Source organism: Photinus pyralis, unplaced genomic scaffold (assembly GCF_008802855.1).
Source record: "Photinus pyralis isolate 1611_PpyrPB1 unplaced genomic scaffold, Ppyr1.3 Ppyr1.4_LG3a, whole genome shotgun sequence".
NCBI lineage: Eukaryota > Metazoa > Arthropoda > Insecta > Coleoptera > Lampyridae > Photinus > Photinus pyralis.
The window spans coordinates 10,393,835-10,454,782 of NW_022170509.1; the positions used below are offsets into that span (position 1 = coordinate 10,393,835).

General features: G+C 36.3%; 3 protein-coding genes across 3 annotated transcripts; 2 read left to right on the plus strand and 1 right to left on the minus strand.

Annotated features, from left to right (window-relative positions):
• The first annotated feature begins 13,870 nt into the window (after positions 1-13,870).
• On the plus strand, positions 13,871-51,068 carry LOC116166011 (SKI family transcriptional corepressor 1 homolog-B). The gene is made up of 5 exons (XM_031480821.1): positions 13,871-14,024; positions 19,664-19,805; positions 19,862-20,721; positions 44,681-44,855; positions 50,649-51,068. Exons 1-5 carry the CDS (start codon positions 13,935-13,937, stop codon positions 50,786-50,788), a joined length of 1,407 nt encoding a protein of 468 aa, XP_031336681.1. The 5' UTR covers positions 13,871-13,934; the 3' UTR covers positions 50,789-51,068.
• Positions 51,069-52,125: 1,057 nt separating this feature from the next.
• Positions 52,126-53,523, plus strand: LOC116166156 (putative glutathione-specific gamma-glutamylcyclotransferase 2). The gene is made up of 3 exons (XM_031481014.1): positions 52,126-52,380; positions 52,431-52,469; positions 52,516-53,523. Exons 1-3 carry the CDS (start codon positions 52,240-52,242, stop codon positions 52,888-52,890), a joined length of 555 nt encoding a protein of 184 aa, XP_031336874.1. The 5' UTR covers positions 52,126-52,239; the 3' UTR covers positions 52,891-53,523.
• A 3,388-nt stretch (positions 53,524-56,911) lies between these two features.
• Positions 56,912-60,058, minus strand: LOC116165934 (D-aspartate oxidase-like). Its single transcript, XM_031480704.1, has 6 exons — positions 59,822-60,058; positions 57,784-57,987; positions 57,508-57,727; positions 57,395-57,453; positions 57,223-57,340; positions 56,912-57,177 (listed from the first exon to the last, which is right to left on the minus strand). The coding sequence occupies exons 1-6, from the start codon at positions 60,010-60,012 to the stop codon at positions 56,962-56,964; spliced, it is 1,008 nt and encodes a 335-aa protein (XP_031336564.1). The 5' UTR covers positions 60,013-60,058; the 3' UTR covers positions 56,912-56,961.
• Positions 60,059-60,948: the final 890 nt, after the last annotated feature.

Consider the following 60,948-nt stretch of genomic DNA (forward strand, 5'->3'; position numbering starts at 1 on the left):
TATCCATACTGGACATAAAATACATGTCTATAATGAATATACATAGTATATACATAAGATGTACAGTATATTCCCTGTACATTATGGACTTATGGAATGTATATACATAAGATATCGAATGCTATGTGGGAACCATCTGTGGGGGTGGCGATTAAATTAGGTGTAGGTATTCGAAAAGGCATAATTATGCACGCTGCAGAATAATAGAAAATGAAATGCAATAGAGTGCGGGCTGTTGGTTTTTTCAATTATAAACTCTATTTGGCTTAGCACAGATTGTTGTGTAATCAGTTTATCTCGTTACGGGCCGCGCGCACTCGACGGTGAACTACAGCGGGAAACAATATAACTAAAGCAAACCTAAACCTTAACTGGGGTAGAATGATTGCATTTCTGGCCACAATCCACATCTCCTTGCTACTCAAATTCATTATTGCTAAATCATCATTTCTAACTATTATTCATTTCTTTTGGTTGGTTATCAGCTTGATTTTTTAACAACATTAACGGTAGCAGGCCTTAATGAAGACTGAAATTAAGAAATACTCTGCAATTTTTTATCGTATAATGAGTACATTAATTACACTTTTCGAAAATGAACCAATGTAAATGCCGTACTTTTACGCTAAAAATACAAAAGAAATTGATTTTAGGCGTTAAATCAACGTCCGGGAGCAAATGGTCAATGATTAAAGAATTTGACTTGCGGAATTGTTTTAAGGAGTAGTGTAAAAAATAAGACATGGCAGGTTTCAATATCGAAAGTCATGTCTAAGTAAATCAGGCGACAGAAATGAAGGAAAGCTACTATAACGTATTGATACTGCCAATAATTATTATGTGGTGTATAATGCACCCACAGTAAACAAATATAAATTGTGCACAACTCTTGTGCAGATAAAGCGCGATTTTTAAACCGAAATAGCTTTTGTTTTGACATCACCAATGGATATATTTCTTGCAGACGTCTCAATCGCCCTTTGTGAGCACCCTCTTCCGACAATCCGTTGTTGAGATATAAGGGAATATACCCGATCACGATAAGAGGTCTAGGAGGAGGGCTATGGTTGGTAGAAATTAATTCCTTTCGTTGAGACCTTTCATTAGAGTACTATGAAGGATAAAACTAGTTTGTTCCACTTCTCCCCCCCTCCCCCTCCCCTTCATACTTTGATAAGTGGACAGAAAGAAGGGCAGTAGTTGGTAGAAAACGGTTCTTTACGCCCCCCCCCTCAGGTCCCGTCGCTCACTGATCTCGAAAAAGAGTTACACGGGAAAGTTATAGTTTGTACAAACAAATTTATTTCAATGAGACCTTTCATTAGAATACCATGAAGAGTAGAACATGTGTTTACCCCCCCCCCCCCCCCCCAATTTTCTAAAGTTTAACTTGGCACCACTAAATGCATGCGTATGCAAATTGTAAAATCTGAGACCAATCGGTTGTCGTATGTAAAAGTTATGCACGTTTTACTTTCAAAAACGGCATCTCGGGAAATAATTCGTGGGGGGGGCCCCCTTTTACACAGCGAAATTTGATGGCCGTCTGGCACACCTTCAAAGTATAGGCTACCTACTACAAACAATTCCAGGACTCTAGGACCATTCCCCTAGAAGTAGTTCGAAACGGCAGAAGTGGGTCCGGACGGACGGACAAAACGCAAACAATAGCACATTTTTTTTAATTCTTAAAAAATGCGCTAAAAAATAATGATATGTTATAGACACAAATTATGAAAAATAAAGTAGAAGCTTTAATGAAATGTATCGCCCTACATACAGTGCCCCCAAGATGAAATACAGACAAAAACTTTACGGAAATTACTCAAAAGGATTAAAATCTCAATATTAAATTGTTGTACATAAAAGAGCCAGAATTATGGTATTCAAATTATTGATTGCCTTATTGAATATTACAGCGAAACAATTGTTCACGTAAAATATTTGTGGGAGTAAAAATGAGCTCTAAAATAAAGTTTTGGAAATGTATTTCTAAGTTCAATTGATAACAGATTAAAATTTCATGCAATTTGATCAGTGAGTTTACTAAGAAGCAAAAGTGAAAGAATCTGAGCCTTTTTTGAAGGAACTAATAAAAACGTCAGGTGACAAATAAAAAGCTTGTTACTTGTGCTGGTTTTTGAAAATCGAGTGAAGAGGTTAGTGAAGGAGTCTTATCAAAATACAAAAAAATCCAATACCTGTTTCGTGATCCCGTGTCAATGCTAAATTTGATCCTTTACCACATAATAAATTACTGGTACATTCTCCTTTTCCAAATATACCTCTGAAAACTAAACAAAATTTTAATCCAACCAAAGGAATGGTATCACTAAAATTAAAAGCAATGTTCCAATCAATGAACCAAAATTATATTTGTTTGGATTCGATTCTTATCAATAAGTAAGTATAATACAAAATCTGTTCATGCAAACGATTCTCATAGGTCGATTGCTTTGGGAATATTTAAATTACCTATCTCCAACAACATTACTTATGAAAGTTTCTAAAAACAACCCACCACTTCTTTGTATAAATCAAACAATTTAAACACTAACAGTAAAAAATCCCGTTTTCTATTTGAAAAGCGGTTTTCCGACTCGAAAACGTTTCTTAGCGGATATTTTACCACTCGTAAATAAAAGGCCTTGCTACTAATCAAGCTGCGAAATAGTTGTAACAAATCCGAATTTGTTTAAATTATTATTCACGACGTACTTGAAATTTAAGAGCTCTCGCCACTTAATATATTTTCTACCCGAAGTTAACTGCTAATTCTCTTCTACCACTCGGATAGATTCCAACTGCAAATTTTCATACTTAGGCGGGGATATTTCTGGCAATTCACCGGCACTTGTACGTGGTAGCTTTTTTGTTTTTACGTGAAATAAACCAAGAATAATAATAATTAGCGTACCCAAATTGGTATGTGCTTGCTTGCGAAAATAAGTTTCAAATTACCGCAATAAAAAAATATACAGAATAACTAATACGTGTTAACTCTTTGAAAGTGTAACGTCCTTACAATTCGGTCTTACTAACTTTTTATCTGGAAAATGCACACGGTATTTTCCAGGCATACTTCCGTTCACGTTCGCTATGAAGCAGCATAGGTATGTGTAAATTTTCCTATTTTGAACAAAGTTCAAATTTGAAAATAACACTTTAGTAAACGGTTAAGCGACCACCTGTTACACGCCAAGGAGATTATGTACCTATGTCTCTGATCAAGGCGTCACAGTGACAGAACTTGCTCCCTTACAAGCCCAATGTTGTGCAGGCGATGAGTGCTCTGTGAGAACCCCGATGACCTTCCTAATGTGCTTTCTATTCAGTTTTAGAAGCTTAAAATACCCAGTTTTGCCCAGGGTCTCCGATGAGGAGGCTCTGCCCCTGAGCCTGGAATTGACTCATCCCACTCGTTCGCCCTCTTGTTGCTTCCGATTCTACAGTGCGTTAGCACCCAACCCAGATCAAGCTGACTTTATTCGATTCACATAATTTATGCCGTAGCCGATCGGAATCTGTGGGCTGATAGGGCCCTCAGCGCCATCTGACTATCACTGTAGTGTAGCAGATAATTGCAAGTATCTTTCAGATAATCATACCAGCGTGAAATTTGGTATGAATGCTTCTATAAGGGTACTGTTTTATATAAAACGTTTGTTCCTTAAAAAATTTAATATGGACACCGTTTTCCAAGATGGTAGCACTGCTCATGCAAATATTAGGTGTGGTATTGTCCAAAAAAAGTTTGATGTTTCTGACACATCACACGGCTCATTAGGAGCATGCATACCAAACTTCGTGTTAGTATCATCATTTTCAAGATACCATACCACTAATAGCCCATATTTGCATGATCTGTGCCCCCTTATCTTGGAAAACGGCGGCGATCTTGAGTTTCTTAAATGGCCACCGTTTTTATATAAAACAATACCCTTAGAGGAGCATTACATACAAACTTTCATGCTTATTGTATCAATCTGAACGATTCAAGCATTTTCTGGAATTTATCTGCCCCACTACGGTACATCAGTACATGTAACATTGTGTTTATAGCGGTAACCTCTACGGAGATTCACCTGTACACAATCATGATGGCTAACATCTTGGCCTGACCAGGCAAGATGTTGATGATAGCTTTCCCGTCAGGGACCCATATGTGTACCATATGAGCCTCTCAAGTTTGAGGAACAGGTGATCCAAGTTCAGGTACTGCTCCCTCTCCGGGAGAGTGACTGTATATAACTGTCTGGTCCGGCGCGGATCTATATTATGAATGACCCATCACTTTTTCAGCTTCAACTACTAGCTCCGACTTGTTTTCAATGCTCCCCCCTCTATTAAATTTATAAAATCGAGTGACTCTTTAAAGTACTACAAATTTAATGTTTAAAATCCTATCAATTTATTCAATTTATTAATTTATTAATTTATTAATTTATTAATTTATTAATTTATTAATTTATTAATTTATTAATTTATTAATTTATTAATTTATTAATTTATTAATTTATTAATTTATTAATTAATTTATTTATTATTCCGCTCTTGTTCTGGGCCCTCAACAGGCTTGTGGCCAATTACAGAGTGACCCGCATAATGTTTTTTAGAGGTGCCTCTGCAGAAGGTCTTAAGTTGTTCTATACTACTCCGGTATTTACCTTACGCACTAGGAAAATGCTCGAAACTGCTCTAAGGAAATCCCGATCTCTGTCACAGATGAAAAATTCTTACCTCAGCCCAGGTTCGAACACCTGTCCTCCGGATTTATAGCCCAACTCTCTACCATTGAACCACAAAGTCAATTCAAGACAATATGCCATATCTCATCAAAATGAGGCGCAATTATTTTTGTTTGACAAAAATAGTCTAATTCACATTATACATAGGTACCTACCTACCACTATGGCACTATATGCAAAATAAACCGAAGCAACATTTTTAGTACAAGCAGTAAATTGTATCGTACAAAATTGAATTCGGAAAATTGTAAAATGAAGTAAAAATGATTCAAATTGAAATACCAATTAACAGTAATATTTTTTAATGTAATAAATGCATTGTTTGCGTAAATATTTTGTTACAGTTTAATTGGGGAAGTTATAAGTATTCTTTTTGTTTGCTTCCCTGGGGGTAACATTTTCACGGCGTGTATTTAATATAAAGAAAGTAATCATTTTCTAAGGGGATTTTTAATAATGAAAAGTGGCATTCAAGTCTCTGGCCTCATTAAATTTCATCATTTTTATTTAAGCGCAAATCTGCTTGTTGGTATACCGTACATTTACGTTATTCATGCTGCAAATTAAGTCAGTTTCCTTATTGGCATGTATACATTTCACGTTTTTATTTAGATCTTTAACCGATACCTTGTCAGATTTTAAACACTTCATCAATGTTATTTAATCAAAGAATGATTTTAATTTGCGTATTTTAATGAGGAGATATACCTATTGCTTAAGGATTTCCTAGTGTTTTGAACTGAAATAATAGGCCATAAATATGACACGTGTTTGTCACGTGCCGCAAAGTGGTGATTTTCTAAGCATCATGTGTACATTCGTATAATGATCCGAATACTGCACAGATAAGCGCGTAACAGCTGTTACTAAGATACACCACCACAATAATCTATAAAACACCAATTGATTGCTTTGGGGTGCAACTGAAATAGAACCGAAGCTGAATTGAAGTGAGTATGCAAAATGTGAACGAATATTAACCAAAAAAAGCTCAAAGATTAATAAATCCGATTCTTGCTGGCACACTTCTTGATTCACTTTTTTATGTCCCCCCTCCTATGGTGTACATGCTTGTTATTTTATTATTAAAAGTCATACTAGGAATCCAAAAATGTTAAACAATTAATTTTAAAACATATTTATCTATTATGAACCCGAGAGGATTGGCCGAACGTTGATCCCCTCTCGTCGCCCCACTTTAAAATAAATTCATTTTTGGCGGTCTTTCAAAGTACAATTTCTTCACTGGAGATATCAAATGCTTGACTGTAGGAAAATTCGCCCTCAAAGAAAATTCCTCTTAGCATACTTGCCATCAGAGATCAATTCGTTGTGAAAAATTCGCCTCCTTGTCTTCAAGAATAACTGATATGTAGGTTCCTTCCATTTCTGTGACAATGCCCATATTCGCTGCGATAAATTTGCCCCTAATTCCCACACAGGAACTTGCGCCCAGGAAATTTCACGTTCAAGAGAGTTCAACCTCAAAATATTGCCTCCATCCCATTCAGAAAACTCGACCCCAGTTAAATTCGCCCATAGAATATACGCCTCCGGAATTTTCACTCCCTTGGGAAATTCTCCTCTGCCGGGAATACTCGCTCATGCTCTTACGAAAGCTCACATTCAGAAAGAGGTATACTCCAAACAATACTAAGTGGCAAAAGCTATGAATCGATCATACTTCATGTCCTTCCCGATGTATGAGTCAATAGATCTTTAGATTCGCTGAACTGATGTCATCCAATTTTGTACAGTGAGACCTTCTACCTAGCCCATTCAACCACGTAGACTTCTTGCTATATCCTCTATGCAACTATGGGTGGAAACTATGTTTTATAGCCCAACCTGTTCGGTGTCAGGGGGTGAAAAGAGGAGGGTATTACAAATGCTTCTATCCTTCATGGTGCCATCATGAAACAAAGGCAGAGTAAGTTTTCAATTACTTTATTACTTTTAAGGAATCACCCACTAGTGGTATCCTTTAGCCACGCATAACCAATCACACTACTACCTGCGCATGCGCGATTCTGCCCTTTTATGTCTAAGAATGTGTGCACAAATTTGGTTCCAATCGGTTCAGCCGTTTAGCAAGAAATGAGAGTTTGACACACTTGCGCATGCGCAATTCTCTCCAAAAGGTTTTTCAGCTCTTCCTTTTCTGTCTAAGAATATGTGGGGGGTTGTTTTCCCCAATTTCAATACCTCCCTTACTAACGTGTGGGTGGTAAAATGATGTATGAAAGGAAAATAAGTAAACTAATGTTTTACAAATTATAAAACTTGCTTTAACCAGGCCCCCGAGTCTTTTGGATCCGTTACAATAAAAAACGGATAGAAATCAGTCCACTTGTAACACAAAACAAAAATTGTTTGATATATTTACCTTTTAGCTGGACCACCGGGGATCTGTCTTAGCAAAAAACGAACTTGTAGCACAAAAAAATTTGTGTACTATGTCTCAATAGCACCTTGGGCACTAATAGGAAGGAGGAAATAAAGGATTATATTTTGACGGTCGAAAAAATCAAACAGCTAGCAATCCGCCAAGGCAGTAATTACAGCAGAGCAGCAGCAGATTCTCTCTTACCTGCAAAAACGCGATGTGCAGATTAGCTCCCGGACATTGATTGGATGCATCTATGGAGAATGATGCACCTGTCAAAAGGATTTCTAGTTGGCGTTAAAGAAGTTATTGATAAAAGATAAACGCATCAGATGGATACTTTATCCAAAATCTTTTGCCAGCAATGCTAACTGATAAGATGAGGGAATCAGCTGTCAGGAGGGCCAGAAATTGTGCGCGTTTACAAGATCTTTCCGACGACACCAACTTGAAAACAATCGGATCGAAACTGTAAATGCAGACAGAAAAAATCTGATAAGCCACCACGTTAGTATAACATGCTCGGGGGTGGCGCCCAGATGTCGCTGACCCTACATCATGTAGCCCTATCCCTACAATTGTTAACACAAATAAATTTGCAAAACTGCGCTAAAAATCAGTTAGTTTCCGGGGGCTCTACTAGAAATTGAAATATATTAACTAAATTTGTTGTTTGTCAAAAGTAAGGTCATACCGATCAGTTTTTTCCTATGACAAATCAAAAATATGACTTTGGAAAAAATATAATTTTTTTTTAATTTTGAAAGAGAAACGGGTTATGTGTCAACCCTTCTTGCGACTCTTTTTTACTATGGCAACTGAGATTTCAAAAAATAATTTAAATGGGTCTTGACCTTGTCTTGAAGTTCCTCAGTAGTTGGAAAGTGATGACCTATCCATTTCTTCAATTCAGGAAAAAGATGGAAGTCACTCGGTGTTAGATCCATTTTTTTTAAGAACTAAAGAAATGGCTAGGAGGTCAGCACTACATCTACAGAGGAACTTCAAGACAAGGTCGGGATTCATTCATTCACCAGCGGCAACAATTTAAGAGCTTCTGCAGGGCACCTCTAAAAAGCATTATGCGGGTCACTCTGTAATTGGGCGAAAGACTGTTAAGGGTGGTCTGGATTTTATAGGTTTTAGTGTGTAATACTATATGATTAGTTTTCCTAGTACCGGATTTAGACTTTTCTGTTTATATCGGCCGAAAATGGATGGAAAGGTAAAATTTAGTGTTTTCTTGTCGAAAAACTGAAAACAGTACTTCCGCTTAAATTTTTCAGCTTTCCGCTCAACCAATTGAAGTTCTTCAGAGTTGTAAATTTGAAATGATAACGACTGAGAGGATCTTAACAAATCAGAAGCTTGTCGTAATTATTGTAACTCTTTATGTCTAACCCAGTTTTGGAAAGTCGATCAAAAATTCAAACCCATAGGCCATATCCTAATGCGCCAACTTTCAAACTTTTTTTACTTTACCATCTATTAGTAGAAAAACAACCAGTTGTACAGGATGGTTCAAATTCCTGGCTCACCAATGGCATCTCCGTAACCGTGTAGGTTTGATGGGGGTAAAGTTGACCCTTTTTCTGACTAAAAAAACGCATTTGAAATTTTTAAAAAATCTTTAAAAATAACTGAGATATCACCGAAAAACTGAAAATATTAAATTTTCGTTTTCATTTTCCCCTAGCTTAAACGGTCGGAAATGGACGGTTCCTTCTATGGGCACTCTTTTTGGGAAATCTGAATTTTTTATCAGAATTTCCATAACACGCTAGATATAGAAGCTACAGGCTACTACTTTCTTATATCTTTTCAGCGCCATATTGGATTTTTACGGAAAGAGACAAGAGTAAAATAATGTATCACACTCTATACGTAACATAAATTTACAAGAAAAAATGTTAAAATCAATAATGCCGATGCCAAAAGGTGGTTCATCAGAAACAAGGAGAGCAACAGAGTCTTACATAGTAATTATTACCCTAGGGGGAAACAAGTACCATTTTTGGTGTACACCAAAAATTCAAATTCAAATTAATTCACGTTTATTCAAATTAATTCACGTAAATTCAAATTAATTCACGTTAATTCAAATTAATTTACGTTAATTCAAATTAATACAGAGGGGTGTACACCAAACATTCAAAGTTGTTTCCACGTGGAATTTTTCCAAGGCAAATTTTTACCAGGACTAGAGTTTGCGAGTAAAATATTCCAACGGCGGATTTTTTCTGGGGACAAATGTTTTACACAAGTATATCTAAGAGCGATTTTATCAATCTTAAATTTTCAGGACGAAAATTTTTCCATTTTAAGTGCGATTTTTTTACGTTTCTGGAGCAAAAGTTTTCCACGCAAGTTTCCGAAGCGAGTTTTTTACGCAAGTATTTCAGGGCATAAACTTCCAACGCAAATTTTTCAAGACAGATTTTCCCTGGACGGTTTTTTTGGGACCAAATATTCGAAAGATAATTTTTTCATTTTCTGTAGATGCTTTTCTGGACGAATGTTTCAAGGGCAATTTTTGGAGCCTACAGTTTCCATAGGGAGTTTTCGGAAGCGAATTTTTCCCTAACGAATTTTCCCAGATAGGTGAATTTTTTAGGAAAGAAGTTTTCCGGGAAGAACCCTCCCGAAAATTGTTGGGGGTTAAATTTTCACGCAAATATTACGGGAGGAAAATTCGTAGAGGCGAATATTCCCTGTATGAATTTACGGGTTGAATCCTACAGGGAAGCATTTTAAAAAGGCAATTTTTTCATAGCGAATTTGCCTTGTATAGTTTTTTCGGAGGACAAGTCTTTAGGGGTCAAATATTCCAGGGGCGATTTTTAGAGCGCATCAAATTTTTTGGAAACGAATTATTCACGCAAGTATTCTAGCGAAGGTAGATTTTTACGAGCCTTTTTTTATGAGAGCGATTTCTCCTAAGCAATTTTCAGGAAATTTCTAAGGGCGATTTTTTTTACAGGAATCGACGTATTTTCGAGAAACGAATTTTTTCAGGACGTGTGTTTGTGGGTTAAATATTCCAACGGAAATTTTTTCGAGACTAAATTTTCTGGTGGCAAATTTTTTACGCAAGCATTCCAGGGAGAAGTTTTCCAAGAACGATTTTTTCGTGTTTAGGACACGAATTTCTCCATAGGGAATTTTCCCAGGGCGAGACATGTGTCAAATATTCCAAAGGCGATTTTTTCGAGGCTAAATTTCCAGGACAAAAGATTGTTATACAATTATTCCAGGAAAAAATTTTCTGGTTCGCATATCCCCAGGGCGACTTTTTCAAGCTTACATTTTCCGGAAGCGAATTTTTGCATGGGGAATTTTCCCAGTGAGAAACTTTTCCGGGAACAAGCCTTTAGGGATGAAATATTCCAAGGGTGAATTTTTCTGAAGCGAATTTTCTGGGGATTTACAAGGGCAATTTTGTCAGGAATTGATGAATTGATGAAACTTTTCTTAAGGGGAACAAGTACCATTTTTGGTGTACACCAAACATTCAAATTCAAATTAATTCAAATTAATTCACATTAATTCAAATTAATTCAGGTTCATTCAAATTAATTCACGTTAATTCAAATTAATTCACATTAATTCTCGTTAATTCACGTAAATTCAAATTAATTCACCCTCATTGAAATTAATTCACGTTAATTCGAATTAATTCAAATTAATTCACGTTAATTCGAATTAATTCAAATTAATTAACGTTAATTCAAATTAATTCAGAGGAGTGTACACAAAAAATTCTAAGTGTTTCCCCCTAGTTATTACCCCACCAACTCAGAGTAGATACAATTTTCTATTACCTGGCTGCCATCCTGGTAGTCTCTAAAGCAAATGATCTGTAAGTTTACCACCGTAGGCAGCGATACATTTTGATTTTTGATCTATTGACTTTGTGAATTTTGATGGATTGCAAATGTGAAGGTGAGCTTCCTCCCGAATGCAAAGCACTTCTCTAGTGCCCTGGGGAACGAGTTCAATTATTTATGAGTTCTTGTCTATTTTAATTTGAACTGAGTGTCAGAAAGGCAACATCGAACTCTGAGGTGGTCGCATCGTAATTGTAACGTTCTCGAATGTTCTGAACTTGAATTTCCTATCTCCTTGCATTTTTATGCGTGAACCGTAACGGATGCTGAAATACTTATTATGGATAGTAACTTGTGGTGAAATGAGCGGAGGAGGAGATGAGTCACCGCAGAACTGATTTCCACCCGCCTTGGACTTGCTTCTATTAACTAGTCAGTCATCATTTTCTCTAAGACCTTTGACAGCACCGGAAATATACTTATTGCTCGCAAGCTTTTCGGAACACTTGTCCTTAGTAATAGCATTGTTTATTATAAGTGAATAAACAAAGGTAATAGGATTATTTCGGTATTCATCCAAATTTTAAGAAATTCGTTATGCCTTAAACAATAATTTTTGTGTTATGCAGGAAATACACAGAATTAACATACCATTAAATGTGCTAGAAAAGATTATACTTATAGTATTGGGTTAGCTCCCTTTCATTTTCCACCAGGAAAACGTTATATGTATGTAAGTATAGAACCTTTATTGTTTTGCTTGAATGTTTTGATTTACTTCTTTGTAAAATTTGAAATGAAGCGAAATTGCAAAAATAATCGATTAATGCTCTTTTGCCATTCCCAACGCGATCTCCTAAAGTATTGTTCCGATTTTCATCAAATTTGAGATATGGTAAGTTTGAAATGCGCAGTTTATCATTTTTTAAAAGTAGCTTAGGAAATTAGGCAGAGTATAAGGTTTATTTAAATGCTGCCCGCCTCCAACATTCCCAATAATTAATAAACCAATTTTTAATTCACACCTGATGTAAGTATGGGTGCGAAATAAAAACAAATAACATGAACACTCTTATAAAGGTCGTAATTTGGGCTCGATTAAACACACTAACCATTTACAGATGAAACGATGAAATACATTTATTTTATATGAATCAACCAAATTAGCTAAAAGAAAAATAGACGATCAGGGCCAGAAAAACAAATTCCACGTAACAAGCAATCGATAGATAGAACAAATTCATTAACAGAAGTCGTACATACGGAAAACACCAGGTGAAAATCCTTCGAAACTTCACTCCTCGACTTTAATTATGGCACTTTAATCTCCATGGGTTCATATTAATTACTGATGTAAAATTTGGCTCTTTGATGATGGAAAAACTCCCTGGTACTCGAAAAGGCTTCATCCAAACGATAAACGCACGATAGACACAACAGCCCCTTCCTAAACGTAATATACGTAATACACGCATTCAACTAATATATGATCAAACCTTTTGTCCAATCTCAAATTGCAACCAAATTTTAACGTTAAAAATAATTATAATCCATAAGCAGGGTGTTCCATCGTTATTGCAGGTACCGCCGAAGCCAAACAAAACGTCCGCTTGACGCAACAATAGATTCAATAATGGTTTAGCTTAGAGATTATTAAAAGTTATTTTTTCTTGCAAAATATGGAAATGGCTAATTATGTAAGCACCCACACATTCACAATGAATGAAACTACATTTTACTAAGAAAAACAAACTGACAGCGTGATTTTCGCCTAATTGAGTGCAGCGAATAGATTGATCAAAGCAGTGGAAAACATACAAAAATAAGTGCACTGTCACTTGGACACACACAAATTTTTCTTCGTCCAAATTAGCGATGAGCATATAATTTCAACAGGTGCCTGGTAAGTTCTATAGTGTACATTCCGATAGAAATAAAAAATCAAATTATGCGTTTGAAAATTAATCAATTTAGAGCGACTCCTTCAATAATCCGAGGCTTAGGGGAAATGATGCATTTTACGCCAGGGTACATAAATATCAAGCAAACGTAGTTAGAAAAGTCAGAGAAACGAGGAAAATGTTAATTTTGGATGGAAACAAAAGTTTGTCGTTATTTCAGGTCAGAATGTGTGAAATCTGGCAAATCAGTGCACTGTAGCGTTAGATATTTGACGATCCATTCTATACTGGCGACATAGTAAACTTAATCCCAAGAGACCATCATGCTGTGATAACTGCTACGAAGACACATGCATTATTCAAGCGACTTTCAATTATAGCTCGAATTAAATCTATATAGTCACACCCCCTAAGTCAAAAAATACCCTCCTTATTAGCATAGTATTCAAAATTGTATACGTGCCAACTTTAATTTAAACGTAATTAATTAAAATACTTCTAACTACATTTTGGTACCCTTGCGAAAGATTGGCCTCCCTCCATTAATTACACGTGTTAATGGATCGTAATTTTTACTTCCGTTCCTAAACAATATTTGATTATAAAGTAATTAAAATGTAAATTTGGCAAAAAATAAAGTACCTACCGAAGAAATCACGTCGTCATTTTTGAAGTCCCAATATTTTATCGTAAGAAATACTAAAATGATTAATTTTCCTGCGGTTTTCAAACAGTTACTCTAATACACACAGTTCTAGATTGTTTGTTGTAATTGGTTGAAAGTGTAGAGGTGGTAGTATTCTGTATACTTTCTTTTGAATGAAAATTCTCTATTGGATAAAATATAGGGGTTGAAATTTCTACACACCCCTACAACATGAAGCTAGGCGTGGTTAATAAGGGTTGATTTACAGTCACAGAAGCTCACTTCCTGTTTGAAGCTTTCGGAGCGAACATAATATTACTTTCGCTGCACAAGTATTGTGTTAAAAATTTGCGCGCAGTGACGATAGTGATTTTTATTGCGAGTGAAATAGTTTGCGCATCGGCAAAGATTCTCCAGAACTAAAGCATGGAACACCAAATTGAAAACCGATTAAATGATTCTTCCTCTCCTGGAATTACACCTCCAAAATCTGCTATAGGTGGTAAACCTAATCAGGTATGCGATTTACTTCTACTCCCTGTCGAAGCTGCTGTTGTACTCAAATTTTTCGAGGTGAATTCTTCCACCTAAATTGCATTTGAGAAAAATAAGTGTTCAGTTATTCTACCACCGGACTAATTTTATGCTGCTATAATTACCATCATGTCTGTGTTTAGTCGGCTCAAGACGTAATTCTTAAGCTCTAGTCTAGTAGAACTTCAGTCATTCCAATATCCTGGGAGTAAAAACGCACAACTGTCTTATTCTTATTCATAAGCGACCGCATGGGTGCAATAATTTGTGGTAAAGGTAAAAAAATCACTAACAAATAAGACTGGCCCCGCTCTCGAACCTTGAGGAATTCTACTGGTGAGACACCAAAAATTGGAAAACCCTAACAATTAAATTTTCCAATTGAAAACTGCTCAGCACATAAAAAGAATCTGCATGGCATTCTCGGTTATAGATTCCAGAGATATTCATACTGACACTGGAATAGAATAAAGAATTTCGTGTCGCAGAATTTAGTTCAGTCGCGCAATTAGCATTGTGAAAGCAAACTATTCAAATGAATTTATGGAAAGAAATTGTCGATATTAGAAAAGCAACAGTCAAATTAAAAATGATTTAAAGAATAGACCTTGCACAGTAGAAAAAGATTTATGTAGGCGTGAGTTTTGAATGCACTGGTTACTCTGAGATTTTTAAGCATTCTCTTCAGATACCATTTTTTTATCGTAAAGTAACGAAACTGAAATGAAACCCGAATTACACCTATGACGATGATACCTAAAGTCTGCCTTCATATTAGTAAGTGGCCATTGATGAAAATATTCTTTTTGACTTAAATATCGCAATACCAAGCAAAATTAATAATTCAGTTCGATTATCAAAATCACATCAAACATTGTTCATTGCGAAAGTTTGCTGGACTGAGATTCAAAACCGTTTCTGTAGTATGGGGGAGGAATCAAATTGAACGTACAAACATACTTCTCCAACAACCAGGCCCCCACCATAACAGCCCAACAATTTTAAATTGAAACTTACCACTTGCGTCGCTTTATTGGAAAATTTCTAACATTTCGTGTTCTCATTGTACCATGTAGGTACATTATTTAACAAAGTTATGTAATGAACCCACTTGGTAACAAACTCTTTCAAACCAAACAATGAGCGACAAGCACGGACGGACGGACAGAAAGTCTAAGTGACCAACATTAATCAATTAGTCCCTTGACCTACCTATTACTAAAAACATAATTGGAAAATTCAAAACCGTTCGCGAGTTATCATGTAGACAGACGGACGGACGGACGGACGGACAGAAAATCCAAAATCATGAACTCGCTCAGGAACTAATACCATTAGTAAAAAACAATGATGTTATTTGTGCGCTATTTGAATTTCTTATCAAAAAATTTGCATTTTTATCAAATACGGTTTACTGCAAATTGAATAAATCGCATAACATACACATTTTGTGAAATAAATCGGGAATGTTTTATCCAAATGTACCTTTTATGAGATCAATGAAAATCCGCTTTTATTTTTAGCGCATTTTTTTCAAATTATAACCATATATACTTCTAGCATAGTGTAAGTTCTGTTCTTACACTATGCTTCTAGTAGAGAAAAACATATTGCATATCATATAGTAAAAACTCCCTTTTTGTCGCCCGTTAATAATCAAATATGGCATGTGAAAAACTGCACAATATCAACTACTTCAGGTATAGAGATATATTTTTTTGAAATTACAACCACAGGTGCTTCTACTAAAAACAGTAAACATATCGCCTATTATAAAATCAGATGTGCGCATGCGCAGATTGTGCAATGCCAACTTTCTTATTTATGGAGCCATTTCTTTGAAATTTTAACCATATAGATTCGAGTAAAGAATTTGAAAAATTTGGAAAATGCGTTCTAATGTTACTCGCCCTAGGGTGAAAACATTTTGTTTAATATCTTCAACGTGCCAAAAAGCACACTCAAAATGATGTGAACATTTTCATTTAGAACGAAAGTTTCATATTGGCCCTTTTTATGATAACAAGTTTATACAGGGTGTCCTTTTTTCACGCCATACCATCTCTGTTACTTTAAGCGACGCTACGTTAAATTAAGGAAAAGTTCACGACGTTTTAACCGCGATTATCCCCAATTAATTAGGTAACTCACCGGTGAGCCTCCCGCCTCGATCTGGCGCTCTCCCTGCGAACACATCTGCATTTCGAGATCGTTCCCTATATAACTGTTTCTGTTAGAAATGAGGTCTAGGAATATATTCGGATGTCTGCCAGGGGTTTTACAATTCACTCATCACCGATACGTGGAAAACACTCACATTCCAGAGCTATTATACGTCAAAGTCACTAATACTTCCAATCACTGGCGGCGTAAAGAGGCAGGGGCGCCGGAGCGGTCCGCCACGACTGGGGACCCTTCTCGCAATGTTATCCATAGAAAAAGAAACCCCTCTAGAAATCAATTATGTTGATGTAGAGTCATGTATACATGGTGTTCCAAATTGCTTGGGGGGCTTTTGGGGGATATTTTCAATCAACTTTGGTTCTGTATCTTTAAAACTAAGCAGGCTATGGAAAATATAATAATACAGAGACATTTTTGATATTCCCACAAATAACTGAGTTATAAGGCAAAAACTTTTTATTGCATTTTTGGACTTTTGCGCTGTTGCCACGTTCGCGCAAGTCATACGTCAAAATTGACATCGTCGACCTATGCAGCTTTGGAAAGTAACTACGAGAAGTGCAAACCGCATCCCCCTATATATTTTAGTTCACAAACTATCGCCGAAAAACACCGAAAACAAACAATTTGGAACACCCTGTACATATCTGTTTTAATTGTGCCTACCAAGCTGTTAATTTGGAGACGAATGGGAGAACAGGTGCAATTTTGCTGGGCCGCCCCAGGTAACTACTCCGCCACTACTTATTTGATTAGGAAAACGATCAAATCTTCTTCATCCATGGCCTATACGAAAACTCTAATTTCATTGGAACATTATATTGCAGTAAAATGAAACAGCAGAATGATACCCACATTTCTTTAACTTTCTCTGACGAAGAAGTTCCCAAAAGAACAAGTACACCAACTACGAACTGAGTCGATTATTTTTTGGGAAAGTAATGTGAACAAATTTCAAAAATTTTTACATACAGGGTGTCCGAAAAGTATAAAATATCGTCTATATCTTTAATATCCATTTTATCATAAAATGTTTCACAAATAAAAGTTATTTGGGATTGAATTTCACCACATGATTTTCTTTATTTTTTTCAAAGGGCAACAGATAATAAAATTGTTTAATGACAAGATATATCTTTTACCAACTTATTTGATAGAGGGGCTTAGTCCCCTTTCAAAAATGTGAAATATCGCAGTTTTTCGCGATTTTCTCAACAATTTTTCCAATATGAAGGGTATTAATATCTTACATGTTTGAAAAAGGAATAAAGTACTCCATCAAAAAAGTTGGCAAACGATACATATTGCCATTTAAAAACTAAACTTTTTTGTCTATTGCGCTTAAGTTCCATGTGAGAAAAAATTAAATACAAAACAACATTTTTTGATGAAATGGGTATTTAAAAAGATATATTCGATATTCCATACTCCACACCCTGTATCAGTTAGGCATTGAGCTCGTTTCAGCTAAAATATTTTCAATTTTGTAGGTTATAGAGGAGTTATATAGCGCTACACTGAAAGAGTTTTTGAATTATTTGAGTTTTTTCTGTTGGAAAATATACGCATTCGGTACTCTCGACATTTTGCGTAACCCAATTCTAAAAAAACCGATAAAATTGGAGTCAAATAAAAATCTCATTTAGGTACATTTCAAAAGGTTATTTTGTGCAAGGGTATTTTTTTTTAATTTCGGAAGTCGAGTATATTTAGAAAAATAAATAAAAATGGGGGCATCCCATTTAAAATACCGAAGTGTGAATAAAACCGAAAATCGTCCAGAGAAAAAGAATCATTGGATCATTCTTGTGTCTTTCTTGTGTACTACAATCGGAATTGTACAAGATTTAGCAACATTTATTGCAAGAAAACGTTCAACGTTTCGCCCACTTTCGTAAGCACACGAAACAAAAATAACAATAAAAAAAATAAAACATATAAAACTCTTACCAATAAGCTCTGTTACTCCATTGGCTGATGTGACCACTTTCTCCAATTTCTCCTGACGGAATAGGTTTAAATATCCTGGTTTAGCAATCTCTTTTTCAGTGTTCCAACATGTGCATTTTAGTGGAGATGTGCGTGGTGCTCCCGTTAACATTGGGATCTTCGCAACGGTGAAAGATAGAGATAGAAGAACGCTTTTGAAATGTTTGAAAAATCATTGAAAAGAACTGAGACATCACCCAAAAACTGAAAATGTCAAATTTGTTTTCCTAGCTTAAACGGAAGTAAATGGGGGGTTCCCGTTAGCTTTTTCTATGGGGATTTTTTCCGGAGAATCTGAATTCATTATCAAAATTTCAGTTTTTCAGTGATATCTCAGTCATTTTCAAAGATTTTTCAACCATTTTTTTTTAATCACAAAAAGGGGAAACTTTGCCCCTATATAACCTACACTGTATCTCTCACCGTTACGGAGATCCCAAAGGTGCGCTACGAATTTAAACCACCCTGTATTTTATTTTAATTTGTGACTTCGTTCAACATTGACACGGTCCTATCCCGAAAGTCTTATAGCGTTTTCGATTGGCAAAACTCGAGCTGCACGAGTGCAATTTTTACGTTCTATTGATAATTTTAGGGCAATTTTCTGTGTTCCATTGGCAAATGTGATGCAACAATTACGCACTCAGTGCAAATTTCGACGCACGAGGTTACTTTATTCATAGATTAGTTTAAGGTTACAGTGGAAAACTGCAGTATAAATACATAGATAAACACCACTTGGTTTCTCTGTTGCTAGTGTTAGGGTTTTAATTAAAACAACAATTTTTACCAGTAACCCTTGATCAGTCGCTTTCTTCAATCGTTACTAATGAACTGATGGGTGGTTCGTCGATAGATACGCATAGACTGTCTACTGCCGGAAAGATTAGGGTTGAGTAATTACCTCTATTGCTCTGTGTGACCACAAGGAATGCACGAAAAAATGGAAGCGCTAGAAGAAATATTTTCGTTTACTATTCCGAGTTACAATTTCAGAATTATGACTCTGATCTTCGAGTTGAAACTCAGAATTACGAATTGTAATCAACTTAGTAAACCTCTTTTGAACGCATTTTCCAATGAAGTTGAGTGCGCTATTTCAGTTTCTCTGTCCGTATCCATTTTTATGCTGTGCGTCTGTCCGTCCGAGACCTTAACTAGGTACTCCTACAGTTTTCATTATTACAAAAAATTATTGAGTACAAGTGTGAACAATATCACTAACGGATATAGGCTTGCCAAACTTTTAAGAACACATGGGGTCAGAAATACTATTCCTAGGGGTAGAATCCTCAAACTACTTGCCTCTAAATAAGTGGAGGTGATGAAGGGTCCCATTCAAATTCGGTATACGAGAAGTTTCGGCCCCCACCCCTTCTTCAATCAAATCCTCTGACTATATTATTGTTACATATAAAACTGTTCAATAAATTCCGTTTTCTTCACAGGTGAGCACAGTGATTCTATATGGAATACCCATCGTTTCCCTAGTCATTGAAACCCAGGAACGTCTGTGTTTGGCCCAAATATCAAACACCCTATTGAAGCAATACAGTTATAACGAAATACACAACAGACGTGTAGCACTGGGTAAGTGGAAACGGCAGGATTCAAGAAAACTGTTATGACAGTTTTTTTGGTTTCAGGCATAACGTGTGTGCAGTGCACTCCAGTGCAGCTAGAAATACTTCGTCGGGCTGGTGCAATGCCTGTATCTTCGCGGAGGTGCGGAATGATAACACGTAGAGAAGCGGAGCGTTTATGCAAAAGTTTCCTTGGGGACAACAGTCCGCCGCGCTTACCAGACGATTTTGCATTCGCGGTGCATCACGAATGTGCATGGGGATGTCGTGGTTCGTTCTTACCTTCACGTTATAATTCTTCGCGCGCTAAATGTATTAAGTGCAACGTGTGCGGGTTATTTTTCTCCCCTAACAAATTTATATTTCATTCCCATCGCTTAAGTCCCAATGACAAATATGTCCAACCGGACGCGGCGAATTTCAACTCGTGGCGACGCCACATGAAGCTCAGTGGAAACGTTCCCGAGGAAATTATGCATGCTTGGGAAGATGTGAAAGCAATGTTCAACGGGGGCACCAGGAAGAGGCTTCTATCAAGTTCAATAGTTTCTAGAAATCCCAAACAAACTAAAGTGGATGTCGATCCACCAACACCACAACCCGTAGTGCCCGCGCCTAGAATTACTGGTTGCCAGGGAATTTCGCTGCCTATTTCGAGGGTTTCAATGGATTTAATTTACAATAAACCGTTCCCATTTGCACCTTACTCAACCTTTCCGTGGCTAAAACGCAATCCTGTCTTATTCCCTTATGAAAATCCATTTTTCCCAGTTGATAAATCGTACCAATCTGCTTTTAAACCTGTTCAACCTGTTATCGAAAAGCCACCCGAAAAAGAGGACCATAGTGACGATGAAGTTGACATAGAATCGACGGATGAGAAGATGGAGATTACGACGTTCTGGAGTCCTAAGCGGGAAAGGGTGAGTGTCTTTGGTGTCATAGAAGTGTGCCTGTATTTATTATGCCAGAGAGTATTGAACAAGTTAAATATTCATAGTGAGATGCTTACAGTTATTCTTATAAATAATTCAAATTCAATTTGGGAAAACACAAACGCCACGAGGTGTTTACATTTAATCATACTGAAAGCTTGTTTTGCCAGCGTTAAACACAAACACTTCAGTATTGAGTTACATTTGATTAAAAAGACTAACGCATTAATCGAGGGTACGGTGCTTGGTGTCTTCCTTCCACCCTCATTTACCCCACCTCTGACAATCCATTAAGCAACTTAAACAGAAGATTGACTTTTGCGGGAGGCTTCAACTCACAATTAATTAATCGTTCGCTATTATAAATAATATATAGAACCCCCACATGGATCGTATTAAAATATTTGGTACGACCTTAATAAGAAAACCCACCATTAAAATTCAAACCTCTCGGAATGATTTTTGCGCAAATATGAATGACGCTTTCAATATAAACGGCGTCGACATGTCAATAAACGTAATCCGATTATACTCAAATGAAAGCTACATTCGTGTAACTGGTGTCATATAAAGGGCGCCTGTAGAGTAGGTAGGGTAAATTACATGCGTTTATTACCTTTTCATATACATAAAAACCTTTTTTCTCGATACAAATTACAACATTTATACTACTCCCGACGTCTATTTTCAGCCTTCGAGATCTGCATTATTGAGGTCAAGGGAGTGACTATAGGTATATGTCTATTTATTGGTATTTTGTGGAACCATTTGCATAAACTACCTACACATAGGTACAACTTGGACAGCATACGAAAAATGTTCTTATTTATTGTCAGTATCTTAGCAAATATTTGGATTAAAGCGTCTGGTTGGTGAACTCTTAACCAGTGGCAATAGCTCACAGTATAATAAACAAGATACGAAGAACCGCATACGGTTTTCAGTAGGGCTCACATTCGGAAACACGACTTTTAATCCGGCTTATATTCAATAGCACTGATCCTTGAACTCCTTGAAATCGATTGGCGAAGATTTGAAATCGCGGTCTCTTTTCGTTCTCGAGTTAGACGAAGAACAGGCGGACAGACGGACGGACCGACAAAACCATCACACAAGAGGAATGTCTTTCGAAAAATTCCCCTAAAAAGAATCAATACAATGATTTTGATTCACTAGTAAACTCGTGCTGCAATAAATGGTCGAATTATCGATGGTTATTCAATATCTATAGTTCTAGTCGATATAGACGTAATTATCAATACCTAATCGACAATTGTTATTTCCAGGCTAGTGCTGATATATCGATATACCAACAAGTAAGGCCTATCAAGTTTATTATCTACTATCGATATTATATAATTACTTAGTTAATGCGTTTATGTTTCTTTTTTCGAATTTTATTCGTCTCGGAAACAGCTCCAGAAAATTCGCCCCCGGTAAATTTGCCCCCCGGAGGATTTACCCTTAAAACATTCATTTGAACACATCAAACAGTTTTTAAGGCGCTCTGAAAATTTTGGTAATTAGTAAAAAAATGCGCTAGTAAAAATTGACTTTCACCTCTATTTTTGGCAAAGGGTATGGGTTAATAAAATGCTGCAACACTTCCCTTACGAGAACAACTGTAGCATTGACTGCAGTGACGAAGCGGAGATACTGCCGGCCAATTTTCCGAGAGCGAATCTTCTATAGTCACTTTACAGTACAGGCAACATTGAGCAATGCAATCCTTATACGAATTTTTAGTGTGGCGATGCCAACTGCAATTACGGCCATATTCTTGAAATCATATTTGATGACATTTGGCATCATTGCTGACCATAAGAGCCTGTGCGGTAAAGTCAAGTTGAGACGGACACACTATATGAGCAAATACCGCGGAAGCGAGATTTCCTGGAGCCAAATTTACCTCGCCCGACTCTTTTGAGGACGAATTGTACGGTGGCGAATATTCCGAGAGCGAATGTTCCGGGGCTGAGCTTTCCGGGGCGAATTTACCGTACACGAATGGTACTTAACTATAGTAATAAGCACTCCAACGCGAACAGCCATGCTGAGATCTGGAATGCACGGGGTGATATCAATCTCAAAATCACCCAAACGAGGAAAACAAGTATAAATTGTACACAACTCTTGTGCAGATAAAGTGCATTTTTTTTAACTGAAATAGCTTTTATTTTGAAATCACCAATGGATATATTTCTTGCAGACGTCTCAATCGCCCTTTGTGAGTACCCTCTTAATAAAATTAATTTTTACCCCCCCCCCCTCAGGCCCCGTCGCTCACTAATCGAGTGGCACGGGAAAGTTATAGTTTGTACAAACCAATTTATTTCGATGAGACCTTTCATTAGAATACCATGAAGGGTAGAACATGTCCCCCCCCCCCCCCAACGCAAACGCGTCTGATGAGCACACATCCATGCTTAATAATAAAATTGCTTGCTACAGTGTGAAAACAATGATGTGGGTTCTCATCGACTTGCAGTAGGCTTCACGGTGTAACGGGAGCCCCTTAACGGATTTTATTCGATTCGAATTGTGCTTAATTTTTTTTCATGTGTATGTGGGCGAGTGGTTCATGCGTACGGTCCTGACTGATGCCGAGAAGTCGTGGGAGATGATGTAATTAGCTAGACTGGGTGATTTTGTAAGGGTCACATCCCTCGCTATCAAGGTTGGTTAAACAATAACAAATTCTACCCATGATATTGTTTAAAGCACAATTTTAGTCCTACCCAGCCTTTCGTTACAAGTAGTTCCACGTTAATGCCTTCCTTCTACCACTCCCCTTTTTAAATTTTACAAATACGCCTTCAAAATGGATGCTAATCCATTTCTTCGCCCATCTCTATTTGTTTAACCAATCAATCAACTGACCACGTGGCGCACTAATAGGTGTAATTAGTAGAATATGAATAGTGGGAATGTGTCATCCTACGCCTTCTTTACGTGCCGGTATCAGTACAAAAAAACTACTTATCAATAATTGATAGGAAAAATATGTTAATATTATGCCGGCCTCAGTGGCGCAGTGGCGTGGAAGCCCGACTGCCCTGGTTCGAATCCGGATTCGGGCATTGATGTTAGTAAGTGTATAGTGGGTTGGGTCTGTAAATCAGCCCATGAGTGAATCCCAGCCTACTAAAAAGTAAATAAATAAAATGAAATAAATAATTAAGAAAATATTAAAATTCCAGGGCCGTAGGGCCCGGGTCGCGGCCAGGTTGAGCTGTTGTTTAGTCGCCTCTTACGGCACGCAGTGTCGTATGTGTATCCGCCCCTACACGGAGAATGGCTTACAGAAGTGTATACCATAAAATATCAATAAAAAAGTCTAAGGAAAAATTTAAGGGTACATGGCTTGATACGGTCCCCGAGCTACCATCATAATCATAAAATTGGTTAGTAGTCAAATCCACTTTCCAGTAAAAGCTCTGCTTGCTCATGCAAGAAGCATTTCATGTAAGAATTGAGTTGGAAGTGGTTTGCCCCTATTTCGACCACGCTGAATCCGATTCGGCCTGTTGCCAAATCTAAAAATGAATCGAAAGGGAGATATTCAAAATGGCGTCCAATATGGCGGATTTAGTTAGTTCGTTTCACCAATAATTTAACATTTCTCATTAGGTCGTTAAGTAGCGGGAATTCCCACTGCGACATTTAAAACAATAGGACAATAGTCCCCATTTAACTAAGTCAGCGGTTCTCAATAAAATTTTAATGTTTCAAACGCCAAATTGTAATTGGGGAAACTAATTGGAATTTGTCTACCTATTTAATTAATACATTAATATGGTATCAACACGATTATTGTCGTTAATGTCCTATGGACGCATTCCTTAAGGAACTACATTTTAAATATATCGATTATTAAGGAAATGGGCCGATTTATACGAGCACAATTTGGCGTTTGAAACATTTAAAATTTTATTTAATTATTTAATGACCGAATTAATTCCAAATAACAAAATATCGACTCAAACCGTTAATCTTTTGTTTTTGCGACATTGTCAACCAACACATGCGAAATTATGGCTTACTAGTAGGCTTGGGACACTTCGCGACCCGAAGGACCAACATTCAAATGAGTATAACTTTTGTTTGAAAAGTTATTTTAAAAAACTGTTCGACAGTTTTGTTCCTTAACTCGTTTAGTATGTACACAACAAATTTCGTGGAATTATCTCTATTTTCGTTGTCCCGCCAAGAATTGCAGTGGAACTTTTTTTTTCGAATTTTCAAAAACTAATTTCAGATTCGTGATTTTCATGTTAAAAAACCCCCAGATACCAAATTTCGTCGAAATCAGAATTTTTTTTTGCACCCTAGTTTAGGGGTGCGCCCTTTAGGGGTAGGAATTTTGAAAAAAAAATTGCAAAATCGGAAAGAGCATACCCAAAAACCTATTCAAAGACATGCCACCCGACTTTGTAACTCTTATGGTTGCTGAGAAAAAAATTAAAGAAGAAATGCAGATTTCAACACTCTTTGGGGGGTGGCTCCCAAACGAAACACGTTGGACCCTCGGTTTATTTGGAAAAAGTGCTTGTTTTGATGCCCTCTACAACCCGATTTTTTTTTTTCGAACGGTCGTGTAACACCCTGTATATTATCGCAGTTCATAATATAAAAGTAGTATAATAGGTATAATACACAATAGAATGTTAGGTTTAGGTACTTAGACTTATACAGAAAATAAGAGACACTTCCATGTGGATGCGCTTTTGTAAAACTAGCGTACACAGTCTAATTGAACGCCTTAAAGAAGAAGAACGTCGACGTTTCTGTATCGACCATCTTATACCTACACCCAAGAGGCAGCACCTCTCGCATTATAGATCGCCGTTTACGTATCGACCGTCTTTTACATCCGAGAGGGGAAAGGACACCTCTCGCATTTTCCATGTGTCGCCTTTTTCGTATCGACAACCTTTTCTGTATCGACCGCCACCGCCTTGTACACCGTAAGGGAAGGGGCACCTTTCGAATCTTCCATAGACTGCCGTTTTAGCATCGACATAATTTTTCATATCGACCGCCTTTTTACATCTGAGAGGATACGGGACAAAGTTAAAATTCGAAATGAAAAAAATACTATTTTTTTAGATTTAATCTTCAAGATGTTTTATGCCATTAGAAAGGCATTGGGATGATCATTATTATGTGTTGCCTGTTCCAATAAGATTTTTGGTTAATCTTGACTTGTTTAAATACCATGGTGAGTAAGCCGGTGCAATGCCATAACACGTCACCGCTGTGGTGTAGAAAATCCCGTATTGGTATAGGTACTAAAAAAAAGGTACACATATACCATTACCATATCATTTAGAATTGCCACCCAACATCAGCATAAACCATGTTGGGTCCAATGTTATTCATCAGAGCGCTTCACGTCAAATTTCCAGCAGTAATTAGTCAGATACTAAATTACAATATTTAAAAGAAAGTTTTCACAGTAGAGTGTAATAGACAACTTTGAACGTATCAATATTCACACTGAAGTGTGAAGCTAAAAGTTTGAATTATCACAAAACTCGCAATCAGCAGCACAGATTAACCCAGGAAATTAGAAGAGAGATTAATTCCATTTAAGCTGACAGTGGCACTTCAAAGACCCGAATCGGGACCTAATTTTTTTCCTTTTCTATAGAACCGAAAAGTTGTTTATTAAAATATACTTAGACGAATTAAACCTATACGGTAATGCTATGGGCCAATAAAAAGCAATCGTGCTTGTAACACAATTTGTCATTTTTACGCGATACATTCTCGTTTATACATATTTCTGTGTTTAAAGACAGTCATCATAATCATAATTGACGTAAGACTCGAAGACATTTGCGTAAAACGCTATCGATTTCCAACTCTAAACACTACCTAGCAGCGGTAAAAGTGAAATAATGAAATATTAAAATCCACGGTAAAGTACAGCAGAGAGTTAGAAATGTAATACAAGCAAGCATAATCTATATTGAAGGTTAATCTTTAATTATTCAAAGAGCTATAGAAACAGAGTAATTTTAATCCATTGTTACGTTAAACAAACGCTAAATCTCATTGTTAGAACGTATTCATTATAATTGCTTTTAATTTACAAGCAGGTCGAGTACTGTGCAGCATGTTTGCACAATTCGTTATTGTATCTATGCGCTTTAAACAGGATAGACTTGGATTAGCACTTTTGAATGATCTACCCCGCAGCGCTAAAAGTATTCTATACGCATAACTACATAGATTTTAGGGGCTGATCTGAATCGCACTCCTGGGTAACAAAGTGCGATTATTTACACTAAACTTTTAATTGAGCCTTTTAAATGTAAAAAAAATCGGAATTTAAAAATAATTGCTTTACTTTTCAAACATAAAAACTTTCGCCAAAAGACCAATGTGTAAGCATAACAGCCAGCGGTGAATATTGAGAGAGGGATCGTTTGGAAATGTCAGCATCTGACCTTTTTTTACTGCTTTGAGAAAATTAAACCAGCCGTTATTGAAACCTTAAATGAAATTCATATTCTGCTCGGTACCAAATGTTAATCAGTTGTTGTCCAGTGTTGACGCTACCATTTCGTTAAAATTTATTATAAGTCTTCAGTAGTCAATTTACATGCCATCCCAGAAACGGCTCACCTGTTGGCCATAATCACACCATCAACTTAATTTTTGTTCCTAGATGTTAAAAAATTTATAGAAAGAGGTCGGAAACTCAGCCATTTCAATAAAATTCTGAGTAAAAACGATATTGTTACATATAGTATATTTTATCTGAGCGTAAGCCCTTAGAAAAAAAGTATTGCACGAACTCACGGAGTCAACCAACATTATTTTTAAAGGAAACGAGCCAAGACAAAACAGTTAACGTCGTTCGGAATGACCCTGTTATCTTGTATTTGTACGTGTCTTGTTTAGTGATATAAAAAAGCAATCATCTACAAAATCAGTGTTAGTATCGAGTATTTCTATGTTACCAGCGGGACGCATTTGTCCGCTTGCTTAGCGCTGCGATGTCCCATAGGAATAAGAACTCGTTTAACTTGGAATGTGTATTTATTTTATTAGTGTCGCAACTAATGGTGTATTACATTTCTTTTTCGGTGCTACAAGTTTCAAGATTTACGTGTTCACGCGAGCGCCTCAGCGTAGATGTAGATGCCTTAAACAAGGGAATTTGTACCTACATCCTGTACCAATATCATTTCCATTCTTTCAATCATAATCTGCCTGTTTCAAGCAAAAGCAACAGCTTCATTCTCCATGCATTTCTTTAGTTTATCCTTTCGCGATGAATCGGAAGATCGATAGTACAAGAACTAGAATAATTCATTTGAGGTGATGCGGAAAAATGCTTAGCAAACAACCTATACTCAATACGAACAAGGGCGGATTAGCCAAAGGTTGTGATAATGTGCCATCTTGAGTTCACATTCTCGTTCACACGCACAATTTTCCGCAATTTCGCCAATGGATATATTCAAAATACAAAACCTTGATTATACGATGTTCGTCCCCAAAAAACGTTCACCACCGCAAAATTGGATCCCGTAAAATTCGTTTCGAAAGATTCGAGCAAAGCGAAGTATAACAAGTATAAATTGTGCACCACTCTTGCGCATTTTTTTTTGTTTTGACATCCCCAATGGATATATTTCTTGCAGATGTCTCAATCGCCCTTTGTGAGTCCCTCTTCCGACAATCCGTTCTTGAGGTATAAGGGAATATACCCGATCACGATAGGCGGTCGAGGAGGAGGGCTATCGTTGGTAGAAATTAATTCCTTTCGTTGAGACCTTTCATTAGAGTACCATGAAGTATAAAACTAGTTCCACTCCCCCCCCCCCCCCCCTCCGCCCCGTACTTTGATAAGAGGACAGAAAGAAGGGCAGTAGTTGGTAGAAAACGGTTCCTTTCGTTGAGACCTTTAAAGTAGAATACAATGAGAGATAAAATTCATTTTTAACCCCCCCCCCTCAGGCCCCGTCGCTCATTGATTTCGAAAAAGAGAACATGTGTTTACCCCCTCCCCCCTCGTGACATTTGATTTTTTTAAGTGTAATTGGGCGGAAAGTTTTTAGATAGGAGGTAACTCCGAGGGTTCTGGGGGGTACGGAATCCCCCCAACCAAACACAATATTCCCCAGTAAAGAACAACTTGACCCTCTTTCTCTACAATCAGCAACATGATATCCTTCATGTACTGGGGGAGTTTTCAGACCTTCGGTTCTATATTTTCAACCAAAATGAGTAGTGACCTTTACTATTCACCCTATACACTTTTGGAAGAGATCTCGAACGTGTGTAATACTTTTCAAGAAAGGAAAATTTTTTAAGTGTGGTGAAAGGCCTTTGGGCTGAAAGTTTTTAGATAGAATGTCTTCTATCTAAAAACTCCAAACACAATATTCCCCACCCAGTAAAGAAAAACTTGATGACCCTCTTTGTCTAGAACCATTATCAGGATATCATTCGTGTGCTAGGCGGTATTCGAGACCTCCCATTTATATATTTTAAACCAAAATGAGTAGTGATCTTTACTATTCGTACTATACATTTTGGGAAGGTACGTCGAACGTGTGGAATACTTTTCAAAAAAGGAAAATTCACTTATTTTTGTGATGTAATGAGAGTCTTTGGAGCTGAAAGTTTTAAGGGAGGAGTTTTAAGGGTAGGTGGCAGCCCTGGGGGTTCCGGGCGTTAGGTAATTTTGTTGGGAAAACGGCAAAGCATATTGTCTTGACAGTTACCTATAGGAGGAAGATCTTAAGTTCTTTCATTCTCGTGATTGAGGACAAAATATACTGTACAGGGTGGTTTCATTTAATGAAATTTGGTAGGAGCACTTAATTTGTTTAACACGAGGTTTACATAACCGTTATTTTAAGTTATTCGCATTTTAAACTCGAAATCAACTAAGAATGTTGGAAAGTATACAGACTGTTTCACGCAAACCGTTACTTAAAAGTATTCAGACTTCCATTAATAATGTAAATCTGAAAATGAAATCGAATCGAATGAAAATAAGATAATAATCGTTCCACTTCCGGTTTCACCGGATGTGGATAGCAACTTTCTTACTTTAAATAGAACATCCTGTATTTTATCGCTTTATTGAAATCTACATGAAAATGTAGGTACGTCGTTTGATACCACATTTCCCTATATCCATATCAAAGGTTTTCAAAATATTCAACATCTTTCAAAATTTTTGACGTTTGACTCCTTTTCTTTAGGGCCCTGTACCTATGACTCCGTTGACTTGAATTTCAAAAAGTCTTTAAAACTAATGATTTATAACTTCAAACTTTAAAAAGTTGATTTTTTCAAATGAAACCTGCTTTATTTTTTTGCACTTTCAAATGAACTAAAAAATTCTGCATCGATCAATTATACATTCCCTATACCTATCTGTTATGCCTTTTGTTTTATTTAAGATTTTCTAAAATTGTGACCGTTATATGTATAATTTTCTTAGAATGCCTTGAAATAAACGCGTTAGAAATTCAAGAAAGTTGAGTATGTAGAGTATGAGAAGCCGGGGGAAGCGAATTTAAAGAAAACCAAAACACGCTATGACGCTACTGTCATTTGCATGGATGCGAAACTTTAATACTTCAAATTTTAACAACCAGTGTAACACGTGGCCGTTTTGCTGTTTCAAAAATTTGGTTTTGAATTTTATTTTGTTCAACATAGGATCATTTACCCATAACCGCTTCATAGCGAACATGAACAAAAGTGCGTCTGGCGATCACAAGCGATAACAAGAAACGTATTGTGGAGAGAGCGCGATTGTGTCGGACCTAAAAGTTGCGTTCATTGCTAATGCCGAAATGCGGGTTTTCTATTTGTTATTAGGGCACGCCAGTCGAGGTCATTGCTTTCAGTTTCGGTTTTTCTAGTGGGCGAGATTCAAATAGCCAAAGAAGTATGAGTAAAAAACGAAAGACTTCAAGAGCGACGACGTACAAATACTCGTGTGTTAAAAAATTGATTCGCGACAATTAATCGGTGCATTTTACCCGCAACGAAAGCTAGTTAATAAATTGGGTAAGATTAGTATCAACACCGCGGAACATTGGTATTTAATTCCTTTGCATAATCACGATCTCGAAAATTACTTTTATGAAATTGAAACCGGTTTACTTGGATTCGCGATTCATACGAACTTTTGTTCTGCCAAACTTTGCATTAATCACCAGGGTTTTTCTATATTTATAAAGAAAGCGGCATTTTCCAAGGAGACATGTGGATTACTGAAAGTTATACCACAGATATACGTTAAGAACTGTGGTTATACTAATTTCTGTTGATTTGCATAAAGCAGTGGTCGATTATTTTTAGGAAGTTGCATATTAAATTTGTTTGCAATAATTCTGATATTCCCAGAGGAATCGACGTGTGAAAATTATTTGCTTGAAATTTTATACTATATTGATAAAAAACGGACCCAAACAAAAGATTTGGGTTTATTTATTGCATTAATTTCAATGATACCATTCCTTTAGTCGGATTAAAATTTAGTAGTCAGAGGTGTGTGCCTATTTTGCACAAGAGAATGTACTAGTAATTTATGAAGTGGTAAAAATGAATTTTAGGTAAGGATCAAACTTAGCATGGACACGTGATCACAAGATAGGCATTGCATTTCTTTATATTTCTTTTTAATGTCTCAAATTAATATTTTACATCCAGAAAAAAAATGGAAATTGGCCTTTGTTTTTATTAATATATTTCAATGAACTAAAGTCATATGCGTATTTATTAGAGTTCAATCAAACCAGAGCATTAGATTTTGAATTTCAAGTTTTGAGAGGTCCTAAAGGGCCAAACTTCCGCAAGGTAAGGGATTTTAAAACATTTTGATTACTGAACTAGCCGTGGGCAAATTAAAAATTAATTGCCATTTCAAAATTTTTTACCAGTGGCGTAGAGGTTCAATTTTATTTTGTGTAAGGAAGGTCTTCGATCTTTGAAAGGTAACTAAACCGTTCCACCAGTAAGAATAATGTAAAGGAAGCATTTGTGGACTATGCGTATTATGTACTATGTATTTCTAAGCATTTATCTTTTTTTATTTACTGCAAACTGAAATGAGTTGAAACAATTAGATTCCTCAGTAGTCAATTTGTTTTTGTGTTAGTTGGGACAAGAATTGGAAAAAAATAAATTGGAACCGAACATATCCACGGAACCTGCTCGATCCTCGGAAATTTGCGAAAATCTTTGGATATATGCGGACATCTACTACTGTGTACACTGGATATTTACTGTAATTATTGAGAACTGACAGACGTTTCGCGCCACTTCCAAAGATCGGTAACAGTCGGCTCGGACAAGGTGGTACGAATAAGACTCCTGCGCTGTGTTATATAAGGAATTGAATAAAACGCTATGTGCGTAAGAAAAGATAAGAAAAATGAAATATATTAGGGACAAAAAACCTACACGAGAAAAAAACACTGAGCCTAACATGTGTCATTTCATGGTCGATCTATGACAGCTTTTGGTTTTTGATGAATAACTTTCAATGTAACCGATTTTCTTGTTTCAGTTAAACTTATCTAACAATTAATAAAATATTTCTACTTATTTACAATTACAACGATTGTGGATAACCATTGTACAAGAACAAACTTTGTCTTCCCTAAAATGTTAAAAGAAGTGTGGAAGCAAAAGAAAATATTAGACAACTTTCTTTTGAAATAAAACCTTATTTGACGTCGCATTTCCAAAATGAAATGTATAGCTATACGTAGATTATTAGCAAAATGTTCTATTTAGAAAGTTATTAAAGAGCGTGTCTTGTAAATAGGTGTAATTCCGTTAGTCAAGGGCTCATACACGCTTAGTGAGCAGGGAAGCACGGAGACGTCTCCCTCGGGAAACTCTCATCTGGGATTAAAAATATTGCATTATACCCGCAACCGAAAATACAATAGTCAAATACACATATCTCTACATATCCAAACGATATTCATCAAATGTCGTCTTTGTGTTAAAAAAAATTGTGGCCCAGATTCAATAAACTTTAATCGCCAACTTCTTCTGTAACCTTAACGCCGAAAATCGTGTAGGTCTCGGTAACACGCGTCCGTGCAGCGATTTTCTAGAGTAATTTAAAAAATTGCCCATTCCATTTTAAAATGTCACATTGAATTAACTATGCTACAGCAACTACGGTGAATAAAGCTACAAACATTTCGCAGTTGAGACATGTTAGGGGATGGAAATTCTATTAAATAAACGCAGTCAAATTTAAATACGAAATGCCACCAATCCGAGAATTAATTAGTTTCTCCACATCGATTAATTTTTGTGTATATGAAGATATGAATGACGAAGGTAAATTAAAGTAATTAGTTAGTCCACATGTTCAATAATACAGGGAGTCCAACGACAAGCTGACGTAATCATGAAATAAGAAACTAATGCACATACATTTCTGAAAATGGAAACCCTTACTTTTATTCATTTTTTAAACTCAAATAGCTATACGGGGTGTTACATTCTGAATAAAACGGTAACCGGTAAAAAGTTTAAAGATAATTAATTCGCGCTGTTGCTGGCTATTAAAGCCCTAAGCTATAAGGGTAATTTTGACATTTGCCTACTGCGAAACATTGGTAAATTATTGCAGTGAATAAACAAAAGGTCAATTATAAACTTTCGAGAAACCTGCTAATTTGGAGTAGTCAACCGCGTCTCAAAATTCACTTTCAACGAGCAACCAGGTGATACAATAGGTACGATTGTATTGTACAGTGCGCCCCACCATCCAACTTTCTTTCAAAAGGAGAAAATCGAATGTAATCTGGAGAAAATTTCGACGCATCAATAAATGTAAGTTATTTGCATTTTTTGCATTGCGTAAAAAAAGGAGTCGATCGTTTTTGGATATTTTGTATAAAAAATTTATGCTCGAAGACAATTTAACATTCCTGAAGAAGTCGACTCAAGGGAGTTTATTCCGTGAGCAGATTTGTATATTTCTTATGAATGATAAGCGAACCCAAACAAAAGATTTTGGTGATTTTTTTCTCCTTAATTGTGAAGTTGAATTTGAAGTTCAACGATACCGTTCTTTTGTGTGGGATAAAATTTCATTTGGCATCCAGAGGCGTGTACATTTTGTTTTGAATAGGAAAATATACTAGTTGTTGAATTAATGACGAATAGTAAAAACTTTGATAACATTTCGAACGAGATCACGAGATAGGGCTGGAAGTTAATTTATATTCGCTGAATCAATTATATTAATTTTCAGAGTATAACTGGAAATAAAGAACCAACCTTTCGCAAGGTAGCAGCCATTAAAAGTTTACTACTGAGCTAGCCGTGGTATTTCATTACAAAAAATTAATTGTTACAGTAACATTTTTACCAGTGCCGTAGAGTATTAAATTCGTTTTCTACAAGTGGGGTTTCCAACTCCCTCTAAACCCACTCAAAAGATACAATTTTTTCCCACAAAAATCCGAGTTATTACCTAAATAACTCAATCGACTGCCACGAAACGCCCGAAAAAAATGACTCTCATCCCAATTAATCATTTTGATGTGAGCACTACGGCGGCTCAACCAGCCCTGAAAATTCACGATCTTCGAACTTACTAATCCCTTCTACACCTCCGCAAAAAGTTAACAGTTTTATTATTAAAAACAGGATGTGATTCAGCTGTACTGTACTTATTTCCAATTAACGTTAGCTTATCTTGTCCCAGACAGTCACCAGTAACTTTCCCATGAGCCATAATGCAACATTCGACTTGCAGAAATAAAAACGCTTAATTCATTTGGGACTTTAAATTTAGAATAACAAACTTTGAAAATCTAATAGAACCACTCTGCCTAACACCTCAAGTTAAAGAAAATCCAACCCCTTTAAAGTTTCGAAAAATAGATCCGACTTTAATGCTCCCGTTACAGGACCTATGTTTATGTGAACTTTGATTGAGACGCGGTTTTCGCGACCCCGGTCCACTTTTTTTTGTGAAACCAAAAACAGAATCAATCTAGATACGTTTGTTTGTGATATACAGAGTGAAAATGAAAATATAGACTTTTTGGGATGTTACCATATCTTACTACCCATGTAAGATAGAAAAAGGATGTAAGATAGAACAAGTTAAAAAGTAATCGTAAACGATTTACATAAAGCGCATTTCCACTTGCATTCATTTCCCATTTGTAAGATGCAACTTCTATAAAATCGTTAAAATCCGGCCACAAATATGAAAGATAGCGTTGCACATGGGCAATCCATTGTTGACGTGCTACTTCAATTTCAGTTTATGAGAAAAATTTCATTTCAATGCTTTTCTAAATAAGAAAGTTGGAACTGCGCATGCGCAAACCTAAATTTTAAAACTAACGTTAGATTTTCCTTTGTTCCAAGCGCCTAAGTATCAAATTTCACTTAAATGGCTCCATAGATAAAAAAGTTGGCACTGCGCATGCGCAAAATAAAATTTTTTGAAACTGGCGCTAGGATTTTCCTTTAAATTGCCAAAGTGCCTATGTATCAAATTTCGTTTTTTAAATTCGTTCCACAATTAAAAAGGTTGACACTGCGCATGCGCAAAACCAAATTTAAAAATTGGCGTTTGATTGTCCTTTATCCCAAGTGCCTATGTATCAAATTTCGTTTAAATTCTTCCATAAATAAAAAAGTTGGCACTGCGCATGCGCAAAACCAAATTTTGAAATTGGCGTTTGATTTTCCTTTATTCCAAGTGCCTATGTATCAAATTTCATTCAAATACTTTTATAAGTAAAAAAGTTTGCAATTCGGTTTATAAATGGTCGAGATGCAAAAAGGGCACTGTGAATTTTGAATCGATTCGATTCAACTTTTGGCATTGCGTATTATATGGCTAAAGCTATGCCCATATTGAATTTCATGCAATTCAGTTCATAACTAACGGAGATGTAAAGCGATCGAACATTTCTAAACAAAGTTATCGTTCACACGGACAGATAGATGGACAGACAGACAAAGGAACAGACGGAGAGACCAACCGGCAGGCGACAGATACACTGAGAAAAATGATCTAAATAAACGGTTTATTTGGCATTTTCTTAATAGTGGGAATTACATTTTTTGTATTCCTAAATGACTTATTCAATACTGCTAATTAATTAGAGGTTCTTAAATCTTAACTCAACATAATTTGGGAGAAATATCTTACTTTTGAGAACTAATAAAAATGTAATAGTAACCAATACATATTTTTTGCAACGCAAAAAGTTTAAGTACAAATAGGTATCAGTTGCTGTAATCAATGCAATAACTTCGGCTAGAAATAAACAGTTCATTAGTCACATATAAAGGGAAAATACGGACTAATATATTGTGTATTAGGTAGGCAGAATTAAAACTAAGAATAGGCACAAATGCCTAAGTTGTTAATCTTTAATATAATGATATCAGTGGTATGATGTAGTTCATTAGCCACAGATAAATGTATAACAGGCTTAAATATAATGCCTAGGTGTCAGAATTATAATTATATGTGCGCAATAATAACTCAAGAAGTCCATTCTTTGCGAATTCTTCAGTGTTGTGCGACATATTTTGTAATGGAGGTGCTTCTAGAAATTGGGGATTCAGTTCAAACATTCAAGAATTTAAAGGTAAGGTGTATGCATGGTATTTATACATATTAAATTATTTGTATCTTTCCAGATTTTAATATTATAGAATCAAATCCAAATAATTGTTTCGCCAATTTTATCTCATCTAGCGAGGCAGTATTTTGCAAAAAAATCAAAATTAATAATCATTCTTATAAAGTTGGCAGTATAATTTGTACAGATAGGACGTCATTACCTATTTTTGGTCGTATTACTCACATATTTTTAAATAACTTTGACGAAATTTGTTTCATTTATGAAGAATATAAGACTTTGCGATTGAGTGAACATTTATATGCTTTCGAGCTTTGCAACAATTAGAAATTAGTAAAACGTATTTTGGAATGCAATCTTTTTCATACATGCAATCTTGTTATTTCATCCATTTCAGAAAAAAATATGTGATTGGTAATTGGTAGGTATACTGCAAGAATTTAGGATTGATAATAAATATGTAGGTACCTATCCTATATTTTTTGTTTAGAAGTATTAACAGAAGTATGATCTTTTTTTAAGTTTTGTAATATTACATAGAATGTATTTTATTTTTAAGAAAAGAAATAAATATTTTCATTTTTTTAAATGTATTTTCATTCATAAGTGAACTCTAATGCATCATTCGATAATGCAATTCAGATCTGCAGTTAATAGGTAACCTAATAAACACAAACACTAATTCTTTCATTGCAAATAAATATTTATTCATACTAATAAAACATTCTATTTATTACACTATTTTAGAGTATTCCTTCCAACAATAGGTGCATTTCTGCTTAATAAATTTATATTCAGTATAATTATGCAATGTATTTATAATACATGACTAAATGAATAGACTGCAGTAATCGAATGCATACTAACAAATATTAAACCTTTTAACGACAAATAAACTGTTCTAATAGCATCTAATACACTAAGATATTTGGGAAACGCTATACTTGGTAAGGATGTGTCAGGAAACTAACTATATTACTTCCAAATAAACTGTATTCTTATCCCATATTTAATTAAACTTTTCATTTACAAACAATATATATATAATTATGGACAATATACATTTTTCTCAGTGTAGCAATGCAAAATTATAAACGATCTCTAGGATCGTTAATAAACGGCAAAAGTGTAAAATTATGGAACATGTAAAAAACGGTTTTTTTGTTTTTTTACAATAACTTTTTTTGTAAGCGGTACAGAAAAAATTCCTTCCTTGGTACAAGACTCGACACCATAACGAACCAAATAGCGAAAAAAGTAGAACAATAGCTCTTAAGATAAAGAACTAGTAGCGTCGCAAAACGAGCGGACGGACGGACGGACAAAGTGGCCACAATAGCACATTTTTTTTTATTTTTGTGGAAATGCGCTAAAAAGGATAAAAATTGCCTGTTTGAGATATTTTTATGTAAAATCAAATGTTTCTGATATTTGAGACAAAGTTGGTATTTTTTAAATGTAACACCCTGTATATATTAACGTCAGTTTTTTGCATTCTTTTTCTCGATTACATTCATGGATCACAACCCATGGATTTACGGAAATGTTGTTTCTTGTTGTGTTTATTGTATCCATGGTAACTAAAACCAATCAATAAAAATCGCTGACGATAGTAGTATGTAATTTCAAAATGTTGAAAAATATGATATAATATACACAGTGTTACAAATAAGTGTGCAAAAAATTGGGTGGTAGGGAGGATCACAGCAAGCACTTTTTCCAAATAAACCGAGGGTCCAACGTGTTTTGTTTGGGAGCCACCCTCAAAAAAGTGGTGAAATTTGCATTTCTTCGTTACCTTTTTTCTCAGCAAAAGCAGAAAATTGAGTTTAAAATCTACAGGATGTTGCGTTTAAAAAATACCGGCTTTGGATCAAATCTCAGAAACGGTGCTCCAAGGTTTTTGTACTACGACACTGGAATCTACCTAGAATATCTTTCGATATGATAACATCTCAAAAAATTAAACTTTTCGTTTTCATCCTATATCTCACAAATAAACTTAACCAGAACGATACTGTCAGGGTCACGAAAACCTCAAGTCTCTATCTTTAAAACAGCTGAAATACACTGCAGCCTCAACCAAAATAGGACACGCTGTACATGTTTAGAACACTCACATTTTAAAATCTTTAAAACCTTTTTAGAATCCTCTTACAGATATTTTTAAATATGTGTGGAATTCTCAAAGTGAAAAATCGCTATTGGCTGCACTTTGTCGTCCGTCAGTCCGTCCGTCACAAGTACTCCTTCTACACCACTGAACCGATTTGGGCGATATGGGGCTCATTTGAAAGGGCTTGATCCAAGGATTCCGGGTGTATCAATATTTTTGGTTTTGCGCATGCGCAGTGTCAAAAATTTGGTTAAACCCATGTGCAATGCTTTTTTATTTATGAAGATATTTAATTGAAACTTTGTATGTAAACACGACGAATATAAGTAAAATTAACGACGTATTCAAAATGTTGGTTTGCGCATGCGCAATAGCAAGTTTCTTATTTATGAAAGCATTTAAATAAAATTGTATACATAGGCATTTGGAATACAGGTAAATCTAACACCAGTTGCAAAATTTGGTTTTGAGCATGCGCAATATTTACAGAAGCAATTTTGGGTTTTCCCCAGTGGATTTGGTGCAGGTACATCTTTCATAATAATCGATATCCAGAGGGTGCTGCAATGGACACTGTGTCGCCCATGCACCCTAACATCATTATCGCGGTTTTTGCGTTAGGTTCTTCGTTCGACAGACTAAGTACCTACAAGAGCACAAAGGGCTTTAAGCCTCTTAGTGAACTTCGCCTTTTGGACGCCTAGCTCTATGTAGGATTTTGTTTTCCTTATATATTTGTTCTAGCATGTCCAAATAAAGTCATTATGTTTATTATCACCAATATTATACTTAAAAAAAAATGCATTTAACATTATAAAATTTTGGAATAAACGTGTGTTGGGGGAGTAAAAAATTTGTCGAAAAGTTTAATTATTTGTAATCTTTTATACATCGCGACCTGTCATATCATTAAATAAAATTCGTAGATTTTAACGTAAGATGGCTTATCTATCTGAAAGGGAGAAATCAGAGGCATTCACAATATAATGGTTAGTAAAAGATAATAACTGGAGTGGAGAATTTAATAATATATTATTGGTCACGCAAGTGACACAGTATTGAAAGATATTTTCATTTGCGCTGCACAAAATAGCGGTTGTTAAACGATTTTCTGATGGAAATTTTATTCGTAATTCTCGTTACGTGTGTTATATGACAAACAAAAAGATAATCTATGTATGTAATGAAATCAGAGATAGTCAGTAATCGCTACTATATCACGAAGAGCTTTGTTACATTGCTTATCGTACTATAGTTATATTTTATAATTTCATCCAGATATTTCAGAAGTAGCCACTTTATAGCAATTACAACATTTGTCACATGCAAGCTTTACTAACAACAGATGGATTTTTTATTTCGACGCTGATGAAAAGTGTGGAGTTACATCATCATACCTAAAATGCAGTTTGCATATTTATAAAAACAAGTTTAAAGTTATCGATCTCACAAGTAATCTAACCTAATCTAACTCAAAATAGGCTAGAGCCTGCACATCTAAACTATATAGCAGAAAGCTTTTCGTGAAAATTTGAAGTCTAGCTATTGTAATTTCTGAGATCTCAGTCGGACACCCAGCCAGCCAGCCAGTCAGCCAGACAGCCAGCCAGCCAGTCATAACGAATATAATAGCGTATTTTTTCAAAAATGCGCTAAAAATCAAATATTGAAAATGTGGGAGGCCGCACATCATCATCGTATTATATACATATATCAGGGTCTTTCACGGTCAGCGTCAGCCGTTTTTCGGAAACTTATTTATTATTATTTGCACCTCAAAGTAAAACTAATTTTACGATTGAACGAAAATACCTTCAGGATGCCGGAACTTCTGCTTAGACCGGAAATCGACGCTATGTATATGACTCTTTATTTATTTTTTATTAAAACTATGGAAGGCACAAAAACCGGCATCTGCTCTGAGACCAAAACAATAAAAATATCCAGTGACAGCAGAACTGCCTTTCAAGCACTCGGACACTGCAAAATCAACTCTAAGCTGGTGCTTGAGTGTCAGTATTTACTAGAGCAAGCATCATCGAGTAATTCCCTTGCACGTGTGTCAGGCCCTACTACAATTCATACCCACAGACGCTTTGTAATTGTTCCGCGCTTCACAAAAATTAGCACCGCCGATTTTATATCCTTCACTACGCGTTGATTGCGGCGATCTGTCTTAAAATCGCGCGACTGAACTTGAGCGATCGTAAAATAGAACGGAGAATTGGCACGCAGTTGAGCTGGAACTCCCCTTTTCTCTAATCTAATGTAGCTGCCCAAGTAAAAAGACGAAACGGTACCTAAGCAAGTGTGGCGGATAAGCCCGTTAACTCGTATTTCCCGTATTTCAATCACCTACACTCGTCTCTGATACTGTTATACTTTATTATTAGTTAAATGCTTCTGGAAACAAATGAACTTGAAATTCGAATTATGCACGTGCAGAAATAGTAGTAGAATCCGGCATGAAGTGTTCCTCTCCCTTCAACTACTGTGAAGAGTATAAATCCACTGGCGTAGCGCCAATTACAGAATAAGAAAAAACAATAAATCAGAGAACCAAGCCTGATCTCAATGAGACCCCCCACTTACCCTTTCATCAAGTTCCTGGCTACTTTTAATCTGAGATGTCAGTTGGAAAAATCCATTGAGCCGATTGACGTTTTGATTCCGGTTCAAAGATATCATTCAAAGTTTCATCAGCAGTCTTTAGTAAAAGACTACTCAAACAAATTTGTAGTCATTATACAATTCGATTGTATCAAAAACCAGTATGTAATCAAACGTTATACCAAGGAGTCGTCGAAAACAAAAATTGCCTTTTAAACTCTGATCGTAACAGCCGTTTGAGCTCAGAAGGGCGTTTTTCGGCAAAGCAAAATTTTGAATTCAAAATGTAAATATACTAACACGAACAAATTCTCCGTAATGACTCAAGTAACGTAGTTAAAAATCGTAAATATCTATTTCCGACTAGGTTTCGGTGACTTCAAAAACTTATTTACAATTCAAAAGCAATATACTAAATATCGGTAAAAAGACAAGAATCTTCGGATAGGAGAAGTATAACGTAGACAAAAGTGAAATAGGTATCGGTAAGATGTGATCTTCGGCAAAACGACAAAAGCAAAGTAGGTACGTAGGATCAAAAATAGCGAAGCGATAATCTCCAAATGGTTTCGTAATAATTGTAGTTAAACAGAAACAGGCTTCAGGTGTAAAATGTATCACGTGCTTAATCCGACACACACAAGATGGCGGTGGAATTTTCCAAGGTATGGCAGTCAAATTCGACGTAGATAAATATTTCACAACGGATGTTGACGTAGTAGTACCCAGGTAGATAATAACGAAAAAAATAATCCAGGAGAGAAAAGTAAGAGAAAACAAGGAGATTCACTAAGTACTTGCTCAGTTGCGAAGAAAGGGGGTAGGCACAATGGGCCTCTGGTGTGCCTAAGTGCTGCCCGGTCGGGCTCCCCTGCGAATAGAACAGAATAGAAGTACTTGCAAATATAAATCCGCTAAGCGTATTCAATGGAGCAGCCACAACACATCAAAAATAGAAAGAAACACTCGAAAGAAATATGACGATATCCAATACCAAGAGTCTTCAGGTAGACGTAAGTCAAGTAAGAGTAATGGTGTATAAAAAAAAATTGCAAGTAACCACTATGAATGCAAGATCTTCTCTAAAAAGGAACAAGTACAGCTTGTAGACAAGACAAAATTTAATAAGGGATAGAATGAAGACCTCTAGCGACAAAACAATGAAGTAAGTATAACACTTGGATGATCTCTAGCGGCAAACTAAACAATTGAAGTAATAACAAATCTACCATAGCCCTAACGACTTCTCCACTATACGAGTTTACAGAGGAAATGCGTAAATGGCGTAAGAATATCATTTAAAAAACAGAAAGATTTGGAATTTAAATTGGTAAGAAAAGATCGCTAAAAAAAGGATACAATTGATGATAAAATTGATAAAAGAGCCTCACTTTTGAAATCGCAATGTTTGTTCGCCTAATCACATGTCCGTTCGTCCTGGTATCTGCCCGGCTGTACGTAGATAGTTCTCTACCAATCTTAGAAATATGGATTTTGTTCAAATTTGTTACAACGTCTGCCACTATCAGGCATATTTCCCAATTGAATCAATATTCCACGAGCAAATTTTTGAACGCCAGTTGCGGGGGCAAATTTTTTATATGTGAATGTAAATTTTCGTTCCTCGTGGGCGAGTATTCCCGACAGGGAAGAATATTCAAAAAGGGTAAAAATTAATGAGGCATATAATCTGTGGAGCAAATTTACATGTGGGCTAATTTTGTGAACGCGATAAAGGCAATATTTAGAGATCGATCTTTCTTGAACGCCAATTTCGCTGGGAGCAAGTTTCTGGTCGGGAATTATTGCGCGAGGGGCGAATTTTATTTGGGGGTTAACATTCCGATGGCGAGTGAACTTGAGATGCCAACTTGATAGAACTTTTGGAGGAATTTGAGAAGCGGAAGAAGCACTTGAGGAAAGCTTGAACGTAGAGGAATTTAAGAGAAGCTTAGGGATATTATCAAGTTCAAGGGAAGTTGGGGAAAACTTGAGAGGAACTTTAGAGAAATCCGTGAAGAAATTGAGGAAAGCTAGGCTAAAATTTGAGAAAACTGTATATTAGTAAATATTAATAAACTAATAAACCGAAGTTGCCGGAGGACACAAATTATATAATTTTAACATATTTCCTATGTAACTGCTTTTTAGCGCATTTTTTAAGAATTAAAAAAAAATGTGCTATTGTTTGCGTTTTGTCTGTCCGTCCGTCCGTCCGTCCGGACCCACTTCTGCCGTTTTGAACTACTTCTAGGGGAATGGTCCTAGAGTCCTGCAATTTTTTGCAGTGGGTAGCCTATACCTTAAAGGTGTGCCAGACGGCCATTAAATTTCGCTGTCTAAAAGGCCCCCCCCCCTCCACAAATTATTTCCTGAGATGCTGTTTTTGAAAGTAAAACGTGCATAATTTTTACATAAAAATTAATTTTGTCTCTCATTGTATTCTAATTAAAAGTCTCGACGAAAGGAACCGTTTTCTATCAACTACTGCCCTTCTTTCTGTCCTCGGCGCAGAGGGGAGGGGTGGGAGGGAGTGGAACTAGTTTTATCCTTCATGGTACTCTAATGAAAAACCCTCCTCCTCGACCTCTTATCGTGATCGGGTATATTTCCTTATACCTCAAGAACGGATTGTCGGAAGTGGGTACTAACGAAGGACGATTGAGACGTCTGCAAGAAATATATCCATTGGTGATGTCAAAACAAAAGCTATTTCGGTAAAAAAAATGCGCGCTTGTTTAAACTTATCTCTCCTGGAGTTCATCGTTTACTCTTTGGAAGAACCATGATATAGGTACCTACAAAAGTTAAATGAAGTATGTTTTTGCTGTATCAAGCGAAATTCAAAATTAAAGTATACGAATTTTCAAAATAAACCATTTTATTGTTATTGTTCTCTTGAATGGTATTTGTGATCGGGGTCAACATAATTCATTTTTTTGATTCTTTGTGAACAATTTTTTTCATGTACCTATGCCTAAATATGGTATGTTGCATTCGTTTCTTATCCTTTTTCATTGGAGATTTTCTGACATTTTTCCGTTCAACATTGTGCTTGATTGTCCTCATGTGTTTCTTTAGTGAGTAATCCTTTTTTTTCTTCTATTTATTGTAAGTGGACATTGAAGCCCATTCTGATTTATCTAACGCATTCTCGTCTCCATCAGGCTCCACGTTATAAATGAGCTACCTGGGCGCCACTTTCGGAGGAGCGGCAAGATTTGCTAAATTATATTTTTTTCGTTATTTGCAATTTAGATCTTGGCTTATGGATCATTTTTGCTAAATACATAGCCCGGACCCTGGTCTCCATAGTGCATATGGAACCTCACTTGGCGTATATGCTTCCCAGTTTTCTCCACGCTTCCAAGCAAAATATTATATACATGAACATAACACATAAATCGCTCAATTAATCATAATAAGTAGAGTCCCACAATCATTCATTATACCAACTGCTCTTCCAAGGATATAGCAGTTGATTCTGCTTCATGATTTCCCAACTTCAATACAAAATTGTATAGCATGGTCCAATGTGAAACTTTCTTCTCGCTATAAGTATATACATATTGACACTCAGTTTCTTTTCATGCAGGCACCTCCCTCCGTTTCCGAAAGCAACGAGCAGCTTTCGTTAACACCACATCAAGAGGCCGTATCAACTTTAACTGACAGAATATGGAACCTCTCTAGGTTTTCTTTGGATAGATCGGAACGAAGCAATTTTTTATACAGGCACGATCTTCACAGGCACTTTTTCATCGAATCAGGTTTGTATACCCACATATATTTCAAATACAGGCTTACGACGAGCACTGACAAATCCTTTTAATTGTAACCATGGTAACAGCTGTATCAATTGATTCAACCGCTATTCATGCAGAGTGTGTACTTATGTAATTTGATTACACCTTGTTAATTAACGGAAATCCGCTTAATGAACTTGCCAGAGAGTTAAGTCACACCTTCAATTATTAGTTAGATTCTAAATAATTACTGAATTACGTTAAGGTAAGAGTTAATGCTTGTATTACCGAGTGCTTACTTCGTCAATTAATTATTCTATACGTTTCAGTACGAGATAGTCTTTTAATTCCAGAGGTAGAAAAATGAATATCCACCATAAGTTTCCACACTTTGTCTTCCCGATGTCAATGGATTCCAAAAGTGTTTCAATGAAGTGGTAATTAACTCAAGCGCTAATCCAGACGAATGGGATTAAAAGATATTTCTGTATCCCATGCGGCGATTGAACTCTCTTTCACTTCATTTCCTGTCGTTTAATTTTCATCTATTTCATACATTAAAAGTATTTTTCCAATCATATTTTGTTTCGTATATTTGCCATGAGAGCCTAAGGTAGAGCTTACTACCTACTATTGACTCTACCTATCCAATATGTTACGGCGGGAAATTGAATATGATAGGTATATATTTATTGAGGTATTGCTTCGTACAGTCTCCAAATGCGTTCTCAGGAAAAAAACTCAGTGGTGTCAACTTTTGTCCGATTGGGACATTTCTATATTTTCCACACAAACGTGGTGAAGAGGCTTGTAGAATGATCCAAATGGAGAAAATATGACCAAACAGTACCTAGAAGTTAGTGGAAAAAACACGGCAATCGAGGAGGCATCTAAAAACACTGCATAGGAAATGAACGTTTCTCATTTAAAGAACAGAAGCGTTTAATATTTCTTCATAATAATTTCGGGTGGGGGGAATCATAACATATTTTCCCTGGCAGAAACTCATAGAACGTGCTTTGTGATAGGCAATCCCTTTGATTTCAAAGCATGTTTCGGGTACCTACTCACAGAGAAGTATCTCTGTGGTTTTGGCAGCGGAATCTAACTAATAGTCTAGGCGATAGAGACTGTAAAATTGGCAAACTGGACATTTTGAGGTGGAAAAGAAAAAATTGGTGGAATACGTTCAGTTAGGTGTCATGTCAGAAACAACATATTAAAAATTCCACCCCCTAGACCTCTGTGCTAAAGGCTCCAGCCACCCCAACACTCCCAAGGAACCGTGTTTTCGCCCTTTTTGGCTGATATCTCGCGATCTATGAGGTCTAGATTAAATATTTTTAGCTGAAAATATGTCTCGTGAAATTTCATACAAGGTAGATACTCAGAAGTTAGCCAAAGTCTACCTTGAAAAAAGAGGCCAAACTCATCCATTTTCGTGGCTTTTTGCGGTTTTTTGCAAATATATCGCGACCTTTAGGGCTAGATGAAATATTTTTAGCTAAAACTGCTCCTCGTAAAATTTCTTACAAGGTAGATATACTCAGAAATTAGCCTAGATGTACCTCTCAGCCTAGGAAATTCAAAAAAGGAGGCGAAAATCATCAATTTTCGTGTTTTTTTGCGGTTTTTTGCAAATATATCGTTGGCTAGATGAAATATGTTTAGCTGAAAATGCTCTTCGTGCAATTTCATTCGAAGTAGGTAACTGATGAGTTGGCGTAAAGTCACCTTTCACCTTCAACTTTCATGTGTGAGGAAATATTCATTGTAAAACAAAGTATTTTTATGTACTATTTATTCACGTAAAACAGGTAAAGCGGAAGACGAGGAGAACTACGAGTCGGTAATTTCAGACGACCCACTACCACTAGAGGACGTCGAAGAGCCTGAAGAAGTGGAATCCGCAGAGGAGAATGATTGCATTGACGTATAAATGAATGAATTTGATATGAAAATGCTATTTTACGTGAATAAATAGTACATAAAAATACTTTGTTTTACAATGAATATTTCCTCACACATGAAAGTTGAAGGTGAAAGGTGACTTTACGCCAACTCTTCAGTTACCTATCTCGTATGAAATTGCACGAAGAGCATTTTCAGCTAAATATATTCCATCTAGCCCTGAAAGTTGCGATATATTTGCAAAAAACCGCAAAAAAAACACGAAAATGATGATTTTCGCCTCCTTTTATGAATTTTCTATGCTAAGAGGTACACCTAGGCTAACTTCTGAGTATCTACCTTGTAAGAAATTTCACGAGGAGCATTTTCAGCTAAAAATATTTCATCTAGCCCTAAAGGTCGCGATATATTTGCAAAAAACCGCAAAAAAACACGAAAATTGATGATTTTCGCCTCCTTTTATGAATTTTCTAGGTTAAGAGGTAGACCTAGGCTAACTTCTGAGTATCTACCTTGTAAGAAATTTCGCAAGGAGCATTTTTAGCTAAAAATATTTCATCTAGCCCTAAAGGTCGCGATATATTTGCAAAAAACTGCAAAAAAACAGGAAAATTGATGCTTTTCACCTCCTTATAAATTTCCTAGGCTGAGAGGTACACCTAGGCTAACTTCTGAGTATCTACCTTGTATGAAATTTCACGAGGAGCATTTTCAGCTAAAAATATTTCATCTAGCCCTAAAGGTCGCGATATATTTGCAAAAAACCGCAAAAAAACACGAAAATTGATGATTTTCATCTCTGGCGTATCTTTTGGAAGGGAAGCGGATTTCAGACAAGCAATGGCAACGTTGGCACATTCACCATTAAATAAAATAGTGTAAACATTCTCACTGCGCGTGATTGCTTCATGATCAACTGATCTCGAAGTCGATCGACGAAAGTTGCAGGGTCTACGAGAAGATATGTTCAAATCAAAGAAAAATATTTCATCTAGCCCTAAAGGTCGCGATATATTTGCAAAAAACCGCAAAAAAAACACGAAAATTGATGATTTTCGCCTCCTTTTATGAATTTCCTAGGCTGAGAGGTACACCTAGGCTAAAATTGATGATTTTGGCCCTTTTATCAATTATCTAGGCTAAGAGGTAGACCTTGGCTAACTTCTCACTATCTACCTTGTATGAAATTGCACGAAGGGCATTTTCAGCCAAAAATTTTCATCTAGCCCTAAAGGTCGCGATATATTTGCAAAAAACCGCAAAAAAACACGAAAATTGATGATTTTCGCTTCCGTTTATGAATTTTCTAGGTTAAGAGGTAGACCTAGGCTAACTTCTCAGTATCTACCTTGTATGAAATTGCACGAAGAGCATTTTCAGCTAAAAATATTTCATCTAGCCCTAAAGGTCGCGATATATTTGCAAAAAAACGCAAAGAAACATGAAAATTGATGATTTTCGCCTACTTTTATGAATTTCCTAGGCTGAGAGGTACAGCTAGGCTAACTTCTGAGCATCTACCTTGTAAAAAATTGCACGAGGAGCATTTTTAGCTAAAAATATTTCATCTAACCCTAAAGGTCGCGATATATTTTCAAAAAACCCTAAAAAGCCACCAAAATTGACGATTTTGGCCTCTTTTATCCTTTTTCTAGGCTAAGGGGTAGACCTTGGCTAACTTCTGAGTATCTACCTTGTATGAAATTTCACGAGAAATATTTTCAGCAAAAAATATTTCTTCTAGACCTCATAGATCGCGAGATATCAACCCAAAAAGGGCGAAAACACGATTTCTGGGGGGTGGAGCCTTTAGCACGGGGTCGGGGGTGGGATTTTTAATATGTTGTTTCTGACACCTAACCGAACATATTCCACCATTGTTTTCTTTTCTACCTCAAAATGTCCAGTTCGATGTCTTTATCGCCTAGCTAGACTATAATGGTTCTCGAGGATTTGTGACTACCAAATATGCTCAGATCTATTAATAATGATTTGAAATGTAAAACTTTTTTACTTCAAAAAATCTTATGCCCAACGTGGAAGCAGTTACTCTCTGTAAGTGCTATTGTTTATAACATCATTCTGTCGAATATTAAAAAGAGTCGGCATAGTGGCATAGTTCAATAACGGAGTTAACTTCTTCTTTCAAAAAGAATTGTCACTGCCACCTCTAACTTAAGTTTCTTTGCCGGAAATGTTTAACTGGGTTGTTTAAACCCCAAATGAACCAATAAAACTCCATCAGCCAACATATCCCACATGTAAACGGGTAGTTATAAAATAATCAAATCCGCCTTGGAATAGGAACGATTTTATTTTTTAACATACACAGAATGAATGAATGAATTAACAATGTGTTTTTTGTCACGTTGACAACCACTGTTCTTGTGGTGTCTTAGGTGTACCTACCATGATTAATTATCGCTACAGTACTTCCCCCTAAGTTAACTACCTAATTATTGTAGCCGCGGAAACGTACAGGCGGTTTGTTTTCCTTCCTACTCGGGTTGTTAGAAGAGGAAAATGCTCCCACGTTGCATTTTTTTGGTTTCTCATCTCTGGCGTGTCTTTTGAAAGGGAAGCGGGTTTCAGACGAGCAATGGCAACGTTGGCACATGTAAACATTCTCACTGCGCTTGATTTCTTCATGATCAACTGATCTCGAAGTCGATCGACGAAAGTTACAGGGTCCACGAGAAGATATGTTCAAATCAAAGAAAAATTCTCCTGAAATTCTGAGGTGGGTTCCATACGTTAATTCTGCAGGCGACCATCGTACATCTTCTTTGAAACTTGTTCTTAATCCAAGGGGCATAGTTGGTAAAGAACTCAATCCAAATCCAAAATGTTGTTATGGCACATACCTAATGGCTGCTTTTTGCTTCGATGCCAAAGTTCAATCAAACTATTCAATTGTGGACGGTAGGTAATCGTGCGGCATCTCTTAATTCCAAGTAGGTTCGTTAATCGAAGTCCTTGGTTAGTCGCAATGCGGTATGGAAATTCAAAACGAGACACCCAGGTGGATCATCCTCCTGGTGAAGCGATCGGAAATTGTGAGAAAATATTTGGAACAGTAAAAAACGTTAAGTGACGTGATGTCGCGATTCATGAGTGGCCAAACGAATTTCTTTTAGGTACGTAAGGACGGATTACGCCTGTGGAAACATCGCAAGTTATTGTCGTTGCACTGTTATCTAATGGGCAGAGCTTTTTGATTTCTAGCGATGTTTTCCCACATTCAACAGCCGTTTGGATTTAACTTTTTCTCGAGCAAAATTCTAAAAGCGTCCATAATTCGTTGCTGCTCTGTTCAAACACTGCGCCGATGGAGAAATCAGAGGCGTCGGTTGTCAGTACGAGTGCTGTTCCATCGATTGGATGTACCAGAAGAGCGCAGTTCGCCAGATCTTTGTTGCACCGTTCGAAAGACATTTCAGCTGTGGATGACCATATAATTGTCGTATTTACAGCTGTTCTTCAGGTACCCGTTCAAAGGAGCCTTGATTCATAAATCTCCGATAAACATTTACCATGCATAGGAAACGACGTCGGCAATTAGTAATTTTTCAAGTGAAAGTCGACGAGCAGGTTGCGGTATGGGGGGGGGGGGGGGGGTTGATGTGGTGCGGTAAGGAAACAAACCATGAGCCTCAATTTGATCACGCCATTAGACCACAAAACAAATTCCATGACACATCTTATCTTCGTCTTAGTGAAATAAAGTGCGCTTAATTAATTTGGAAATTACCGACTGAAAAAGAAATTTAGAATAACAGATTTTGACAAACCCACTATCTAATAGAACCAATCTGCCTAACAATGCACAAATAATGTGTGCGTAATTTAATTAATTAAAAACCTAGATAAAGACGACTAAACGTGTACAAACCTTTTCTATTACAGATGGATCGCCAGCACCAAGAAATAGCGTATCTGGAACCCCTGCAATCGATTGCACGACGTGCTTAAATCACAATGGAGTGCTTTGCTTGAACTCAGAAAACAACAATAAGCTACCGTCACCTACTGGGGATACCTTTTAATGTAAATAATTTGTTTTTGTTAAAAATTTAAATTTTACAATCTAGTCGCCCGTGACCGGTGGAAGTGGAAAGATTGAAACCATCTAACCATTAGTGAAATTAGTAATTTGTTCATAACGAAATATATTTTCATTGCCACGAGAATGAATCAAGCTAAATAAGAGTTGAGACCTTAAGGTCGCCTATACCATGTCAAGCATATCATTTTAGCGATAAATGATGTAATATAATGTAAAAACGTAAATGTTTCTGTACTTTAAATTCCTAGTCAATCATTATATGCTGTTATTCATATCATGATGTTAATATTTTCATTTTATAGACACCTACGTTGAAAATGAAAGTACTCTGTAGTTACATATTATCTATAAAATGTTTAGTGATTATTGAACAGTGTCTAGTTAATTATGTGATATGATTTACTTTATCAGACTTTATGAACTTATACCTATTATGCATGCAAAGAGAAACTTGTAAAGAAATAAACACCCTCTTTGTATTTTGGAGCGTTGACTGGATTTCCTTTCCATAATTTCTCCATCTTACTTTTCTGGCGCCACCTAATGAAGTGTCAAGGAAATAAAAAAAATTCGAAAAGAGAGATTGTACACAAAGTGCAAGTGGATACCTAGCTAACTCAGTAAGTACTTATTTCGCAACTAACAATAAAGGAAAAAAATGAGGAAAATTATTGGAAAATTCTCGTTCTCAAGGTGGGTCGCAAATATTAGAATCTAAGAGTCCCCTTTTTTTACAGTTTTAAATCTGTAAATGATCGAATTTTCTTACTCCGTTCTTACAGATGATTGACAATTTTATTAAAATTAGTTCATAAAAATCGATCTTTTACCCCCTTGAATACACAAAATATTTGATTCACTCGCCACTATAATTTTGAGATCTAACTTTGTCCACGTCTAAAGCGCGAATTGTATCCGGTAAAAACAAGACCGATTTATACCCTAATCTTCAAGTGTCACTACTACCGTTTGACCCAAATCCGGTCAAGGTTCAACGCGTATTCTTCAGGGAACCTCTTCCGAAGTGCGTATTCCCGCTCATATTTGATTCGCGCATCTTGAATATTCGCATCTGTACCGCCAATCACATCATTTCTTCCAGCCAATCAAATCGCTCGAAACTAGTTTGATACATATAAATCCAGTCCGAGAATCTGCTTCAGCTGGACCACTCAACTCGGACGCATTGAGATGTATTAACAGTGTGAATAACCTTCGAAAGGTTAATTTGGAATCATGAGAAAGAGTCTGAACTTCGATGAGTGATTACGACCAAAATAAGACACTAGCGCTTAACTGAATGCAACCAACGCGTTAACCTCAAATTTATCAAGGATTATAATTTATAATCCTTGCAAATTTATAACCTATGACATTTTATAGGTTATAATTTTCCTGTAGTTGAATTCGAAAATAAATAATTTACTGCCTATGAACATGTGGGTTTTCGGCTATGGATCGTTGATTTGGAAAGTGGACTTCCCTTACGAAATAAAAACCGCGGGATATATTAAGGGGTATTTGCGGAAGTTCTACCAGCACAGCACCGACCATCGTGGCACTCCGGAAAATGTAATACCTACAGAATTTTAAGAACCACCAAACATTTGCTTTTCTTTCAGCCCGGTAGAGTTGTTACACTTATTCCCGATTCAGAAGATGTAAGTAGCAATGATCGTCGTTCATCTGATGGCTATTATTTTGTAGAGTTGTGTTTGGGGAGTAGCCTATAAGATTCCGGATAAGTGTGTCGATCAGGTTATCAAGCATTTAAATATACGAGAGAAGGGAGGATATACTTGCAAGAAACTAACGTTCTTTCCTCTGTCTGGCAACTCGCCTTTTGACATTCTAGTTTACGTGGGACTAGAGGATAATCAAAATTTTGCCGGTGCAGCTGACGATGACAGTATTGCCTTGCAGATAGTAAATGCTGTCGGACCCAGTGGTACTAATGTCGATTATCTTCTCAATCTGGCAAAGTCGATACGAGAAATTGTTCCCATGGTAGATGACGAGCATTTATTTAGTCTGGAAGAGAAAGTATTAAAGCTACTACAAACACAAAGAAAAATGAAGTAACTAGTAAAGGTTGTGATAAGTTTTGTTTGATCAGTATTATACACTGCGATTATAATGAAAGGACCAAGTTCATTTACCGCGTTTTGCTTTAAAAATGTTATATACATGTGTCTCGAGTAGGAAGTATGATTTCGGCATTTTTTTTAATGGAATATCCTGTACATTGTGGCAGTTTACAATTCTACGAGACATTCTGAATCATATAACATACCATAGCTTTTTTTTGTAAATAAATGCAGTCCTTTTGTCATGAAAGCGATGTATACTATTTGTCCATTGTGATAACACTTAAGTAGCTAGTATTCCTACATGCGGTATCACATGTATATCTTAGTGTCAGTGTTGTGCAGTATGTAGCTCGATTGGTTTATAATATATAAATTATGTAGAGCTATATATGACAACACTGTACTGAGCATAATATTCCATTATGTTTTACCCTTAGTGAAATGCTTAAACATGTGCCTTGTGTACAATGCTTTCAGGGTTTAAATGCTGTGTATATAGCGAAGCTATGCATATACATGGTGTTCTTAGTCCCTGTTACCTTATGTCAACATTCCAAAGCTTTTGGTGCTGTTGGTGAGTCAAATTTAGTTAAAATGTTAATGTATTTTTATAAATAAAATTTTTAAAGAAAATATGTAGTTTGATTAAATTTTGTATGCTCCCTCAGTTACTTTTTCGGTTGTGGGGCTTTTGAGTGGATCAATTGTCAAAGGGGTGTCCAATACGATGTATGACAGCCCAATGTGAGAGCCCAGACGAAACGCAACACCTCCATAACAGTAGGTGACCAGTTTCTATCTGAAACATTACTTGAAGAGAGGTCCTAACCCAGGTTTATAAGTTTATTGTGTTGTCGGGTCAGTTCTCTTAGAGAGTTTGTAGTACGAGACTGACTAGCAGAAGATAGAGCTAGATCCTTCTAGTCTCAACAAAACCCCAAAATGGCGCACTAGAATTGGGACAAATTAGCCAACCACCTCTATAGAGTAGTACCACTTTCTAATTTATCACAGCAGGTGGCGCTTACTCACCCAAAGAAAAGCCTCCACAATATTGATGCAACAGACCTCTGCCTCTGCAAGTATTTCCGCTCTATAACACTTCCGTTGCATCACTACTCCAAAGCTACCCTGTGGATCAATCCCACAAAGCCAGCTACAGAATAAAAAGTAATCAAAACCTCAAGAGATTACATGTCAAAGTTTACGAGCTCCTAAAGGACCTCATTCATTAGGAAGCGTTTGTTTTTACGAATCTCTAAACGCCAATTTCATGGGCAATGCAAAATTTGTTCGATAGGTATTCTCACACGAAGTCGGAAAATTGCGGTTTTTCTCGCATATCTTCGAAAATAATCGTTTTTCGGTTTCCTTTAAAGTAGCTATGATTCTCTAATTTGACCATCGTTATATTGTTTCGGAGATCCCCACGATAGGTATATCCTTAATTCTTGAACATCAGTGCAGGTTAAGTGGAGGAGAAGTGTGGTATTTTATTTCTGTTTTGTTTTTGGGGATAATTAAAGGCAATATTATTATTAATCGTTGAGATAAATCTAGCGATGCCGCACATATGATGATTTGTGCATGTTTGAGCAATTAGTAGGTATATATATAAGGATAGTAAATGTGAGAAAGGCCGCGTATTGGTAACTCACTTCTTTCGCGCAACTGGTACGGCTAACGATTTGTCCCGCAATTTTTCCCTTTCCTTATTGTTCCGCGAGAAAAAAATAGCTATAGAGTCTCCTTCGTAGAGGCACAGTAAGATTTCATTATATTTTTCTGTCTAAATGAGTTTATTTCCCAATTTGTAGTCCTTGTTACAAACGGGCCCCCTTTGCTTGGACCAACCACATAAAAATTCCTTCGTTGCATTTAGACAGTGCAGTATGTGCGCTTATGGGAGGGTATTCAAAGGCATAAACAACGATGTATGCAGAATTAAACGTAGGTATAATTAATTTTATAGCAATTAACTGATGGTTGCTGCAGTTTGGGACATCGACATGAAATGGTTTATTGACAACTGAATTTCTTGCAGCATTTCATTTCTTTTTCAGGTCCAAAATGTTGCTGTTTCTTTACAGGGCGTTGCACCTGGGGGCGAGTTGCGTTAGGTCAAAATTGTTACATATTGCACTTGGTATTGAATTTAATTAATTAATAATATATACTCATATTGTGCCACGACAGTCTCCTTTATTTTGTTGTAATGTTAATTAACGTAATATGTTTATCTGCACCCTATTTATATTTAGCAGGGTGACTTAGTTTTGAATATGTTGAATGTTGAATATATTGTTCAAGAAGACTGTACCGTATTTCAATTTGCGACACCGCATTTAACTGTCAGAGTTCTTTATTACTTTATCTGTACAGTTTCTCGTAAAACTATAAGTATATTGACTTCGTCTACATATGCTATACAATCAAATTCGACCCTTTGCTGATTATAAACCAATGCTAACCAATACTTCCTTCCTCTGATAGGTTGTGAGGAGCCTATTATTGTTTGGAGCGAGCGTATTTGAATTATTTTGTTTAAATATGTTGTCAAACCTAATTCTTGTGACCTACATGCTAATAATACTTTGCGTATATGCTGAACTAGGTAAAACAAATGGAAAAATAAAGTATATTGCCTTCTTTTATATTTAAGGTTTATGTTGTAAGTCCGACGACACTTGCTTTCATTCATGCGGACCAGGTGCAATACCATTTTGTGAAGATAGCGAGTGCATGTGCATCTCTTAATGGACAATACGTGCAAAATATATGTTTCCTATTTCCTAGAGGAAATTTACAGTATTGTGTTCTTACTGTGATTATTTTCTACAAAACTTGTTAATTGGCAAATAATATAACTAATCGGATGTTATCAGATTTTAAAATGTAAAAGGTCAATTTTAGGTAAGTGAAAACATAGTGTAACGCCATGGTGATAGTGTGAAACCAATACTCTTGATGATGGCATGTGAACGGCGACTCTGTTTCGAGATCAATAGGTGAGGGGGGAGGGGGAGTTATCTTTCATAGTATGCTAATTAAAGGTCTCAATGAATGTCGGAAAAGAGTACTCACAAAAGATGATTGGGACTTTGTAAGTGAGCAAATATCTCAAAAACAGTGTGTCGGGGAGGCAAAATGGATGGTCTGGCGGGGAGTAGTTACTCACGTATAGAGGCGAAATGAATGCTCTGGACGAGACATATCTATCGGTTGGATCGAGACAAAGTATTGGCAGAGCGCAAGTGGAACATGTGGACGAGTTTCAGTGTAAATATCTGTGGAACTGAGTGTCAGAGGAAGGTACTCTCAAAAGGCGATTGGAACGTCTACATGAAACTTGAATGGGAATATCTCGAAAATTGCGAGTGTCTGCTTGATTCTTCTGGAATTATATAGCGTAGATTGCTGAATGTGTACCAGGCTGCCTTTAAATGTTTATGTGTAAAGAGCTCTCTCCCCATTAATAATAATAATATTGAATTGCCCAACAGAACAAAAATTATTCCAATTATAGGACAATCGTGTGTAATACGTAATCAACTACCAAGAAGGTAAACATCGATAAATAGAGCATATGCTACTATACCTTATAACCCAATTATTTTAAACTATTTTAGTTTAAAAAAATACGCTTTTGTGCACAATACTTGTTTGGTATACATATTTTCTTTAGCAGTTTCATGAGACAATCACGGACCACAAATTACTTTCCCCCTATTTCCGCTGGTCGCAATAATTTCTAAGATGCGGTATATGGATATTTAAAATCGCCATCAGGAAGGGCAGAAAATCTTCCAGGCATGTGCCCTGCGCTGGGCACAGCCCTGCGACAGAGTATTGAATTGCCTGACAGTTAACTCCTGAATCCAGCGCCTATTGAATTCCCTCTAAAATAGTATTCTAGGGTTCCCAGTTTCCTACTCCCACAATCCATTGTGATGCATTCATGATATTACTTTACAGATGGAATTATGGTAAGGTTGCCAAGAAATTATCAAACATTATACGTAATAATTAATTCATTAGCATCAGACAGTTACTATTTCAATAATTAAAGTTTACTCATAGGGGGAATATTCAAAGCTTCTTTTACTAGTTCAGTAGCAGATACTGCTGTTCCATATGATAAAGTAATGCCGCAACCTCCGTGACCGTAATTGTGGATGACTGGCATCTGTTTTCCGTTCATGCTCATCGTTTCGCGTTCCAAACGAACCTTTACGCGACCGGGACGTATTCCAACTTTATGCTCGATGACCTCCGCATTCTACAAAAGCAATGAGTTTATGCAGTTTAACAGAATGATACTCACTTCAATCGCAGGCATTAGATCTTTACAACCCTTAATAATTTTCGCTGTGTCCGCGTCTCTGACGGTGGTATCGCGATCGTCTACTTGCGATGTTCCGCCCAAAATGGTAAAACTCAAACTGAAATGCAAGCAAAGCTATATACTGTAAGTTAGTAACGTGGTAGGTACATACTTTGGTATTATATAAACGCTTCCCACCAAAGCACTAGTAAACTGCCATGGAGCTTTTACCTAAAACAAAATGCACCAGTAGGTATGCAACTTGAATTTGTTCTCAGTATTTACCCGCATAATTTGTCCTCTAACCGGCTTCATTTGGGTGTCTCCAATTAAACTGGAAGCGCCCAATCCGCAGCAGTTCACAATTAAGTCATAATGGGACAATTGATCAAGACTGTTTACTTTCTGGTGTTTTAAAATTCCACCATTCCTCAAAAATCGTTGCAGCAGATATGGTAAGTATTTCATGGGTTCGCATGCCAAGGTGACAAATGTAACACCTGACCTATATAGGTGACACTTTAATTGTATAGGTACATAGTGTTAAAAGTAGATACTTACTGGAATTGCTGATTTAGCAATTGGCCCATTTCGTCGACTTCGGCAGGTGTCATCGGATGCTCGCCAAAATTGATGTGTGTAGTGAAAGGAGTGTGGGGAGCTCCAGACACCGATTTAACAGATTGTAAACTAATGCCAGCTTCACTTGCAGATCCATTTTTCCATAAGTTTAAAAATTGTTTGTGGGTCAATTTTGCCCATGCTCTAAAACAGCATATATTAACGTTTCAAGAGGTCTCAACCTTCTATTTATGTGAATTATATCATACACTGGATGAAGCCGGTATGAATTTTTTATCATCTTTGAACACACCCATGTTGTGGTAGTACTTTCATTGCAGAAAATAAGGACGGAATTAAGTAGGAGTTCTTCCTCCTAAATATGACTAATTCTTCTACGTCATAGTATATAAACTTCGTTTTCAGACGTCCAAAAATAGGATGAAAAATTCTATCTGCTACCATCAGAATCAAATTAAGACTTCACACTACCCAAACAAAAAGTAAGAATGTTAAAAGCAAAATTAAGATAGAAAAATTGAACAGAAAAAAAACGGCAACTATAGAGGGAGACTGTTGAATCCAATGGATGTATGGCAAACGTACTTTCAAAAATAATCGTTTGATATAGGTACTTCTCTTGAAGATCTGTAGTTTCTGCGAAGAACAAATGGTGTAGTTTTTTGGTAGAGTTCTGTATTTTCATCCATTCTATGCGAAAGTGTGAGGTAAACGTACAAACTTATACCCTCCCTGGGTGCCAGTACTTCTCGTGTTGGGAGGGCTATGTCCTCATGAATCCTCAAGGTATAGGTCAGCCCATCTAAGCTGGAAAGATTGAAGACACCACAAAAAAATTAAATGTCAGAGCAAAGAACTGATATACCTACACCCCAGAAGGGCATGGCGAGATGCCGCGAATCCTTCTCTGCGGTTCCACCTGGATTCTGGAGGGGGAGGGGGAGACAATGACACGCCAAAAAAAGAGCAAGAGACCGAATGTTTGAATCTTTTAGCTAAATGGAGCTCGATCTCCCCATAAACCTGTCCAGTTCACTGGAAATGGTGAAGATTACAAAAAAGAGACGTAGGAGTTTGGGGCACAACAAAGAAAACTTTGGAGTGTCTGGAACAAGTGATAGCGGTCGTGACAAAAATAACCGAAAAAATAGAAGTTCTAGTAAGGGCCAACCCTAAAACCAAAAAAACCCCCAAGATACAATTTAAGGCATAAGAAAAAGAATGATTCGAGGATTACAAACTTAGGTAATTTAGAAGAAGTTGAATTATTGTTGTACAAATCCACAACATATGGCGAAATAGAAAAGTGTGCGAGGAGGAATCGAAAATGAGGTCGTATACCCATGTAACCCAAATGTGAGTGAATGCAAGTAATTAAATAGTTTAGTTGCTAGAGGTTTTCAGCAGATAGCGAAATCTGGTTTATAGCCTAGTAACAAAATGAATATCTATACGGTTTTTTAGCAATATATGTATTATCATTAAGAATGTTGGCTTACATTATTCAATAATTTTAGTATTGAAAACGATTACTTATGTAAATGTATTAATAACTGAAGATAATCAGATCGCAATAAAAATATGTAAGAACCCCGAATTTCACAAGTTAAATCGACATATCAAATTAGAGATAAGATAAACATTAATGTTGTAACAGTGGAGTATGTTAGCACTGATGAACGATTTGCGGATGGGTTCACAAGACCTTTGGGTGTGATTTTGAAAAGTTCCGACAAATTTTCGCTCTTAAAATAATTGTATAGTCATTGAGGGGGTGTGTTGGCAACATTGCAATTAAGAACGTTAGTTAAAAAAATAGAGTAAACCAAGATGTTTTAAGTTGAAACGTATTCATGTGCGTAAAAATGAAAGTAGGTACCTATGGTACAACCCTGAGACATAGCATAACCCCTAAACAAAACACGTATTTATCGAGGTCAAAAGGTGAGTCTGTTTAATCGTAATTGATACGATACATTTTCAGTAATTAAATATAAATGGACGGAGTTTCACTTACAGAACTTGATCTGGATTTGTGTCAAAAAATAGGTACGGTCCCCATAATCCAGCTGCAACATCACTGGTTGTATTCGGAGACAGATTTTCCGAATAAATTGTAATTTTTGCTAGGGATTTTAGACTGTCCTGGATAACATTGGCCGTACTTAATCCGACTACTCCACCACCTATAATTGCAATGTTAAACATGGTTGTTTACAGTTCGGCACTCAAACACATAATGGCTCCTCCGCTGTATCTTTAATTTTAATTAAACTTGTGTTATCAAAATGATAAATACAAAGTTCAATAATAGGTCATAATGCAAAGTATGGCCAATAAGCGCACGCAAGGGTGTAGCCAGGATGTTACTTCGTGCAATGATTTTTTCAGAGTAGGTACATAGGTTTTGATACCTATTTATTGTCAGCTATTTTTCGGTAAAGGCTACGACCTTGAATCAGTAGGTACCGAACCTAGATACAATTTGCTATTAAATTTACACAAATGATAATTTTGTTATTACATATTATGGTTCTTCCTCCTCAAATGATTACAGATAATAATACTTTCTTGAAATAGTGCACATGCGTTTATTTAATTATCACAAAAGTTCCTATCTTTAGTAAGCCATATCAAAAGTTCATAAGTTAAATACATAATACTGCCTCTACAAATTAAATATTCGCTTGAATATTACACACTAATAATATTTTAAAATAACAACAATTACTAAATACAACTACTACTCAACAAAAAAAAAATTTACATAAAGCATTCTAATCTCTTAGTATAAAAGATTTATTTTACTTTTACATCGGCAATCTTTATAAGTCCAAAGAATGATTTTCCAGGTTCAAATATGGAATATCTTCCGGTACCGAGATCTTGTACATTCACCTCATCTCCATCACTAAGTACCACTAATCCACCGGTATAGCATGTATTTCCTTTAACTATGCGTTCTGTTGAATGCGTCATTGTGGTACACTGAAGGAATACTTCTTTATTTTTGTAAACTCTATATCCATTAGTGTCATGTTCGTCCAAGTAAAAGATCTGTGAAAAAAGAAGTTGTCAGTATTTATATGCTGTCTCATGTAACAGAAACGCTTACGCAACATATTGGTTGTAACGGGTGGTCGC

What these genes read in the sequence shown, in the direction of transcription:
- LOC116166011 (XM_031480821.1), top strand. Translation starts at nt 13,935, where the DNA reads ATGGAACACCAAATTGAAAACCGATTAAATGATTCTTCCTCTCCTGGA. An exon ending in TAGGTGGTAAACCTAATCAG is followed by an intron (nt 14,025 to 19,663) that starts GTATGCGATTTA and finishes TTTTCTTCACAG; the next exon opens with GTGAGCACAGTGATTCTATA. An exon ending in GGAGTCCTAAGCGGGAAAGG is followed by an intron (nt 20,722 to 44,680) that starts GTGAGTGTCTTT and finishes CTTTTCATGCAG; the next exon opens with GCACCTCCCTCCGTTTCCGA.
- LOC116166156 (XM_031481014.1), top strand. Translation starts at nt 52,240, where the DNA reads ATGAACATGTGGGTTTTCGGCTATGGATCGTTGATTTGGAAAGTGGAC. An exon ending in ATCGTGGCACTCCGGAAAAT is followed by an intron (nt 52,381 to 52,430) that starts GTAATACCTACA and finishes CTTTTCTTTCAG; the next exon opens with CCCGGTAGAGTTGTTACACT. An exon ending in TTATTCCCGATTCAGAAGAT is followed by an intron (nt 52,470 to 52,515) that starts GTAAGTAGCAAT and finishes ATTATTTTGTAG; the next exon opens with AGTTGTGTTTGGGGAGTAGC.
- LOC116165934 (XM_031480704.1), bottom strand. Translation starts at nt 60,012, where the DNA reads ATGTTTAACATTGCAATTATAGGTGGTGGAGTAGTCGGATTAAGTACG. An exon ending in TTGCTAAATCAGCAATTCCA is followed by an intron (nt 57,728 to 57,783) that starts GTAAGTATCTAC and finishes TCACCTATATAG; the next exon opens with GTCAGGTGTTACATTTGTCA. An exon ending in ATCTAATGCCTGCGATTGAA is followed by an intron (nt 57,178 to 57,222) that starts GTGAGTATCATT and finishes TTGCTTTTGTAG; the next exon opens with AATGCGGAGGTCATCGAGCA.